Source organism: Artemia franciscana, chromosome 17 (assembly GCF_032884065.1).
Source record: "Artemia franciscana chromosome 17, ASM3288406v1, whole genome shotgun sequence".
In the NCBI taxonomy this organism is placed as follows: Eukaryota; Metazoa; Arthropoda; class Branchiopoda; order Anostraca; family Artemiidae; genus Artemia; species Artemia franciscana.
The window spans coordinates 35,752,214-35,809,682 of record NC_088879.1 but is presented as its reverse complement, the minus strand read 5'-3'; the positions used below and the strand labels follow the sequence as shown (position 1 = coordinate 35,809,682).

At 35.4% G+C, this 57,469-nt stretch overlaps 1 protein-coding gene across 3 annotated transcripts; it reads left to right on the top strand.

Moving 5' to 3' along the window:
- The first annotated feature begins 4,632 nt into the window (after positions 1-4,632).
- On the top strand, positions 4,633-54,367 carry LOC136038190 (retinoic acid receptor RXR-like). 3 transcript variants are annotated; one of them, XM_065721275.1, is made up of 6 exons: positions 4,633-4,718; positions 28,039-28,185; positions 31,064-31,187; positions 33,687-33,831; positions 37,268-37,425; positions 42,583-43,028. In XM_065721275.1, exons 1-4 carry the CDS (start codon positions 4,647-4,649, stop codon positions 33,689-33,691), a joined length of 348 nt encoding a protein of 115 aa, XP_065577347.1. In that variant the 5' UTR covers positions 4,633-4,646; the 3' UTR covers positions 33,692-33,831; positions 37,268-37,425; positions 42,583-43,028. The 3 variants fall into 3 exon arrangements, with proteins under 3 accessions (XP_065577347.1, XP_065577345.1, XP_065577344.1); XM_065721273.1 differs by lacking the exons at positions 31,064-31,187; positions 42,583-43,028 and adding an exon at positions 53,888-54,367; XM_065721272.1 differs by lacking the exon at positions 31,064-31,187.
- The last annotated feature ends 3,102 nt before the right edge of the window (positions 54,368-57,469 follow it).

Sequence of the window (57,469 nt, the reverse complement as noted above, 5' to 3'; positions counted from 1 at the left end):
GAAGAATATCCATTGACACCCTGTTATATCTCTAGAAGCCGTATTATTAATCCTTTGGAGGAGTATAAACAGCTTTCTATGAGCTCTGCAGAACACGGGCATTCATTTTTGGGAACAAGCTTTGTGTCAAATTCGCAGAGAAGTATAATTGAGATGGATGGCATTGTGTCCATAGAAGGTAAGATAAGATAAGATAAGATTTATTTGCAAAAGAACTATCACAAGCTCTAAAGAGCCGAATTCGCTTTATATGTCACTAAAAGCTAAGAAAAAAATCAAAATAGTACATTAAGTCAAACACTTAAAATTAAAAGGAATTAAAAAAGCAAAATCATCAAAGATAAAGCAAATTCATCAAAGAATAAATCATCAAAGATAAACTTAACAATTAAATTACAAAAACATTGCAGTAAAAAGGGGAATTTTGCAATTACATGATCACGAATTATTATTAAGGTGTTTCAGAATAAATGGTATAAAACTTTTGCGAAACCTTTCTGTAACAGCATGAATCGGAGAGTAAGTTGGGATTGCTTAGGAGGCTGACCGGGGGAGTCGGAGTCTAATGGGATTGTGAAAATCAGGGAGTAAGTCCTCAGTGCGGGGATTGGAAATGACTGATTTAGCGAAAAGCAGGCAAATTTTTTCCCTCCTTTCTTTTAAGGTGGTAATGCGCGCAGCTTTAAGGAGGAAGGAGTATGGAATTTTGCCTTCTTTGTAAATGATCCTGAGCGAACGCTTTTGGACCGACTCGATTTTGTCACTAAGTTCATTTGAAAGTTGCGAATGCCAGACCGGACATGCATATTCCAATAACGGTCTGATAAAGGATAAGTAAACACGGAGGGAATGTATCTTAGGACAATTAAATTTGTTTAGTAGCTTAAAAATGGATAGTGAAACATTTGCTTGTTTAACAATGTTGGAAACATGTGTGTCCCATTTAAGATCATTAGAAATTGTGGCACCAAGAAGCTTAACATGTTTTACTAGCATTTCGCTTGGGATTGGATCGCAAAAAGCAGGAGTAGATTTCAAGAAGTTGATTGTCATTATCTGTGATTTAGTGGGATTTACAGTCATATTTAGATTCTTGGATTCATCCAAACATTGAGTTAGGATTTCAAAGGGGTCACTTTTAATATTCCTATGACATACTTCAAGGATCGACAAGTCATCAACATATTTCCATCGTTGGGGGAACTCCTTGCCAATTTCGTTAATCATGACAAGAAATAATAGTGGTCCCAATAAGGTTCCTTGAGGTATTCCACAGTACCTAGGGAGGGGGTTAGAGAAGGTATTTTTGTATTTTACAACTTGTGATCTGTCTGAAAGGAACGATATAACAATATTTACTAAGAGTGGGTCAATTTCAAAGTTATCATGTAGTAAACGAATTAGGATAGTGTGGTCAACTAAGTCAAACGCTTTTTGGAAATCGACTAAAACCAGGTTTAGCCAAACATTTGGTTTCTCTAGTTCACTTAGGATCGTGTGAATCAAGTGTACAAGGTAATGGGTGGTGGAGGTTTTTCTTAAATTACCAAACTGTCGGATGTCAATGCGTGGTATAATTTTAATTTTAAGCCAGTCACAAAGGAACCCTTCGTAAAGCTTAGAAAAAACTGGAGTGAGTGTAATAGGACACATGGTGGTTATAGTCAGACTGGAAGATTTCTTTGGGATGGGTGTTATAAAACCAAGTTTCCAGCAACTTGGGAATTTACCAGATTTTGTAATTTGGTTAAAATATCAGATAAAGGTCCAGTAATTGTGTCTGAAAAGGCTTTAATCAAGTCAATTGGGATGTCTAATGGGCAAGTACTTGATTTTTTGAGCTTTTGGATTTTATTTATAATATCAGAGGGAGAAATTTGGGGGAAAGAGGTGGAGGGAGGAATAGTTTGACCTGAGCCAGTGAAAGGGGGGAGACTTTGAACTATGGACGCAAGATGCAGGTTCAAATCGTTGGCTATCTTGGAAGGGGGCTCAGGGAGATGAAAATTAACTTCAACAGGGTTTTTTCCGCAAATCTCTTTGATTTTCCTGTACCATTGTTTGGGTTTGTTAGAATACAAATCCTTAACCTTACTATTGTAATACCCAGAAGCTGCCTTTCTCAATATTTTCTTCAGGAACTTTCTTAGATCATTAGCCTGTGAGATATGTCCTTGCTTGAACAAATTGATTTTTTTCCTTATTAGTTTTTTAAAAGTCGCAGTAATGTAAGGTTTATTGGTAGAGCATATTTTAATTTTTTTCACCGGAAAATGGGCTTCATAATTATTCCTCAATAAACTTTGGAGGGACAAAGCCTTGAAGTCGACATCATTTGTTTGGTACACAGGGGACCAATTTTCACTAGTGATCCAAGAGCCAAAATTGTAGAGTCCTGAGTCAATTAGAGGTCTAAAGACGGTTTCAGTAATAGTAAAGGAATGTTTAATTGTAGCTAGTGGAGATAGGAGTAGGCTAAAGTGGTAACTACCTCCGAGAGGGGGAAGAATGGTGACGGGTCTGTAGAAATTTGACATATTGGTGCATATTAAATCAAGAGTAGAATTGCCTTTGGTAGTAGGGACTTTTACAATTTGTTTTAGACTAAAAGTATTACATGTAGACTCAGGTTTTAATTCGTTTGCATCACCTAAGAGGAAAATTCCAGCATTTGGGTATTTAGATAGTACATAGTCGGCACTACCATGCAATTTTTCAATAAAATTAATTTTTTCAGTCGCTCTCTGCCCAGGAGAGTAGTAAAAACAACACAGGACAATCAAGTTGAAAGGACGTGGTAAGACTTTAGGTCGAACACAAACCCACAAAATTTCATCAAAGGGAGTAAGACAAGGAACTAATATTTCTGAAGGATAAAAATCATTACGGACAAAGAAAAGAATTGTCACTTCACCATGCTTTCTTGCCCAGAAGGACCAAACCCATTCGAGAATATCTACCGCGTGAATGGATGGTGAAAATATATTTTTGAGGAGATGGGATTAATCAATATTCTTTATAGCTTTACCTCCAAAGATGAAACCAGGGTGTTGCACGATCATTGACTGACAAACTGATTTTTATGTGTGTTCTCTCTGTCTTTGATTTTTGGAAACTGACCCTCTTGGCAATAGATAACTTTTCTGTCTCCACAAGATATACCTGTGGGTACCGGGAAACCTAGGTTGTGTCTCGATTTCTAAGGACATTTTTCAGTATCAGTAAAAAAGTATAGAGAATTCTTTACCTCAAAACAGCGTCGATCTGAAAACACTGTCAATTAGTCCAATCTGTTTTAATGTATTGCACCTTGCATACGGTAGAGCCCTGCTTGTCCATAAATGTGGTCATTATAAAAGTTGAAAAAATCAAAAAGAAAGTGTTTTCCACTCATATTTAATATTTGCACCATAATGCATTTTAAATTACATTAGCCGATTTTTTTTTTTTCTGTTGACAAGATTATTACCTGCCCTTTAAATAAAAATGGTTAATGGCCTCTTTTGAATTATATTATTGAAAACAGGAAATTTTGCATAAAAAGCAAAAAGTTCAAACCAAACGAGAACCAAAAAGTAAAATCCAAAAGATTTTGCATAAATTCTTAGTTTGAGCAAAATAATTTTGATAAATCAAGCAGAAATCCATAAGAGAAGGAAACTTAAAATGAAGAAAAATGAAAAGAGTGAATGAAAGCAAGCTTAGAGTGAACGTAAGTTGCCGTAAGTAAGGGTGGTGATGTCTAGTGCGGGCTAATAAACAAAAAACTTCAAAAATCCTCAGAAAAACCGGTAATTTAAGGCATTACTTAAAGTTTATTTTAGCTCTTTGGATGCAAGTTTCGAGTAGGGACTATAAGAATGATTGATAAAACCCAGCAGATTAAATACGATTTTACGTTTTATTTTGACACAATCTTCCTATATTAGCTGTCTTACAAAACAAAATTGAGTCTTCGTCAGTATGGATATATACACTGTCTGTGTCAACTAGAATTTCCCTGTGAACATTGAGATTGGCAAAGCCATTTAGCCTACTTTTAGACGTCACGTTTCTTAGGTATGTCTTGATTCTCCGAAGTGTAAAAGGAGCGCTCTGTTGTGCTGGTCGATACAGGTGTAGTGATTAAAATATTAAGTAAGATATGGATGTTCGGAGAGATTCTCATGAATGTTCAATAAATGATTTATCGTAAGATTGCTATGAAGCTGCTGAAAGACAAGAGAAGCAAAATAAAGGATGTAAATAGACTGTAGTCTTAGAAGCAGTTTAAGGTATAGTTAATATCCTTAACCAAATGCCAAAGTTTATTATGCACGGCAGAAAGTCACTGCAATGTAGAAAAAAACGTAAACTTCAATACAATGGGGCTACATGAACAAGGACAAGGTAGAAAAAAATTAGCTTCAGAACTGTCAAGGATAGATGTGACCTATTCATGGTTATATTGTGTCTAAGCTAAAGGCAGTCCTCGAACAAGATAACAAGAAACCAGAACGCCTAATTCTCAAAATTGTGTTTTTGTCTCGGTTATTTTGGATTAAACTAGCGGACGACATTGATTTACTGTGAAGTTTGTTGACGAAAGAACCATCTATTAAAAACGAATATATTCAAAATTTTAAACACGGTATGTGCATGTACCTATGTTGTTTGGCATTAATCCGTTACAGCAGCACAATATACTGTGTATACACTCAGCCATCTTAAAAGAGGAAGTATGTAAGAATATATTGTAAATTTTTGGTAGAATTCTAGTTAATTGACTTCTTGCTGTCTTGGAAAGGGCCTAGGTTAGGAAAATGAAACTTTCAGGGATGGGTCTACAGGCTAAAGTATGTCACAGGAAGGTATTTTGAAGTACCTAAATCCACTCATTCTCCCTCTAGAGGGCCCTGAATTTTGATGATCTTCAAAAATATGTTTTTAATTGAGGGTAGATTTTTAAATTTCATTAGTTTAATTGCTAGGCCTAGCCAATCTTGGAATTTAGCCTATTATTTTAGGTGAAACTTTCAGGATTGATTGTAGAGCCTAAAATATATTATAAGAATTTACTGGCTGTGTATATATGACCATTCCATTACATATGGAGACATGTTAAGAAAAAATTCTTACTTCATAATATGCAAATAGGCTAATCACAGTTAATATATTTCTAAAGTTGTTTGCCAATGATATGAAAGTCTACTTATCCATAAAAATATAACAGAAATACAACTTATGTAAGCAGAATTAGACTCTCTGGTTCAGTTGTGTGAGTCCAGTTCCATGTTTATGAATCCATCCAAGTATGTTGTTTTACATTATGGACATAGAATACCTCCCAATTACACATATCTATTGTGTGGTACAAATATCCCTTCTGAAGAAATGGTGCAAAACCTTGATATCCATTTTGATACCAAACTAAAATTTGATAAGCTTGATTCAGCAATCATGAGAAATACAAACTGCTGTCTATTGTCTTTGAAGAGAAGTTTCAGAAAATTCAATCTTTGAAATTTCCTTTTGGTTTACAAGTCTCTAGTTTGCTCACTTCTCAGATCTGGTTTACATTAACTTTGATAGATGAGCTTTGCATAGAAAAGGTACAAAAGAGGGCATTAAGGATGATTCCTTACCTTCAGCATCTTCCCTACAAAGAGATGTTTCTCAACACAATATAAATGAGCTTATTAATTTGGCAAATGCCTGGTTATTGAGCTTTGACACATCTATATGCCATGTCCTTCATTTTGGAGAAAAAACTCATGTTTTGGGTACACTCTCAATGACCTACCACATGTGGCTGTTCCCAAGGATAGAGATCCGGGTGTCTTTGCCAAGCCTGTGTATCTGACAGTGTGTTTGCCTGTCTCTGTGTCTGACTGTGTGTATTTTGTCTCTAATTTCAGTTGTAGTTCAGCTAAGAGTGTTCAGTTGAAGCCTTTTTTTGAAGTTGGTTATTAATTTAACTCCATGCTCAAAAGTATCCTTAATTATTTTTGATGTTCTGAGAATTTGCAATCCTTCTTGAAACCATTATATTGAGGCCAGTTGTTTAGATGTTGTCTTAGGATATCTGATCATATGTCAAAACAGTCAATAAATGTAAACAATTCTTTGGTAAATAAATTTACTAATCCTCTATCAACTACCTGTTTTAATTTTTCTTTCCTAACTTTTGGGTTTACAACCCTAGCATGCTCTGATGATTCATCTGTGCTACTGAACAATTTATTAGCCATTTACAACTTTTTGTTACCTGTAACAAAAAAAGAAATAATGAGATCAAAAAAAAATAATGGGATCAAAAAAAATAATCCAGACAACTCTGCATTCAAATACCACAAATGGATTAAAAACTTGGTCAGGGCTATTTCTGCAATATTGTTCTCACATACTTTATAGTCTAACAGACTATGCAAACTACTTAAATCTTGATTTGGTGCAAGATGAGCTTCTGGAGCATTGAACCAAGCTTTACAATAAATTTTAACTAGGAAAACAGATGTGGCACAAAGATAACTTTCTTTCTTCACATCTTAAATTCACAGCTAAAAATGGAAATTTTAAAGCAGTAATAGCCTTATCCATCCACCCAGTGGGACAAAGGGCTCTTAGAAAAAACCCCCACAACATTGACATCTAGTGATCCAACAAATACAAGAACCAACTGCAATATGTCCTTGTAGTCATATCTAGGGTGGCCCTTAGTTAATTTGGATTTGAATTCAGCAGCAACAATTGTAATTACTGTACTTCTGGAGTTTGCTGCTTTTGTACTAGATTGTCACTAATACCTATTTTGTATTTTCCTTTGTCTATCTTGGGTCATGCAGTGAGGAATCTATTAAAAAATTTTAGATCAGGCCCAGTGGTTGATTCCATTTTTGTGTCAAATATGCCTTTGAGCAGAATTTCCCAAGATAAGATGATGGCAAGCTAGGCATAACAACTCTTTCCTAATGTTTGTTCCAATGTGATGGAAGTCCCTCTGAGTCTTTCATGTTGGATGCTGTAGTGTTGAAGCACATTGCTTGTGCAGTGTTGGGAAGACTCACAACACTGAATTTCTAGGCATTCATGCATGGCTATGGCTTGCTCTTCTCCAAGGCTGTTTGCTGTTACAGGAATTCTCAGCAGCTTTTCTTTTCCATTATATGAAATCACAGTATCTCTTTGCTCATATTGTTTACTTTTTATAACACCTAGTAAAAGTTTACCATCCCAATGGACAATCATGAGGTCTTTTTCAGGTATGTGTACATTATCAAAATGTTTTTTTTAATAATATTTTTCTTTGAACATTTGCCTTCTATAATTTAATAGAGTTTTAGAAATTTTGAACTCAAGAGGGTCAAGGTTTAGTGCTTCTAAAATAGCTATTGAAATTCTTGTATTTTGTTGGATAGCTCACATCAATACAACAAACTGGACAATTTCATGTTTAAAATGTCTTTAACACCCCTTGCAAATGAAACTTTTGTCCTGTTTCTCTCAGTTGGTCCTGGATCTTCTATAGAACCAGCTTAGTTTTTCAGCTTAGTTTCAGTGTTCTATTTTCTTGTTATCCAAATATTTACCTTTCATTGTTGAGTCCTATTTTAGTTCCAGTAATTTTTCTGTTTAATTTCAGTGTTGAATTTTATGTAATTTAAATTGTTACCCTTCATTTTTTGGGTCCATTTTTTGTTTGACCCTTTTCCCAGTTTACTTTCAGTGGTTTTTTTTTGTCATTCAAATTGGTATCTTTCATTGTTGGGTCCTATTTTAGTTTCAATAATTTTCTGTTTAGTTTCAATGTTGTATTTTTGTCATTCAAATCGGTATCTTTCATTGTTGGGTCCTATCTTAGTTTCAGTAATTTTCTGTTTAGTTTACAGTTATTTGAATCTATAGTTCCAGTTATTTTTCTGTTTAATTTCAGTGTTGAATTTTATGTAATTTAAATTGTTACCCTTCATTTTTTGGGTCCTTTTTTTGTTTGACCTTTTTTCCAGTTTACTTTCAGTGGTGTATTTTTTGTCATTCAAATCGGTATCTTTCATTGTTGGTTCCTCTTTTAGTTTCAGTAATTTTCTGTTTTGTTTCAATGTTGTATTTTTGTCATTCAAATTGTTACCTTTCATTGTAGGATCCTATTTAGCTTTGAGTCTTTTTCTTCAGATTAGTTTCAGTGTTCTATTTTCTTGTTATACAAATAGTAATCTTTCATTGTTGAGTCCTATTTTAGTTTCAGTAATTTTCTGTTTAGTTTCAATGTTGTATTTTTGTCATTGAAATTGTCACCTTTCATTGTTGGATCCTATTTTAGCTTTGAGTCTTTTTTTCAGCTTAGTTTCAGTGTTCTATTTTCTTGTTATTCAAATAGTTACTTTTATTGTTGAGTCCTTTTTTTAGTTCCAGTAATTATTCTGTTTAATTTTAGTGTTGAATTTTATGTAATTTAAATTGTTACTCTTCATTTTTTGGGTCCTTTTTTGTTTGACCTTTTTTCCAGTTTACTTTCAGTGGTGTATTTTTTGTCATTCAAATCGGTATCTTTCATTGTTGGGTCCTATTATAGTTTCATTAATTTTCTGTTTAGTTTCAATGTTGTATTTTTGTCATTCAAATTGGTACCTTTCATTGTTGGATCCTATTTTAGCTTTGAGTCTTCTTTTTCAGCTTAGTTTCAGTGTTCTATTTTCTTGTTATTCAAATAGTTACTTTTATTGTTGAGTCCTATTTTAGTTCCAGTAATTTTTCTGTTTAATTTCAGTGTTGAATTTTATGTAATTTAAATTGTCACCCTTCATTGTTGGGTCCTTTTTTTTACCTTGTTTTCCAGTTTTACTTTCAGTGGTGTATTTTTTGTCATTCAAATTGTCAAATTCGTTTTTTGGGTCCTTTTTTGTTTGACCTTTTTTTCCAGTTTTACTTTCAGTGGTGTATTTTTTGTCATTCAAATTGTTATCTTTCATTGTTGGGTCCTATTTTAGTTCCAGTAATTCTTCTGTTTAATTTCAGTGTTGAATTTTATGTAATTTAAATTGTTACCCTTCATTGTTGGGTCCTTTTTTTTACCTTGTTTTCCAGTTTTACTTTCAGTGGTGTATTTTTTGTCATTCAAATTGTTATCTTTCATTGTTGGGTCCTATTTTAGCTTTTAGTCTTTTTTTCAGCTTAGTTTCAGCGTTCTATTTTCTTGTTATTCAAATAGTTGCTTTCATTGTTGGGATCTATTTTAGGTCCAGTCATTTTTCTGTTTAGTTTCAGTGTTGATTTTTTTGTCATTTAAATTGTTACCCTTCATTGTTGTGTCCTTTTTTTTGTTTGACCTTTTTTTCCAGTTTTACATTCAGTGGTGTATTTTTTGTTATTCAAATTGTTATCTTTCTTTATTGGGTCCTAATTCAGCTTCGTTTCAGTGTTGTATTTTCTTGTTATTCAAATAGTTACCTTTCACTGTTGGGTCCTATTTTAGTTTCACTAATTTTTCTGTTTAGTTTCAGTGTTGTATTTTTGTCATTCAAATTGTTCCCTTTCACTGTTGGGTCCAATTTTAGATTCACTGATTTTTTTTTGTTTAGCTTCAGCGTTGTATTTTCTTGTTATTCAAATATTTACCTTTCATTGTTGGGCCCTACTTTAGTTTTAGTATTTTTTCTATTTAGTTTCAATGTTAAATTTTAGTCCCTCAAATTGTTACCTTTCATTGTTGGGTCCTATTTTAGTTCCGCTTAAAAACGCTTATAGTGGATGGATCGGGATGAAACTGGGCGGAAAAAATAATCAGAAGTCCTAGATACGTGTAACCGGAATTGATTCGCTCTATTTGGGGGATTTAGGGGGGGGGGGGTGTTGATTCCGAAAAATTAGAAAAAATGAGGTATTTTTAACCTAGAAAGGAGTAATCGTATCTTCATGAAATTTCATATTTAGAAGGGCCTCGTAACTCAGATCTCTCATTTTAAATCCCGACCGGATCCAGTGCCATTGGGGGGGGGGGCGGAAATCTTGGAAAACACTTAAAGCGGAGAGATTAGGATGAAACTTGGTGGGAGGAATAGAATTATATCCAATATACGTGACTGACATAACCGGACTGGATCTGCCCTCTTTGGTGGAGTTGGGGAGGAGGTAGGGAGTAATTCGGAAAAATTAGAAAAATGAGGTATTTGTGACTTACAAACTGGTGATCAGATCTTAATGAAATTTTATATTTAGAAGGATCTTGTGCTTTAGAGCTCTTGTTTTAAATCCCGACCAGATCCGGTGACATTAGGGGGAGTTGGAGGGGGAAACTGGAATTCTTGGAAAACGTGAAAATTGAGGTATCTTTATTTTACGAATGGGTGATCGGATCTGAATGAAACTTGATATATAGAAGAATCCTATGTCTCAGATGCTCCATTTTCGATTCGAATCGGATCCGGGGACATGAGGGGTCGGAGGGGGAAAACAGAAATCTTGGAAAACGCTTAGAGTGGAGAGATCGGGATGAAACTTGCTGGGAAGAATAAGCACATGTTATAGATACGTTATTGACATAACTGGAACGGTTCTGTTCACTTTGGACCTTGGGGGAGTTGGAGGGGGAAACTGACAATCTTGGAAAACACTTAGAGTAGAGAAATCGGGATGAAACTTATGGGTAGAATAAGCAAATGTCGTAGATACGTGATTGGTGCAACCTTACTGGATCACTCTCTTTGGGGGAGTTATAGGGTGGGGTTCAATATTTTGCCGAGTTTGGTGCTTCTGGTCGTGCTAGGACGATGGAAATTGGTAGGCCTGTCTGGGAGCTGCACAAATTGACTTGGTAAAGTCGCTCTCCCCGATTAGATCATCTGGGGGGCTGAAGGGAAAGGAGAAAGTAAAAAATGAGGTATTTATAACTTACGAGTGGGTGATCGGATCTTAATGAATTTTGATATTTAGAAGGACCTCGTGACTCAGAGCTCTTATTTTAAAACCCGACCGGCATTAAGCTTCCGATTTTCCTTTTAAATCAATCTATTGATTCTTAGAATTTTTCCAGAGCTCATACCATCTGAGTTCTTGGCTCGTCCGGCCGCGTCGCATGTGCCATATGAGCTCTTAGCTCTTGTTCTATTTAGTTTCAGTTTAGGTTCAATATTGTATTTTTTATCCTTCAAATAGTTACTTTTTATTGTTGTCTTGAGTGGGTCCTATTTGGCTTTTGATGTTTGTTTTGCCTAATTTTCTAAAATCAAACCAATTAAAAAAAAAAAAAATTTACAAACTGCTCATGAAACTCACCCGCTGTTTTCTGCTTGGTAACATTGTCCCTCAAAAGAGCAGAGTCAGGTTTTCGCCCACATTTGAGCCATGTTTGTGATCACAACGAGGGTTGTCAGAATTCTTAAGATCCCTTAAAAAACTGAGCTTGATACTTGTATAATAAACGCCCTACCGTTCAAGTTGTTCATTCAATGACACATTATAGAACCTTTTTCCTTAGTTTCTTTCAGCTTAGCCTAAGATAAGACAAAGAGCAGTGACAAAATAGATTAAAGATATATAATTTGGGATATTTATTTGGACATTAGGGGGGGGGGGCTGGTAAAGTATTTGGACAGTGTTAAGTTAGAAAACGATTTTTATGACACAATATGCAGAATAATTGTATCCAAGACATTAGGTATGTATACCCGCTATGCTTTATTCCCACCCCCTAATGTGCAAATATATAGCCCAAATTTGTTTCTAAAGTATTTTATTTTTATATTACTTTGGTATATTTTAATTAGATTGAGTGTCAGAGAAACATATAGGTAGGTTGTATATCATACAAGTAGCCTGAGCTCTAATAGAGTCAGAGATCTACCTTGGTCCCTTCTAAAATATAGTCTCTTGTAGCCTCTTGTGTCTCGTGTAAAGTATCTTGTGTGTATTTGTGGTCTCTTCTGTATAGCCTCTTGTAGTCTCTATAGTCTTATAGGGTCGGCTTTCAGTAATTGATTTAGTTACCCTTTCATCATTACTTGCAAGGGTTCTTATTTTAGTTTTAGTGTTTGTTTTGAGGTTGGGTTTTTATATTATCCTTTGGACTGTATCTGCTTTTTTTTTTATTGTTCTGCACTGAGGACGGTTGAGCGGAGGTCTCAACCAAAATATTTGCATGATTTTTTCTTCTGTTTTTTTTTTTTTTTTTTTACGGGCTGTTATTGTCCTCGTTTCTCTCGTCTTTGCGATTTGTTAGTTAACGTATGCTGAACAAATATATGTTCAAATGGGAATAAATCCATTTATTTAGACAGTGAAGACGGGTACAAAAGTCTAGATATTTCGATCACGTATGCAGCGATCGTCATCAGTAGAAACATTAAGTGTAAAAATCGAAACAAGCATATTCTAATTTAGTAATGGTAATACTTAAGTATTTCTACTGATGACTATCGCTTCATATGTGAACGAAATTTCTAGACCTTTGTATTTGTTTTATTTATTTAAATAAATGGATTTATCCCCATTTAAACGTTTATTTGTTCATCATAGAAAGGCAATTTGGTCTGAGAAAAGGATACCTAATTTAAGGTGTTACGTCGAAAATTAACGTATGTTAATGTATTAATGTGTATATCTTAATACGTATGGCTCATTGTTAACGTATTAACCTTAACACCTTAGCAATGTTAACGTGTGAGCTATTCTGTGAGCAAATGGTGTATTGGTTATAGCTAGATTGTTATGTTCACAAAATTTCAGCAGTCTATAGCCATTGCTGTTAACTTCCCTACACCAAATTCACCAAGGCTAGAGTACTGTTTCTACCAGCTTAGGTATCCTCCTAATAAAGATACCATATTTATACCTTATGATGCGGTCATTTTATTCCTGTTACTGTATGTTAAATTCTTCTGAGTCACTACAATCTCCGTTATTTGGTTCTATCGGGGCATATACAACAATGACTGAGACCTTGCAGTGTTTAGTCATAAATTGAGCATTTATAATATTATTAATACCTTTCTAACCAGAGTAAGACTTAGCAACTTCCTTATTCATCACGAGCAATATACTTGCTTATGCACTTAACCCTTCCTACCTGGATAAATGAATTCTATATCAACTAATTTCATGTTTCTAAGTCAGATGTCATTGAATGAGTGGGAAATTCAAAATGGGACCTTTTAATATAAACAAAGGGCTAATCGTCCTGTGATTGCACAGTTTGACCTTAGCTTGGTAATAAGGGACCCAGATTCCAGATGTCGAGCCCGGCTGTAGCACCCCACTGCGGGGTTGACGGAGGGAGCTTAGTGGTCAAGGAGCTTCGTTAATCTGATAAAATACTAAGGGCTAAATGTTGCGTTGTGGCGCAGTGAGTTTGACCTTAGTTTGGTAAAGCTGTACCTAGTGATCGAAATTTGCTGTAAGAACACATTGCAGGACCGACGCAGGGACCTATGTGGTCAAGGAGCGTCGTTAATCTGATGCAATACAAAGGGCTAAATGCCGTGTGGTGGCACACTGAGTTTGACCTTAGCTTGATAATACAGGACCTATAGTTCGAACTTTGCTGTAAGAACACATTACAGGACCGACGCAGGGACCTTTGTAGTCAATGACTGTCGTTAATCTGATACAATACAAAGGGCTAAATATTATGTGGTGGCACAGTGAGTTTGACCTTAGTTTGGGAATGCTGGAACTATTGATCGAACTTTGCTGTAAGAACACATTGCAGGACCGACACAGGGACCTTAGTAGACAAGAAACGTCATCAATCCGATTAAACTTTCTAAAAAAGGGCTAAATAATACGTGACCCAGAGATTAAGCCCAGCTGTAGCAACACACTGGAGGGGTGACGCAGGAGCCTTATGGTCAAAAAGCGTCTTTAATCCGGTTACTGTTACTACAAACGGCTAAATAATACAAAATCCCGAGTTCCGACCTAGCTACATCAACACACTACAGGGCCTACGAAAGGACCATAGTAGTCAAGAAGCGTCATTAATCCGATGCAGTGCAATACAGCAAAGGGTTACAACAGCCTTCAAATGTTAAACGAATCCAAAAAATTCAATAGAAACCGAGAAGTATGAAATTATTCCGCAGCTATTTTTCAAAAAAATTAATTAGCAAGTTTTATTCTGTTCTTCAGGTTTCTTTATCTTCGCACTCTAAACCAAAGAGTATGGGTAACTTATACGAGTGGAAATTGACGCTAGTGTCTACAAACAGATATCAGCGCCAACTAGCATTTGACGACACTTAGCAATTTTTTTTTAGTATAATAATGAGCATAATTAATCTAATTAGTAAAATTAGGATAGTAATAAGTGTAAGATCTCACTCCGTGATGAAAAATGATTATGGGGCTTGAAAAAATGCCAAGTGTCGGCAAACGCTAGATAGTGTTGATTGTTGTTTTTGTTGACACAAGCGCCGTTCCCATTCTTATAAGTTACCCGTTCTCTTTGCTCTAAACCTTCATCAATTTTTTCCAATACCGTTTCGGATTGTTAGAAAACTTTTCCAACATTTTGTAGTAACTACTTTCCATTAGGTAGTGGTAACGGAATTTCTAGTAAGATTTTTAGTGTAAAATATTTTGTAAGCAAAAAACAAAACCTTTTATTTTCAAGGTATCTAATATCCAGTTCTATCTATACATCCAACTATAGTGTGCTGACATCTTCAGAATTTTTTTGTTTTAACGGCTGGATGGATATAGAGTTTTGCGAGCTAAAAGCAACTATACCAATTAGATAGGGCGTAATTTGCATCATCCCTCAAATTGGGTTACTTTTTCTTGGTTTACGGCCATTTTAGGTGTTTTTAGACTTATTGTTAATGAGATTTTCTCAGCTGGAATACTTGCAATTGGAATTTGTGGGGTTACTGACTGTTTCATTTCAAATACTAGTTGATTTTTTCAGCCAAACAAATTGAAAACAATATGCCACAGCTACGCCACACTTCCTGTGAAAAAGCCATATTATCTTTCACCTCATGTATTTTTTTTTAAGCGCTGGAATAAAACGTTGTGTCTGTATATACTACTTGTAACACCATCTACTTAGCAGTGTGCTAAAGGTGGCTGCCAAAAAGTATTGGGAACTTTTAACTGTGGAAACTGGTGCTAGCGTTGACATCAAAACATTAACGCCAACTAACGTTTTGCGTTTCAGTGCAATTTTTCAGTGTAATAAGAAGAAAAATTGATTCTAATTGATGTGATTGGTAAAATGAGAATAGTAATAAGTGTAGATCTTAGTAGAAAAACAATGTTAATGCTTGAAAAAAATGCCAAGAGACGCCAAAGCTAAATTGTGTTGATGGCCTCCTTTTTTCGTCGACGCCAATTATAATTAGACCACTCTTATAAGCTATCCATGCTTTTTGATGGCTGTACTAGCATCTTTTTAAGCATTATGCCGTGATCCCTCTTTGGGTGGCAAATTTGTTCCGCGTCGCTAAAACACTTATTGTTGGCGGAGCCAAAAATAGCGTAAATCTTTGTTTACATGAAAGAAAAAGCTCAAAATTATCATACATGCTTAAAGTACGTATGATTAACGCGCAACTATGCTATAACTCCTAATTGTTTCTCATTTATTTGATTGTTCTATTTGTTTTAGGGTATCCTATCAATTATCATTACTAAAATGGGGAAATTGTGAACTGTCCACTAAGCTCACAGCAGTAGAAGGTTAAAAAAGTAATAAAATCAAGATCAATTAAGAAAAAAAAGCATAAACTATAAAGTAAAAAAAAATACTGTTTTCCCCATCTAAGTACCAAAAACATCAAAATTAAAACTGTTTTGTCATCTGGACTCTTCTTAAATCTGTTCAAATCTGGGCACGTGTTTTTTTAAGCTTTTGCTTTTGATTCTTTCAGAATTATGAAAATTATATGCCAATACCACAGTTTCGTCAGTGTTGCCAAGTTGAACCGTAAAAACAAATATGTACAACTAACTAGCTAAAATCTGACAGCACTTTTCCGAATCAGAAAAAGGGTCTGGAATATAGTAAGGTATATGCACAGGAACTCCATTGTTTTTTAGGGTGACAAATTCGATAGAAATGTTAAAAACAGCTAAATCAAAACCACTATGAGGGGCTGTTTTTTACAATTACGAACAAATTAACGTTTAAATGGTTCAAATATTATTCACTGTCTAAATAAATGGATTTATCCCCATTAGAACGTTTAATTGTTCGTCATAGAAAGGCAATGTGGTCTCAAAAAGGATATCTAATTTAAGGTGATACGTTTAATTTAAGGTGATTTCTGCAGAAATCAGGTAGTGATTCAGTATAATCTACGAAGTTCTTTCCCCCCACCCAATGAAAAGTGGTTCGGGATGCCCCTTAGTACAACTAACTAGCTAAAATCTAACAGTGCTTCTCCTCCGTAAAACTCAAAGCATTTACTATATGTTGTTGCTTGAAGACAGATTCAATTTTAAAGGACCTCTTAAGACTCTTCAAACCTCTTTAAGGTATTTGGTACCAAATATTTTTAGCTTATTTTTAGCTATTTTTTAGGTGCCGGCTGCTACGAAAAACTGCATATAGATTTTTTCATCAATAAATTGAGCTCCCGGTCCAATTTGTAAGATATGTATGGTATGTGTATCCCCTTAACTAATCCCCTTATTAGATTTCATTTTTTATGGCACTTGGTATTAACCAAGTGACATTTAGCAATCGCAAATTCTATCGGTCTGTCTGTCTGTCGGTCCCGGTTTTGCTACTTTAGGCACTTCCAGGTAAGCCAGGACGATGAAATTTGGGAGGCGTATCAGGGACCGGACCAGATTAAATTAGAAATAATTAGACTAAATTCGAATTTCCCGATTTGACCATCGGGGGGGGGAGTGGGGGGGCCGTTAATTTGGAAAAAATAGAGAAATGAAGTATTTTTAACTTACAAACGGTTGATCAGATCTTAATGAAATTTGATGTTTGGAAGAATATCATGTCTCAGAGCTCTTATTTTAAATTCCGACCGGATCTGGTGACATTGGGGTTGGGGGGGGGGGACTTAAAATCTTGGACAACACTTAGAGTGGAGGAATCGGGATGAAACTTAGTGGTAAAAATAAGCACAAGTCCTAGATACATGATTGACATAACCAGAACGGATCCGCTCTCTTTGGGGTAGTTGGGGAGGGGGTTAATTATGAAAAACTAGAAAAAATTAGGTGTTTTTAACTTACGAACGGGTGATCGGATCTCAATGAAATCTGATATTTAGAAGGATATCGTGTCTCAAGGCTCTTATTAAATTCCGACCGGATCTGGTGACATTGGGGGGAATTTGGGGGGAAACCTAAAATCATGGAATACGCTTAGATTAAAGGGATCGGGATGAAACTTTAGTGGGAAAAATAAGAAAAAGTCTTATATACATGATTTATATAATTGGAGCGGAGCGGACCCGCTCTATTGGGAGGGGGGTTTAATTCTGAAAAATTAGAAAAATGACATATTTTTAACTTACGAAGGACCGATCAGATCTTCATGAAACTTCATATTTAGAAGGACCTCGTAACTCAGATCTCTTATTTTAAATCTCAACCGGATCCATCGTCATTGGGGGGGGGGACAGGAAATCGTAGAAAATACTTAAAGCGGAGAGATCAGGATAAAACTGGATGGGAAAAAACAAAAACCTGTATAAGATACGTGACTGACATAACCGGACCGGATCTGTTTTCTTTGGTGGAGTTGGGGGGGGGGGGTAATTTGGAAAAATGAGGTATTTGTAACTTACGAAAGGGTGACCAGATCTTAATGAAATTTGATATTTAGAAGGATCTAGTGCTTTAAAGCTCTAATTTTAAATTCTGACCAGATCCTGTGACATTGGGGGGAGTTGGAGGGGGAAACCGGAATTCTTGGAAAACATGAAAATTGGGGTATTTTTATATGGGGTAAATTTATGCAAATCTAATGGTGAAACAATTCACTTGCTAGCTGATATAATTGACATTTTATAGTGATTTAGCCTAATATGACTATTAGGTATCTTATCCTTAGATATACATAGAACTACTAAAAAGCAATGAAACTATTACTTTTATTAGACTAGGCAACATGTTTCTTTTATTCTGATTATCATGTTTCCTTTCATTGTTATCCACATCCTTAAATAATATTTTATGCAGAACATTTTTATTTAAGTCATGTTTTTAGGTACTTGTCTGTTATGCAGAATACACTTGATAGGGGAAGTTAGTTAATCCTAATGAAATAACCAAAACATGAGGATAATATGATACTTTAGAAACAAAATGATAGAAAACATGACAAATAATTATGGAAAGTAGACCATCCAGAATACATTGTGTTAAATATCTAACCTAAACTAACCCCTAACCACCTCTATATATTAAATATCTAATAATATCCATACATCATAATTTTCTTGCTCAAAATTAGCAAATCATAACTGATCCAGGAAGAGAAACCAGTTTCTGTTATATTTTACACAGCATAGTTCTTGAGTATATTTTGTTCAACAGACAAGTACCCATTTTAATCTTATTGAAAATACAGTAAGTATATATAATTTTGACCAAATATTTGTCCATTAAGAGTGTGGGTATTTTTCTAGGAAGTAATTTGTAGTCTATAATAGGAAAGAGCATAAAAAAACACACTAAATTATCAAGCAAGATGATGTAATTACTTATTCCTGGTCATGTCCAGCCTTTAAAGTTAACCCACCCCCTCCTCTCTTTAGTGAGCAGGCTATCATAGCAAAGCTAGCTTCTGTTATGTATAACTCCCTGAAATCTTTCAGGGAAGATCTCAAGTTGGAGTTTGCCACCACTAGTCAGTTGACCCAAACACTTTCCCAACTAAGAACTGACACAAGTGTGACATTTCTGCTCAGACTAGTGATATTGCCAATAGGGTATAATACATTAAAAATTCAATACAATCATTGTGCTCTGTTTTAACTGTACTGGACCTAGTGGCTTCCACAGTGTCTTCTCAATTGTCTCAACTCACTGTAGCCCAATAAACTGGAAAACTGAAAAAAAAAACTCATACACTGCTGTTTATGAGATAGTACATTCAGAATGCCATCATTTCAAAAGTCATTTGAATATTGATGCATATAGAATCCCAACTCAGACTAATGATGCAGTTTTCTTGTATAGTTATCTGTTACATACTTATCTGAAATCGTTAAATACCTTACCTTAAATCACATTTGCCAGCAAGATAAGGTGATAGATCCTCCTGTAAGTTCTTGCTGGTGGTGAGTTGATGAGATGGTTCCAACCATAGTCACAAGCATGCCATGCTCAGCTGTGGTGGCTTTACCCACTTATTTTATACCCTTCTCAGCAAAAATCTTTGGAAGAACATGAACAGTGGTGAATTAGGTTTCATCAGAGTGGAATATGTTGCTTGCTGTAAATGGAGTTTTCTTCAAAACTGACTGTAAGTTCAAACCTGTACATTGTGCTTGTTAATGCTTGTGACACACCCCAAACTTGTTGCCTCTGGCTTTCTCACTGAAAGCTCTGGGTTTCAAGCCCAAAATCCAGCTAACCATTCTATACTGGCTTCTTTCAACCAGCTGTCTCAGACAGTCTTGTTGTTTGCAATGGCATAGTTGTAAGCAAGGGTTCTAGTGTCTTGACTGGTCAAACCACACATTCTGCTTGCTTGCAGCAGGTATTGAGAGAGTGATGCTTCTTCTTCAAGCATAAAAATAGTCACAACTAGAACTTTTGGACACCACTATAATTCACTTTTTTTTGTCATCACTGAGTTTTGAATACTTTTGGTAGTGTCTGTGAAAACTGAACATGACACTCCATGTTTCTTCAACACTGCCCTAATTGGTAAGCCAGCCTCTAGGTCTACAATAGCTGCTTTAATCATGAAATGCTGGTCAACTTTCTTTTCAGCAAACGATTTAGAAGATTCCTCCCACTTTGCGGAGTTGCCCGAGCATAAGAAACCTGCACCTTTAGAAGATACCCCAGGCCGTCCTGTATGTAAGCACGTTACTGGTTCTTTCTTCACTGGAAATGCTGTCTAAAAATTTGATTTCCTTAGTTAAATCATTAAAGGAAAATTGAAGAAAAGTTTTTTTTTTCTAAAAATTAGAAAAAAACTATGATAAAATTGAGCTTAAAATGCATAGAAAATGTCGACCGTCTTCTGGCTGTTTTTCTATCTCCTTAGGTTTGAATGGCTATGGATTCCGAGTTAAAGTAGAGGGGACTGTCTTTAAAATCCCATTTATCAGCAACTGAAGGAAGTGAACGTTTTGTCGGAAGCAACCTTAACATTATTAAAATTATTCCTTTGTTTATTCATTCTATTACTTCTGTGTTAAAGGAAAAAGGATTACGGAACAAACACAACAAGAGATGATTTTGACATATTTTGTGGGCTTACAGCCTACACTTGATGTTCAAATTATTTTCCATCTGTTTTTTATGAGGTCATAAGGATTTCTGAAAAAAGTTTAGGGGTAGAAAGGTGAGAAAATTTTTGAAATATTGAAATCTAAAAATAAGATGGAATATCTTGGGAAAGAGTTTTTCTGTAATTTACAAATAGCCTCGTTTACATTTTGAGATCAAAGAGCTATTAAACAAACGTTTAGGAATAATATACATGTTTCCTCATTGAGCCGGGCTCTCGGACTCGGCTTAAATTTTTTGCTTTAAAGGATTTTTGGTCAGCGATAAAATTAATCCTCTTAAAATTATATTATTATCTCCCACCAAAGTCCTTTGATGTCAGAAAAGACGAAATCAGGTCCCACAATTACTTGTCTATCTGTCCCTCTGTAAATATTTAGCACTTACTTTCTTTATACTTGAATCAGACGAAATCTGGGCGGCAGCTCTCCCAGACTCGAAGAAGTTGAAGACGGTTGAATTCCCATTCCTTCATTGTGGGTCTGTGGGCTGACTATTTCTTGTCATTCAGGGTCCTGCCGGCGGCCCTGGTGATGGAAACCATGGATTGATTTGACGTGCATTTTGACACTGCTTATCCATCTTTTGAGTTGTGTTCTTCGACGTTTCGTAATTTCTGCAGCTGCCCAATGCAGCGTAATTTCTTTTTTTGCCAGCGTTTCCTCTAGTCTTCAACTGATGTAACCAAACCAGAGTAGATGGCGGTGGGTATATACCTTCAGAACTGTACGGTAGTTCTGATATCGAGCTTCATTTCACAACGATGACGAATCGAGTTGCTTGACTATCGCTCACCCTATAGGAAGCCAAGTATTTGCATTAGGCATTCATGGTCGAAGGCGTTCAATGGTCGAAGGCATTCAGTGCATATACTTCTGTTGCTTTTGAAAGCCATGTGTCGCAACCGTACAGGAAGGCAGGTCGCACATGGCTTCATAATATGGGATATATATACAGGTTTAATATAAATATCCCGCTTCCTCCATGGGGGTCTTTTGAGTCGAGTGAACTATGTTTGATAGTTTGACACGCAAAGGAAAGGTGATGTTTTTTTTTTCTTTTTTTTTTGTAAAGAAATTAGGCAATACAGAGGTCTAATAAAAATTGAAAAGAGGAAATAAGTGAAATTAAGAAAGGAAAAAACAATGATTAAATAAGCATATGCGGAAAGAGAAAAAGTGAGACCTCCAAAAGCCACTGAATTGAAAAACGGTACCACTAAACGGTACATTAGCTAAAGACTTTGAGTTGCAAGTTAGGGGCTTTTGGAAAGCTTCTTTCCAAAATGGCTTTAAGAGTTTACGCTTTAAAACAGCCTCAGTTGGATCAACAAGTTTTCTTCTATCCCTTCTGCAGCTTTTCAGATAAAACAGTAGACAGCTTAATTCTGACTTAAGCTGAATTCTACTTGGGAGCTAAATTTGATATCGCTTAGCAAAATGTGCATCCTCATTTGTTTTAGTCTTGACCTGAAGAGTATCGTGTCTACTATTCTTGGTTACAATCTACAGTCCAAAATCGTAGATTTTAGGATCAACTTGCTGAATTTGTGACAGTGCGTTTTATTAAGGTTCACGTAAAACTCCCTGAAGTCGCACCCCCATGTTTTGGTTCAAGAAAAATCCCCCTTCTTACCCCAATAAGAGTTTCCACTAAAAGATATAGAAGAAAGTTCATCCCTCATATAGTTGAAATTTTAAATCAATAGCCCTCCTTCTCACTCTACTTTTATCTTAGAGTTTTAGTGTTTATTTTTGAAGTGCGTACTTCGTAATGCTTGCTAGATAGAATTTTGTTTAATTTTGTTTTTTCTATGTTTTAACTTTATGAGTTTTTATCGATTGAATTTTTATTGATTGTAATTCTATAATTTTGTACTGACACTAAAGTGCGATTTCGGTTCTTTTGGGATTGTGATAGCCGCTTTTTTATGACACTTGGTATAAACGAAGTGACATATAGCGATCGCAAATTCTGTCGGTCGGTCTCTCTGTCTGTCCTGGTTTTGCTAGTTTAGGCACTTCCAGATAAGCTAGGACGATGAAATTTGGCTGGCGTATCAGGAACCAGACCAGATTAAATTAGAAATAGTCTTTTACCCGATTCGACCATCTGGGGGTGGGGAGGAGAGTGGGAGGACGGTTAATTCGGAAAAATTAGAAAAAATGAAGTATTTTGAACTTATGAACGGGTGATTGTATCTTAATGAAATTTGATATTTAGAAAGATGCCGTGTCTCAGAGCTCTTGTTTCAAATCCGGCTGGATCTGGTGGCATTGGGGGGAGTGGGGGGGGGGAACCTAAAATCTTGGAAAACCCTTAGAGTGGAGGGATCAGGATGAAATGTGGTGGGAAAAATAAGCACAAGTCCTAAATAGGTGATTGACATAACTGGAACGGATCCGCTCTCTTTGGGGGAGTTGGGGGAGGGTTAAATATGAAAAATTGGAAAAAATTGATATGTTTAATTTATGAAGGAGTGATCGGACCTTAATGAAATTCCATATTTATAAAGACCTCGTAACTCAGATCCCCTATTTTAAATCCCGACCGGATCCAGTGTCATTGGGGGGAGTTGGGGGGAATCTGGGAAATGGCTTAAAGTGGAGGAATCGGGATAAATAAGCACAAATCCTAAATACGTGATTACGGAACGGATCTCTTTGGTGGAGTTGGGGGAGTGGGTAGTTGGGAAAAAGTGGGTAGGCATTTGTAACTTACGAATGGGTGATCAGATCTTAATGAAATTTAATGTTTAGAAGGATCTTGTGCTTCAGAGCTCTTATTTTAAATCACAGTCAGATCCGGTGACATTGGGGGGCGTGCGAGGGGGAAACTGGAAATCTTGGAAAATGTGAAAATTGAGGTTTTCTTTATCGGTCCAAAAGCGATCGCTCAGGATCATTTACAAAGAAGGCAAAACTCCATACTCTTTCCTCCTTAAAGCTGCACGCATTACCACCTTAAAAGAAAGGAGGGAACAAATTTGCCTGCTTTTCGCTAAATCAGTCATTTCCAATCCCCGTACTGAGGACTTACTCCCTGATTTTCACAATCCCGTTAGACTCCGACTCCCCCGGTCAGCCTCCTTAGCAATCCTAACTTACTCTCCGATCCATGTTGTTACAGAGAGGTTTCGTAAAAGTTTCATACCCTTTATTCTGGAACACCTTAATAATAATTCGTGATCATGTACTTGCCAAATCTTTGGGGTGTTGGGGGGGGGGTGTTAATTCAGAAAAATTAGAAACATTGAGGTATTTTTAACTGAAGAACGGGTGACCAGATCTTAATGAAACTTGATATTTAGAAGGAACTCGTGTCTCAAAGCTCTTATTTTAAATGTCGACCAGATCTGGTGACATTGGGGGAGGTGGATGGGGAAACCAGAAATCTTGGAAAACGCTTTGAGTGGAGAGGTTGGTATTAAACTTGGTGGGCAGAATAAGCAAATGTCGTAGATACGTGATTGACTTAACTGGACTGGATTCGCTCTTTTAGGGGTAGTGGGGGGGTCCAGTGCTTTGGCGAGTTTGGTGCTCCTGGATGTGCTAGGACGATGAAAATTGGAAGGCGTGTCAGGGATCTGCATAAATTGACTTGAGAAAGTTGTTTTCCCAGATTCGACCATCTACGGGGGGGGGGGGCTGAAAGGAGAGGAAAAATTAGAAAAAATGAGGTTTTTTAACTTACGAGTGGGTTATCGTATCTTAATGAATTTTGATATTTAGAAGGACCATGTGTCTCAGAGCTTTTATTTTAAATCCCGACCAGTATCGAGCCTCTGATTTTCCTTTTAAATCAATCTATTGATTCTTAGAATTTTCTTAGAGCTCATGCCATATGAGCTCTTGGCTCTTCCGACATTACATTTTTATAAGGACACCTCGTAACTCAGATCCCCTATTTTAAATCCCGACCGGATCCAGTGTCATTGGGGGGATCTGGGAAATGACTTAGAGTGGAGGAATCGGGATAAAACTTGGTGGGATAAATAAACACAAATCCTAAATACGTGATTACGGAACGGATCTCTTTGGTGGAGTTGGGGGAGTGGGTAGTTGAGAAAATTAGAAAATATGAGGCATTTGTAATTTACGAATGGGTGATCAGATCTTAATGAAATTTAATATTTAGAAAGATCTTGTGCTTCAGAGCTCTTATTTTAAATCACGGTCAGATCCGGTGACATTGGGGGGCGTTCGAGGGGGAAACTGGAAATCTTGGAAAATGTGAAAATTGAGGTTTTCTTTAACGGTCCAAAAGCAATCGCTCAGGATCATTTACGAAGAAGGCAAAATTCCATACTCCTTCCTCCTTAAAGCTGCACGCATTACCACCTTAAAAGAAAGGAGGGAACAAATTTGCCTGCTTTTCGCTAAATCAGTCATTTACAATCCCCGTACTGAGGACTTACTCCCTGTTTTTCACAATCCCATTAGACTCCGACTCCCCCGGTCAGCCTCCTTAGCAATCCCAACTTACTCTCCGATCCATGCTGTTACAGAGAGGTTTCGTAAAAGTTTCATACCCTTTATTCTGGAACACCTTAATAATAATTCGTGATTATGTACTTGCCAAATCTTTGGGGTGTTGGGAGGGGTGTTAATTCAGAAAAATTAGAAACATTGAGGTATTTTTAACTGAAGAACGGGTGACCAGATCTTAATGAAACTTGATATTTAGAAGGAACTCATGTCTCAAAGCTCTTATTTTAAATGTCGACCAGTTCTGGTGACATTGGGGGAGTTGGATGGGGAAACCAGAAATCTTGGAAAACGCTTGGAGTGGAGAGGTCGGTATTAAACTTGGTGGGTAGACTAAGCAAATGTCGTAGATACGTGATTGACGTAACCGGACTGGATTCGCTCTTTTTGGGGGAGTGGGGGGGTCCACCTGCATAAATTGACTTGAGAAAGTTGTTTTCCCCGATTCGACCATCTACGGGGGGGGGTTGAAAGGAGAGGAAAAATTAGAAAAAATGAGGTATTTTTAACTTACCAGTGGGTTATCGTATCTTAATGAATTTTGACATTTAGAAGGACCTTGTGTCTCAGTGCTTTTATTTTAAATCCCGACCAGCATCGAGCCTCTGATTTTCCTTTTAAATCAATCTATTGATTCTTAGAATTTTGTTAGAGCTCATGCCATATGAGGTCTTGGCTCTTGGCTCTTCCGACATTGTTTAGATTGACCTTGACATATTAGTGATGTTATGTCCACTATAACATCACTAATATAAAAGAAACTTCATTGTTTTTTTAGGTACAAACAATAAGCAGGAAACTTAACAAGTTTTCTGCTTCATTTTCTGAGTTGTTGCAGCTCCAACATTCCTTTCAATTGCTGATTTAAAACAAAGTATTTTAATATAAGCTTAACATAGAATAAGTAGCTAACCTTTTGGAAACCCTTGGTGATTTTCCACGCATGAAAATTTTTTTCAGAGCTAAACAAGTCGTCAGTCAATGGAAGGAAATTTGTAAGTTAAGTAGTCACCTCTTGTGCTTGCCATATTGAAACCTTTTTGCAATTTTCTGCAAACCTATTGAATCATTCATAATATTCTGTTTATTGAAACTTTTGGATGGTATCCCATTGTTATCGTTTTTAATTAATTATAGTTCATTTCATTTGTAGTTAATTTTCATTTCATTTCATTTAGTTTGGACTAGTTGATTTTTGGCATTCAATCTGGTCTATTTGTTTGGCTCTTTCAGTGATTTTTCTTCTTCTATGAACCAAAATTTCTGCGAATTCTCTGTTCGTTATTTTTTGCATGTGGTGAAATATAACTAATTTGAAAATCTTCTTTTATTATGTTCTCAAATTTTTTTCTCCAGAATAAAAGCTCTTTTTAAAAAGATTAGCATGTGGCGCAACAATTCAATGAGACAATGAATAAAATAACGCCCTGACTAAGATAATTACTTGTTTTAAGATGTTAAAGGAACTTCGGAAAAAGTACTTAAAAGGGAAGAAAACAATCTTTATAACGTTTCATTTTTAAGAATAATAGTTTTAGACACGCTCATCAAAGGGTACGTTATCTTCTCCCTCAAAATTATAAGGTTTGTTGATTTTTCCAATGTCTTCTAATATAATTCTCTATAATTTGGCTATTTACTGCTTTTTTGAAATTGTCCCCAACCCCTAATCCTTACAGAAAAAACTCATTTGTACATGTCTAGATGCTTTTTAGTTCGTTTTTTTTTGAAAAAGTTTAATTATTTTTGGACGAGACAATGTGATGGCATCACTGTGGCACTTGGTATTTACCAATATTGGTATAAATTGCTGTCGGTCTGTCTGTCAGTCGGTCCCGCTTTTGCTAGTTTGGGCACTTCCAGATAAGCTAGGACGATGAAAGTTGGCAGGCTTATCAGGGACCAGACGAGATTAAATTAGAAATAGTCTCTTCTCCGATTCGACCATCTGGGGGAGGGGGGGGGGGGAGAGCGAGCGAACAAGATAGTTAAGAAGAATTTTGTTTGCCCATAAAGCAAACGTTTGTCCTTATTAAGTATGGCTTTTAAGGGTATGATTCTCGCTTAGGGTGTGAGAGGTCTCAAGTTCGAATCCTGTACCACCCCAGTTTTTACATGAAGAAGATCTGAAACCAGATACGTGATCAATATAGCGATCGCTGAAAGTTGGCAGGCATATCAGGGACCCAACCACATTAAATTAGAAATAGTCGCATCCCCGGTTCGACCATCTGGGGGGGGGAAGAATGGAAGGACGGTTGATTCGGAAAAATCAGAAAAAAATGAGGTATTTTTAACTTACGAACGGGTCATCGGTTATCCGATATTTAGAAGGACCTCGTGTCTCAGAGTTCTAATTTTAAATCCTGACTGGATCCATTAACATTGGAGGAGTTGGATAGAGAAACCGGAAATCTTGGAAAACGCTTAGAGTGGAGAAATCGTAGTGAAACTTGGTGGGAAGAAGCTCTTGGCTCCTCCGATCTCTTCACAAGAGCCATATGGGCTCTTGGCTTTTGTTATACCAATTGGATAGATCGGAGTTTGGAACCTTGTTTTTCGGAATTCTCAATGGTGAAACAGCAAAATTTTAAGGCTCGCTACTAGTAACTGATCTAGACTCGGTACTTGTCTGTTATAGCACAGACCACCCAAGAAGTGAAGTTAGGTTAATCCTAATGAAACACACCTAAGTATGATAAAAATATAATACCTTAGAAATAAATTTGGGCTATATATTTGTACATTAGGGGAGGTGGGGTAAAGTATAGCAGCAGTGCATGCAAAATGTGTTAGGTACAATTATTCTGCATATTATGAAGTAAGAAATGTTTTCTAACTTCACACTTTAAAAATACTTTACCCCCCCCCCCCTTAATGTGCAAATATATAGCCCAAATTATATATTTTTCATCTATTTTGTCACTTTTCCTTGTTTTTTCTCACACTAAGCTGAAAGAAACTAAGCAAAGAAATCGGTTCTACAGTACGTCAATGGATGAACAACTTGAGTGGTCGGCGCTATAACAGACAAGTACCTTAGATTCTTAATTTGATAAAGTAAAATATTTCAAAAGTATTTAGTCTGTTTGTGTGAAAAAAAAAATGTGATTTCCAGTTTTAATTGAGTAATTTTGCTATTTAGGAGGAAAGGCAAAGAAATCGCGCCGATAGAATTGGTGACAATGAAGTAGAGTCAACAAGTGGCAACCAATACGATGTCCCTGTTGATCGGATTATTGAGGCTGAGCAGCGAGGCGAAGGGAGAGAAGATCAATTAGTTGCTTTTGAGGTTTGATTTTTGTATGGCATACCTAATCTTTTGTTATTGGTACATTGCAAGACGATTTGCTAAGCTACCCTGGGCTGTCTCAAATCAAAAAGACAACTCCATAATATGGTTTTTGGGTAGTAGCAGTTAAAACAGTTAGAGTCACAAGATACTTTTTGTGTATGTAAAGTAAAAATGATGAAATTGAGTTAAAGATCGAGTAAAAAAAATAAATAAATCGGTAAAATGTTTCTCTTTTAACTTTTGGTCTAAGACCCAATGGTTGAAGTCAAATGAGTCCTGGGTAAATAGACTTCGATTAGACCTATCTGGAGACTTCGATAAGAACTGTCTGGAGGCTTCGATTAGAACTGTCTGGAGACTTCGATTAAAACTGTTTGGAGTTTTCGATTAGAACTGTCTGGAGACTTCGACTAGAACTGTCTGGAGACTTCGATTAGAACTGTCTGGAGACTTCAATTAGAACTGTCTGGATACTTCGATTAGAACTGTCTGGAGACTTCGATTAGAACTGTTTAGAGACTTCGATTAGAACTGTTTGGATACTTCGATTAGAACTGTTTGGAGACTTCGATTAGAACTGTCTGGAGACTTAGATTTGAACTGTCTGTAGACCTCAATTAGAACTGTCTGGAGACTAGATTAGAACTGTCTGAAAAATTATTTAATTATTGCATCCATCAATTACCATTACTGGCTAAATTTTGTTGAGCAAATAAATTAAAAAAAAAAGAAAAACTAAAAACACTTGTATAATCTTATTGAAGGTAGTCTAATCCAATTCAACCAAATATAACATGAGTTAAGGTAATTTCTCTGATATTGAAATGTTTTGATTTATAGCAGCTTGTTCTATTTAATGTATGGTAAACTTTTATTCAGAATATACACAAGAAATGTGTCTGTTTTGCTGTTATGGAAATCAAAATTTGCCCCATTTGTTAATTACTGGTTATTCAAAGATTTTTTTTTTTTTTGAATATAATAAAAATACAAACTTATTTCCAAGAACTTGCTCCCAAAATTATTCTCTGATATAAATCTTCTGTAGATGGCAGCTTAGGTTTGCTAGACAAGCAAAAAAAAGAAGAAAAAAAGGGTTTTCGAGTTGTCAGAGCTAGTTAATTTTTAAAAGGTTCGGTTAGATATAATTTTTGGCATAAAGCATGGCTATGTGGAGACAAAGACGTTTCGTAGTGAAGGAATTGAGTTGACCTAGGCCTGTACACAGGATTTCATTTTGAGGAGGCGGTGCTAATTCGTTAAAAAAGGAAATACCGAAGAAAATGTGAATTGAATGGCAAATATAACAGATTATGGTAAAATTGTAAAAAGTCATAAGATTCTGGTGCAAGGGAACCCTGACTCACAAGCTCTTAACCCCAGCGTCCGTGCCTGGCTAGATTCCACAGGCGGTGTCTACCATACCCCCCCCCCTTTGCTTGAGATTTATGTGCCTCATGATTTCTCAGGTTTTCCCTAGAATTCACATATTTTAGATGTTTTTTGAAGCTGTTCACCTCCATCCCCCCATATGCTGATAACAAATTTTAAAGACCCTGTTCATTATTAATCTGACTACCAAAAAAGGTGGATTTCTGTAGATCAGGCACCTGAATAAATATTGTTGTAGTCTCCGAAATGGTTTTTCAAAAATTATCTTCTTAAATTTAGTCATTCCAACTATTTTATATGAACCGAGCCGTTCTAGCCGAGGGGTTAGCGTGCTAGACTTAAATCCTTTGTCAGAGTAGACCCAGCTCCAAATGGACTCCTGGAGAAATCTGGGAGAAAAACACTGCAATCGTCGGGGGATTTGCCCCTTACTATGGATTGTACTCCCTCCCGAAGACAGTGAATCAGGAGAACGGTATCCATCCTACGCAGACCTAGTGGACAGCATGCAAAAAAGTTGTTTAAAGGTGTAAATATATGAACCTCTATTCCTGGAGGTATGAAAAGAACAGTAGTACCATATGGTCAAAGATAACTGAGCTGTGACAAACGGATTTTAAATTGTACAGTTAATTTTTACGTACAATTGAAGAGCGATGGAAGTTCCTCTTTTTTGCAATAAGTATTTTAGCAGCTTCCTTCTCATCAAGTCATTCCAATTCCATTTTTGAGAACAAAGCAATATAAGATAAGAGGAATAATGATCAAGAAGAGCTTCCATCAGTGGGTGAAACAAATTCAAAAAACGTCACAAAATTCAGGTCAATTATCAGGTCTATAATCAGGTCTACGAAAATAAGGGGGAAGTCTTAAAAATCGTATAATTTGGGAAAGTTTCCCCTTTACATTTGCCTGATTTTAACTCAAAGCATATTTGTTTGAGGAGTTGTCCCACTCCACACCTACTGATTTAGGGTTTGACACCAAATTTCTGTAATTCTCATGTCTGCCTCCTACTTTAACCTTTACGTGTTTAAATATATTGCAAAAATTACTTAAAATCAGATTCATTAAGTTAGAACAAAATTGTGGTAGTATTATAGAAATAGCACAGGGAAGAAACAAAAACCAGAGGGATAAAGTGGGTGAGAACTAGGTTAGGTATTAACTAAAAACACCTGTAAAATCGTTTTTTTCAAATAATTTTGTTGGTTCTAGCAGATACATTAAAAAGGGGACAGGGAAAAATGTTTGTCCTCCTCCCCCCTCCCGAAAAAGAAAACCCATTCTTAACAGCCAACGCTTAACTTGTTAGGTAAGGATTAAATCTCAAGTCTTGTCCAATTTGAAAGACCAAGTCCCGCCATTACTCTTTGAGTTTTGTTTATAAAACCATTTTGAAGTTTATATGTAATTTCTTTACATCTTTTCTAGCTTGCATCTTGTTCCTTCCATGTATCGATACTATTTTTTCCCCTTCTAGAATGGCAACACTGATTTGGTTCAAACATCTGATAAACAATTATATCTCTTGGTTGACTGGGCCAAACATATTCCTCATTTTTCTGATTTGTCTATTGAAGATCAAGTTCTTCTCCTTAAAAGTGGTAAGCTTTTTTTTATGCCATAAAACCCTGAGAATGAATCCAATGGGATTTTGTATGTCATTACAATATGTACAAAAAAGAAATAGTTCCGAAGAAGGAATATCTGGTACTAGTATGTCAAGGTGTTAGGTATAAAGTGTTTACGTAAAGTTTTGTTGCAAAAGTCTAGTTTCGCCCAATTATGTTGATAGAACTCTTGCTAGGCAAATAAACCTTTACATTAATCTAGTTAACCTAACATGCCATAAAACCTATACATTAACGTAGGATTTGTATGTCATTGCAGAATATACCAAAGAAGAAATAGTTCCAAATAAGAAATATCTGCCACTAGTATGTCAAGGTCTTAGGTATAAAGTGTTTACGTAAAGTTTTGAAACCTATATATTAACCTAGGGGTCATTCCATGTCAAGTCACCTAGTAAATAATTATTTTGACACCCACCTCTTTAGATTTTGATGAAACTTGGCACAATTATTACATTTGCTATCCTATTGATAAATACCAAATTTTATTTCTCTATCTCTTATAGATTTTTCTAAAAAAAAATTTAATTTTCATAGTTTAACGCAATTTTAGGCCTCGGATTTCGCGTCTTGCAATGTAACTTGTAGCTTAAAAAAATTAATATCTTGAAAACTATTTGAGATATCACCATGAAACTTTGCACAATACTTAATTAATATATTTAAAATAAAGGAAAAATACATTCGCTAACCTATCTCAACTCCAAAAAATAATAAAAATATAATCAGAAATTTTCTTTTATTTGTCAACCAAATATTTATTTGAAAGTAAATTAAAGTTTTAAAATGGGGTAAGCGGAAATCAAAATGACAAATCCTCAAGCTTGTAACATTGGACTATTTAAAGAATCAGACTGTTTTCAGACAACTTATACACCTTCCAAAAAATTACAATCTGTATCAGAATTAACCGAGGAAGAAAAAGAATTAATTCAACTTAGATCTGGAATCGATTTAATTGAATTTAAAAATGTTTGTTCCCATCACAGGTACTACTTTCTCAATGTGTTTTGAAAAATATCAAACAGTATGCATAGATCCATTAAAAAAAAAAACACAAAAAGTCACTAAGAAGTGTATCTTTAAGTTTTTCAAAACAATTGTGAGAAAAAAATATTTTTATTAAACCTGGACAAAAGACTTCATGTCGAAACTTCTGTGAAGAAAAAAACAAAATCACTGAAAATGAATCTGGTGACAAACTAATGATTGAATTGGATTCATTTGAATCTAGAAATGTCTCCCTTTCACAAACAAATGCAGCCTTAGACGATTTGGGTTTAACTCCAACTAAACTTCATAATTTGTCATCACATAGTAAGTGATCGTATTACAAAAGAAAAGTTGAAAATGTAACAAAAGAAGTAAAGAAAAAAAAATCTCCAAAGCTCTAGATTATGACATTGAAATGTCAGAAGACGAAAGAAATTTTATCAAAAAAGCAGAAGATTTTGATAAGCTCGTGGGCCTTTTAAAAGAAAAACTTATGTCTGTTGGGAGATCCCAAAAAGTCCAGATTCTGACTTTGGTGCCATAATCTTGGAGCCAGAAAAAAGTTGCTACAGAATTTCAGGTGACCGAATATATGGTAAAACAAGCACGAAAACTTAAACGAGAAAAAGGTATCCTAGCTATCCCTGACCCTAAAAAGGTAACACACTCTCCGAAAACTCAGTTAAACTTGTGACAGGCTTTTACCAAAGTGATGAAAATTCAAGAGTTTTACTCGGAGCAAAAGATAAAGTGAGCATTAAAAAAAAAAATATTTATATGCAAAAAGACCAAAAAAAAAGACATTTCCATGTTTCAAATCTTTGGAGTCTATGGCTCAAAATCCATCGAAAATTCCGCTATAACCTGAAATCCACCAAATAATTTGTCAAACAACTGTTTTTTGGAAAGTTACACCGACAAATATTGGTAGCGATTAAAGGTTGATTGATAAAAACTGTTTGTTGGCAATAAATTGTTTTTAAACGGCAGAAACACGCTATTAGGCATGACCTATTTTAAATCGTACCATTTTAGACTATTCCCATTCGAAATAAATGTTGGCATTAACATTCTCCACAAAAGAGAAAATTGGAGCACTTGTGTCGTCAAAATGAATTTAAGTCAAAGGCAAAAGTTCTCAGTCGTGTCAGCAGAATTCAAATGGAATGGTGCTTAGGTTGAGTCGAATCATGCCTAAGAGATAATACCGTGCTCAAAACGTCCTTGGAAATGCATTTTTTGGTCGCTGTAAGCAATAAAAAGATGTAGGTAAATTTCTGAGGGAGCCTGCTGAGGCTTTATAATATCCGTTCTGAAATTTTTTCCCATTCAGGGCATCAGGATTCTGTTTTCCTTTTAATTTTGTTTGGTCATTTATTGCGCCAAGAATTTTGGTTTGTTTTTTTGTCAGGTTCTCGTCTTTTTTTGGTGACCCTTAAAGTGACAAGAATAATTTATAAAATACACTCTTTTTTTAAGGCTGATAGATACGACGTTGCTGTTCTAACTTTATCCAGACCCGTGTCTTATCAACCTCACATTTCACCAATATGCCTACCGGACAAAGGAGATGATTTTGAAGGAGATTATGTATGGGCTGCCGGTTGGGGTGTCATGTAAGCAGGTATGCCTTCTGCAATTATAAATTAACCTATTCCCTTTACTCTATGGCTCCTAAAAATACTGATGTAAAAAGCAAAACGGTATATTGTAATGCTTGATGTCTTTTGCCTTTAGGGGGGCGGGGCTCAAACAGTCATAGAAGCTAGTTTATGTAAATAAATGAATAATATAAAAACAAATTATTACACACATCCCCTCCGGGATTGCACACATCCATTGGCTCCTTAGCCAGTTGTGAAAGGAAATAACTTAGCGATACCAGAGCAATGAAAACTAAATATTCAAAACCTAAAATAAATATATACATAAATAAGAACGAAAAAATCTCCTCATTTGGCTCCTTAACCAGTTAAAGGGGGTAAAACAGCAAAATAGAATTAAAAAAGAGTTTTCGCATGCAGACAATGATCCGCGCCGTGAAGTTACCGATTTTCTGATTCTGCTCTGTGGGGGTTCTATACTTGGTTAGGATCAAATCATACGACGCTTCTCTTGTTTTCTCCCCTGATTTCTCCAGGCACCCATTTGGAGCAGGGTCGACTCAGTCTCAGCTTACACACTCACACCGTTGACCCTCTTCCAAACCAAATAGTCAGCAACATCAAGACTCGAACCCCTTTTCTTACGGGCACCGGATTGCAAGCTCAGCATGCCAACCACTCGGCTAAAATAGTAAAATAAAGGCAAGAAAACTAAATGTCCAACTAGTCGACATAAATAAAAAACGAAAAATCGAGCAACAATCGGGTACCCCAATAAAATCAGAATAAATAGATATGCGATTCCGGCAAGAAATAAAATGAGACCTAAAAAAATGTGAACATTTCTTGAAATTCTCTTATTGAAAAAACACCATTCCATTCCAATTGACACTCTCAAAAGAATGCAAAATCTCATTAGTTTCTAAGAATTAGAAACTCCAAACAGAATTATTGCTATAATACGATTAAAATCACACTCCTTAGTTTGTTTGAAATTTGGCAATTGTTAGTAGCAAAGAAAAGAATCAAATATTAATAATATTGAAAAGACATATCTGCCTTATAATTCAGGCAAATAATTCAGGCAAATGACACATCTGCCTGATAATTCATCAAAAAGAACACCGAGGAATTAATGAAAATAATCGAGGAAAAATTCTAAATGTACAAACAGATGAAATATGAAAAAATTAAAGAAAGTTTTTAAATTTAAAGAAGCTAAGAAGTGCTCCATGTGATAAATACTGATAAATCGGTGTTCCATTTTGTCAAATTTTGAATAATAGTATAATTTTTTTACAATTTGAGTTGCCTAATTACTGAGTCTAATCCTAGAGAGATTCAACTTTACCTCACTCAATTGTAAAGTTGTACTTTTAGTATTGACTTTTAAAGTTGAGGATCATCTTCACCCATTGCATTAGTTTGTATTACAAAATATTACAGATTAAATTAAAAAAAAAATTCAGTTCTGCTCATCTAGTTGTATAAGTCTAACCTTTTGTTCCCTTTTTGGCAATTTTTAAATAAAAGTGACGATTTTTCACGATCCAAATTGCAATTACAATCCTTTGATCGATAGTTCAACTGCCAATAAAATAATATTTGATAATTATTTTGATAACAAGCTATATATTTTTTATTTGTGTTATACTATTCCTTGAGTTGCCTTATTACTGAGTCTAATCGTAGGAAATTTCAACCTTACCTCAATCAATGGTAAAGTTGTACTTTTAGCATTGACTTTTGAAGTTGGGAAACATGCCTCTCAGACCTCTCGCTATACTTGGCTTCAAATTAAAACAAATGATTGAACCTTATATGATGTAGATTATTAGTAGGGCTCCATAAAACTATAACAAAAAAGGGGATCAATTTTCATAGAAATACAAGAAAGTAGCCTAGATTCTGCTTTAAAAAACATGACCGTGGGTCATTTTTATTTATTGTAAAAGTTATGTTCAAACTTCCAAGCCCAAAAAATACAAATTTAAAATTTTCACAGTAATTTGCATCATCTTCGTGATCTAACGTTATTTAATGATCAACGTCAGCTATGTCTCTGCACACTCTACCAAAGATACCTCTCTGGAAGCTTATGAAGACAAAAACGTAATTAATGAATTGATTGTGTTGAATTCTGTCGGGTAAATGAACCTTATTTTTGATTTATGTGGGTTTTTCCGACTTAAGGTTTAATTTTCTACACACTCACAGACACAAAAACCGAATGTATGCACAAGAGTCAACAGAGGAAAATCTACCTAAATCGAAATATTGAAAGAAGAAAGTTAAAAATGTTTTTATCTGCTAATACATACATTGTGGAACGACCAAAACCCTTTGCGATACGTATTATGATGAAATAAGGAATGCAATTTTAATTAACGCTCAGAGACTAAACTTCGGACTAAACAAGTATGTTGCGTTCTTTAGTATTCTATATTTTAAAATTGAAACAAATTAAATAAAGGTAAACGCTAGAGAGTAAGAGAATGCTTGCCACAACCCCCCCTCCTATATAAAGCTAAGTATTTGGCTACATCACAGGAATTCTTGTCCTAATTTTGTATGATCCCTGGCCCCTCTCCCTTAATAATTCATGTTTTTTGTGTGTTATTGTTGGCCTGTAACAAAATACGGTTAACAGAACCGTCACGAGTTTATCTTGACTTTACAATACATTTGTCATGATTATTGAATATCTGAAGACCTGTGACGACAGAAGAGTCGTTCTAGCCGAGTGGTTAGCACGCTAGACTTTGAAAGTCCTGGTTTATCTGGGTTTTTTTCTGCTTGGAATGGTGGGTCATTGGAGTGACTCTGTAAGCTCAGCAAGTGTCACCCCAGCTACCGTTACATCCCCTTCGAAAAGGGTCTTGAAGTGCTAGGACCGGCATCACTCCAAGACCAGAACGGAACTCTGATAATGAGTTTTGGAAAGTTCTTGCTTGCTAAATCTCAGCACTGTGACATTCTGCCTGATCAACCTCTACCATCAAGAACGAAAAAGCAAGATAAATTAGTTCCCGTTTAAGCAAGAACAAACCGACATGGTAATTCTTTCGTCCCGGTTTTCGTCGATATGTACAATAAGTGTTAATGTTTATAGTTTGATTTATATTTACCAGTGTAGTTGGATTTTGAATATGTTGAAAAGAAATGAAAATCGGCGATAGCTGCTAAGTTTTTCCTATTAAACTTGTCTACTACTACTATTACTACTACTACTACTACTACTACTACTACTAAATGGGAACCTAGAGAAATCTGGGGAAGGTAAGCATGTAGGTTATGCGGAAGCACAGGATGGCTGGCTCCCAACCCCCGTTGCACCTCCTGGCTGAAGGGCCACGAAACAGATAATAGTAACACCGGTAGTGACTTTAAATTTCTGTGCTGTATTTTTTCCCCTCTTTAAGTTGACAGAAAACTCAATTTTTGTTCACTTTTTAGGGTCAAAAATACGTCCAAAGACGCTACAGGCTGTTCACGTACGGATAATAAACAACGCTCAGTGCGAAAGTTGGCACAAAAGTAGAGGAATCAATGTCAAAATACACACTGAAATGGTTTGTGCTGGATATAGATATGGGGGCAAAGATGCATGTCTAGTAAGTACCAAAGTTACCTATTGTTCATCAAATAATTTAAAAATATCCATCAAATAGGCCATCTGCGGATTTTTAACCTAAGATCTCTTACATACTAAGTTTGCCTCCGAACCAAGAACATGATAATGGTGCTTAGAGTTTGTCATGCAAAATCATAGCTTTTGTGGGAAAAAATCGGCTTTGAAGATAAGATATTCATTTCAAAAAATTACTATCATAAGCCGTGCCGGAACAAGTCGTATTTCGGAGTCAAACAAAAACAGCAAATTAGCAATAAACAAGGTTTAAAAACATTGACTATCCAGGTTGTTGGATATAACTAGACAGGCTGTTTATCATAACTGAAAAAGAAGGGGACCCAGAAGAGGGAATTGGAATAATAATTCTGGTGTTTGACTACTTGTAACTATTTGATAAGAAAGAGGTAACCAATTTTTCCAGGAAAATGTCATTGTTAGATTCTCTGACAAGTGTCTTAACTAATACATTGATTACCACGGTCAAATGCCTTTTGGACATTGATAGAAATTAAGTTTAGCAAGGTATTAGTTTTTTCAAGAATTTTTCCAATGAATTCGATAAGATAAATTACCAATATGGATTCGATAAGATAAATTACCAATAAATTACCGAATGGGAAGTATTACCAATATTTCCCATTCAGGGGGACTCTCGGCATTGCCTCAGGTCAGTAAGGGGAAGGATTTTTTTATCTTCAGTCAATCTGCAGGGAATTCTTCATATAGTTCTGATAATATAGGAGTAAGAGATGGGTCGAACAGCTTTAAAACCAGGCTTACCGTTTTTTCAAGGGGACTATGAAACCCTCTTTCCATATTTGCTGAAATTGATCATACTCCGTAATCTATTTGAAACATAGTGATACGGGCTTTGAAAGGATATCACTAAATGTACTAATAAGAGTAAGCGGATATACAAAGAGGAAACACTTGTTTTTCTTAGTTTGTAAGTTCTCCTTTTGATTTCAAAGGGGGAAATAAAAGTGAAAGAAGGAGGGGGGTGCGTCAGCCGGTAAGTGATAAGATAATACCGGAAGGCTTTGGACGATGGAACCGAGGTACCTGTTAACGTTATGAATGGTAACTTCAGGTGGTTCGGGTAAGTAAAAATTAAGCTTGGTAAGTCTTCTGTACCATTACTTCTTAACCACAAAATGATAATTCTTTGGTTTGCTATTAAACAATTTTTTGACCTTATTTTTGTAATAAGATCATACAGATTACCGAATTCATGTTTTTGAACTGTTTTTCTTAGTTTATTAGCTTCATTCAGATTACCATTTTTGAAAAGAAATGGTTGAGTTAGTCTTTGACCCTGCCCAATCTTTGAAGCTTTGGTTTGGGTTTGAGCCCAAGTTTTCCTATTCACTAAGGAGACCCCTGCGTCATTTCCGTGTGGGATGCCTATAAGGGAGGAGGGGGAGGAGATTATTTTTCTTTATCTCTTAATAATACCGCCAATCTAAAAAGTGCCATATTTATATTGTTTGGAAAAAATGTAACACTTTTATGACATTATGTTTTCGTTTCTAACTTTTTTCTCTTCTTTTGTCCGCAAAAAAGCATCTTGGACACTTCTCTCTTACCCACCCTTTGCGAAAGTTCTGTTGGAACCAATGCATGTCAGAAGAGCAAGAAATCAGTGCCTTCTAAATATCAAAACACATTACCTGTAAAATATTTGCTTTGATGCGCTGCTTATGGTATTTATTCCTGATGTTTTGATTTGTAACGTCTAGGAAATTGCAATTTTTTGCAGTTCATCAAAATATACTATTTGCTACATTTTCTCACGAAGCCTTGTAATTTTGAACCGCATTTTCTAAAACAATATTAATTGGTCCAATCCCACTTTCTAGAGCTAAAATGACTGAAGGGTTGAGGATTAAAATTGAGTGGGTTTGGCCGGTTTGCTCGACTGGTCAAAGCTGACGCTCCGCCGATAGATCCTCTCCTCATTCTTTTCCAATTGTAAAACGCTATCTTTCATTTGGCTCATCCTTCTCTTTGCTGTATATAGTTTTTTTCTTAATTCAAACTTTTTTAAACTTTCTTTGCTAATTATTATTATCCTTATTAGCCTTTCGAGGGGGAATAAGTGCACTGTAATTCCATTTTTAAATGTATTTTGTACTGTATTGAATAATAATAAACTTCTTCTTCTTCTTCCTCTTCTTCTTCTTTTTCTTCTTAATAAAGTTGACAAAACATGTAGGCTAGCAATAATAGCAATAAAACATCTATAGCTATGAGTCTTAATCAGAAAAGCCATATTCCTCTGGTTATTGAAGAGATCAATTAATATTTTCTAAAATAAAAATTTACATTTAAAGACACATAAAATTCAATATGAAGATGAGTTCTGACCAAATTTAGAATGCATTTCTACTTTTTCTTAGGATTTTTTCCAAACGCTTGCTTCTTTTGGCGTTCGTTTAAAACCATTTGGATTAAAATTTGTTTAATTTACGGAATATAGGAGTCTTAAAGATCTTTTATTTATACAAACATTTTAACGTCTATTGCTTAAGATTAAGGGTCTAAAGGTTTAAAACCCGATAAAAATAAACACAGGCTATTGTTTTAGCTTCCGAGGAATTGAAAAATATCTAAAATTGGTTACGGGGAATGCTAATTTGGGCACTAAAAAAATCAATAAAGTAGTGTAGATAGCTTTATACGAGGTAGTACTTGTACATGTTAAGATTATCCATCCCAAAAATTTCCATTTTCGTCAGACATTTTTGAGAAGGAAACTATACCGTCAGAATTGATTATTCTGATGAAACCAAACAAAACCTAAATGGATAATTTTTGGTTCGTCAGGTTACTCTCCTTGCAGAATCATTACATTCTCTTTAGCATACTCTGCCATCTTTTTAATCCAATCTTTTAATCACGTTCATTTTGTTTCTTCATGATGGTTGGGCTCAGGTACAAAATAAAATTGGTCGAATGCGTTATTGTTTAAATTCATACTCAAACATCATCTTGACGCAGTAGAGGTAGCTGAAGAGGCTTTGGAGTTAACATCGGTATTGAGTACTTTTTTTTCAGTGACCATACTATTGACTCTAATTTATCATTTACTAGAGTTGCTAAAGTTTCATGCTACTACTACCACTACTTAAAACTCAAGGCAACACCAAGCCGCTAAAAGCCATCACAGGGCCACTCCCTCCTCCTCCTCTACCCAATTATTTTCAAACCTTCACTCTTCACCCCTCCCAAAAAATCCCAATTTACTCTAAATACTTCCCTAAGACTTCTTCTCACCTTCCTTGGAGCCGCCCTGCTTTTTTTTTATCCTTGCTGCGTGGCCAATAAGAACGATCTTCGGCAATCTGTCATCCTTCATCTACATCCGTAATCTACAAAGTAGAATAGAACCGGATTTTTTTTACAGCTTATTGTTTGGTATAAAACGAGTTATATGGATACCTAAATCTACATGTAGACAATTCCTCCTGAAAATACCTAGAAAATCCTCCTCCGCCTTCTGAAGCACCAACGTTCCAAAACCAAACTTGACCGCTATCTTCACTGTAGCTTCCAATACCCACTGTAGCCACTTCCTCCTCTACCCAATTTCTAGCCTTGGTTGTTAGACCTGTCTTAATACTCTTCAAAACCTGTTCAAAAGTAAACAAAAAGAAACTTGGGGCTTGGTTATTCTAACCTTTACTTTCTTGCTAGAATTTAGAAACAAGAATAAAAAACAGAAAAAGAGAAAGAAATGTTAATTACCATGCATTTTCTCCGCTATTCTCTCTTTTTAAATTTTGCTCTTCTTTTTCTTTTTTTGTGTTCTAACTAAATTATCATTTGAATTGGATAATTTAGAACAAATTGAATTGAATAATTCTGTTCGTGACATGTGATACTGTCTTTTGACAATTTGTTCGAGATTTATCTCAACATGCACCGAAGGTTTCAGCTTTCAGCTTTATAGGTTCATCATTTTGACGAAATGGATGCACATAGTGTCTTTCGATTTAGTTTAGAATCCTCCCCCAGCATCCTCTGAAAGCGTCTACTAAATACTCTTAGCCGCTCTTGATATTTTGCAGACGCGCCCTTTTGACTACTTAGGTGTATATAGTATACTTTGATTTTGTTCGACACCCTCCTCACCAGTGATTGAAGGTTTCAACTTAATACCCTTAGAAATTACTAAGATATTGGAGATGTGCTCTTTTGACTACCTGGATGCACATATATTCTTATGATTCAATTCGATTTTCTTCTCCACCTTCTCCTTAAAGTTTAAACTAAAAACCCCTAGCTGCTCAGTTATTGTATACTAGCCATTTTGACAATCATGATATTAGTCTACTTTTAGTCTACTTTCACGTTTAATTCCTGGTCTGACATGTTGAGAGCCAAAATAATTGGATAATATCAAGGCGGTAGCTCCCGAAAATGTCTGGGACAACACTGTAACGCAACCGTGACCACAACTTGAGTCTCATGCGGAACCGGTTTTAGACTGATTGGAAACCAGTAACATCTGGATTGCCTCGTGGGTTGGACCTCACTTCCTCAAGGCCTTTGTCACACAACAGTTGCATGCGCAATTAGTTAGCAATTATAGTCTCAAAACAGTTGCCCCATGGCCGCTGGGCCTTAGTCGCTCCTGAGGCGTTCTTGATAGTGCAAATGTGTCTTTCTCACGACCTTGTTACACGTAGTACACCTTCCTGACTCTCATACAGTTCACCATCCTTCTCACCATCCCCCAAGACCTCACTAAATTTGACTCAATTTGATTTCAAAGGATTTCAATAAAAGGGGTACCAGAATTGATAATAAGTAAAATACGCTTAGCTACATATATATATATATATATATTGTATAATATATTAGTTCTTCATCACTTATTCGATGGTTTTATCTCCGTAGGGCTCTTAGAAAATGTAAATTTTTAAATCACACCTTATCTACCCATGAAAGTTTTTGTCCAGAAAATTTCTTTTCCTCCAAAAACTAATCCATGCTACCCCCGCCCCTCCTTGAGGTTTTCGCTCTTGTAATGTATTTCTCCTGTCTTCAAAATTTATCCTTCTATAAATTTTTTAGTTCGGAAAAACATATTGTCTATTGTCTGCAAATGATTGACTTTTCTTTTCTTTTCTAGATAATGAAGTAGCTGAGCAGTAAATTTCGGAACTCTCTGTATAAGCCTGTTCTCTGTTGCATTCGTCCTTTTGTGTATAGACGCTTATTTTTACATAAAAAGACAGTGCAGCAGAACTGGTTTCTTATAATTTTAAAGTTTAAATAAAAAAAAACAAGGGTTCTAAATCTCAAGTTAAATAGAATCTCAGTAAAATTCGCGTATATTTTTGTTTTGCTCCCCTTTTTATATTTTACTAAAAAAATAGAACCCTAAACAATTTTTTTATTAATTTTGCTTCAATTTTTTGCTCATCCTTCACCTAACGAATTTACTGCTCATTGAAGCTGTGCAATTATGTGGCCTCTGCTCCTGCCAAAGAACCTCTTCCTGACTCAACATACAACAACATTTTTTTATTTTATATTTTAATATAAATTTAATCAATAAAATATTGTTTCTTTGTATTCTTGCAAACTGCTTGTTGTTCTTAGAGTTAGGGATAGTTCATAGGGACGGAGTACAAGATAGAGAAAATTAAATAAATACATAACTATGTTTATCAAAACAATTTATGAAGAGCACTTACTATACACGAACAACTATTGTATACTTTCAACTTTAAGCATCCCCTTTTAAGAAGGGGATGCCATGAAGGAAAAGTGATATTGTGGTTATGTTTCAAAAACAGTTTCGACAGACCTATTTTGGGCCTGCCATTTTATATTTGCGGATTAATGCTAAACTTAAAAAATGTAGCTAGGACTTTTTTATATATATAGAGTGAACCTGATAAAAGTAGGAAAAGGGATCTTGCTTGTCCAAAAACCCCAATGCCAGGGTTTACTGTATCTATATGCTTACTAATGGCGAAGTAATAATAATCATAAAATGACTAAAATAATTCATTCTTTCAAATATATTGACCATCGGGTAAAGAATAATTTCAATTGAAAATATATTGCGTATTCATTGAAGAGGCAATGCTACTAATTGTTTTGGGGAGTTAAATGAGGGTTGCACAACTCATATTAATGGCCTTTTTCCGTTTCTTTTTGTGCTGGATTTCTTCATTCAATTTAGTCTGTTTGGTTTAAGATTGTTAACTTAGAGGATTCGACTTATGCCCGCTCTGATCTCTAAAATTGTGTCTTTTCTTTCGCGAAAATGCATCGTTTTCATGCATTGAATTTTTAAATCAAATAACAGTGTATACAGTACTTTTGCGTTGACGATAGCTTCTGGTCTATGGATGAGCATCCTAACCCCAAAAAACCTCTGGGCGTTTTCATGATTATCTAGGCTTGTATGAGAAGCCTAGAGGAAACTTCTAAGAACCTAATAAAATTATTGAAGAAGAATTTGTATCGTCCTTCAAAAGAACTATGCAGTAAGGTCGTGGAAATACGGCATATATTTTATGACATTTTACAAAATGTTAAAGATTAGCAAAAAAAATATATAAAACACCTTTTAAACCGTCGATTGTTGAAAAGACGTTATACTTTTGACTGTGGGGGAGACCTTTACTTAACGCTTTCGGTCTCTAAAACTCATGAAAATTTGGTTATAATAGATTTTGAGTTGATTGTAAGTCGAAAGTAACTCTAGAACAAAAGAGGTTTTAGCATTAAGCGTTAATTATTTATAGCATAAGTGCAACAGCATTTTTCATAAGCTTGCTCTTCGGGAAACAGGTTCTTTCTGCTGTTGTAATTGATAACAATTTTTTTGCCGATTCGAGATATAAGGCTCAACCCCTTTTCATAGATTGTTGGCAACAGTAGTATTTTTTTAGTAATGACTTTAGTGCAATCAGGCTGTCTAACATAGGAATTGACTATCCCTTGTGAGGTGTTTCTTTACCTACCGTAACGGTGATACTAGTATATAGCTAGTAAGAATGGTGGGTACTCAGAAGAATATCCATTGACACCCTGTTATATCTCTAGAAGCCGTATTATTAATCCTTTGGAGGAGTATAAACAGCTTTCTATGAGCTCTGCAGAACACGGGCATTCATTTTTGGGAACAAGCTTTGTGTCAAATTTGCAGAGAAGTATAATTGAGATGGATGGCATTGTGTCCATAGAAGGTATAATTTCACCATGCTTTCTTGCCCAGAAGGACCAAACCCATTCGAGAATATCTACCGCGTGAATGGATGGTGAAGATATATTTTTGAGGAGATGGGATTAATCAATATTCTTTATAGCTTTAACTCCAAAGATGAAACCAGGGTGTTGCACGATCTTTGACTGACTAACTGATTTTTTTGTGTGTTCTCTCTGTCTTTGATTTTTGGAAACTAACCCTCTTGGCAATAGATTACTTTTCTGTCTCCACAAGATATACCTGTGGGTACCGGGAAACCTAGGTTGTGTCTCCATTTCTAAGGACATTTGTCAGTATCAGTAAAAAAGTATAGAGAATTCTTTACCTCAGAACAGCGTCGATCTGAAAACACTGTCAATTAGTCCAATCTGTTTTAATATATTGCACCTTGCATACGGTAAAGCCCTGCTTGTCCATAAATGTGGTCATTATAAAAGTTGAAAAAATCAAAAAGAAAGTGTTCTCCACTAATATTTAATATTTGCACCATAATGCATTTTAAATTACATAAGCCGATTTTTTTCTGTTGACAAGATTATTACCTGCCCTTTAAATAAAAATGGTTAATGGCCTCTTTTGAATTATATTATTGAAAACAGGAAATTTTGCATAAAAAGCAAAAAGTTCAAACCAAACGAGAACCAAAAAGTAAAATTCAAAAGATTTTGCATAAACTCTTAGTTTGAGCAAAATAATTTTGATAAATCAAGCAGAAATCCATAAGAAAAGGAAACTTAAAATGAAGAAAAATGAAAAGAGTGAATGAAAGCAAGCTTAGAGTGAACGTAAGTTGCCGTAAGTAAGGGTGGTGATGTCTAGTACGGGCTAATCAACAAAAAACTTCAAAAATCATCAGAAAAACCGGTAATTTAAGGCATTACTTAAAGTTTATTTTAGCTCTTTGGATGCAAGTTTCGAGTAGGGACTATAAGAATGATTGATACAACCCAGCAGATTAAATACGATTTTACGTTTTATTCTGACACAATCTTCCTATATTAGCTGTCTTATAAAACAAAATTGAGTCTTCGTCAGTATGGACATATACTCAAATAAGGAACTCAAATAAGGAGAAATAATATGTAAAAATATCGTACACATATGTAAGTTTCTGAACCGTCTCTATTTGACAATTAAATAAAAAAAACTAATTTTTTTAGCTGAAAGTAAGGAGCGACATTAAAACTTAAAACGAACAGAAATTACTCCGTATATAAAATGGGTTGTCTCCTCCGCAATCCCTTGCTCTTTACGCTAAAGCTTTTAATTGTTTTAAAAAGTAGAATTGTGGCAGAGTCAAACTTGTTTTTGTTTTTTTTTTCCCAGGGGTCATCGTATCGACCAAGTGGTCCTAGAATGTCGCAAGAGGGCTCATTCTAACGGAAATGAAAAGTTCTAGTGCCCTTTTTAAGTGACCAAAAAAATTGGAGGGCATCTAGGCCCCCTCCCACGCTCATTTGTTTCCTAAAGTCAACGGATCAAAATTTTGAGATAGCCATTTTGTTCAGCATAGTCGAAAACCATAAAACTATGTCTTTGGGATGACTTACTCCCCCACAGTCCCTGGGGGAGAGGCTACAAGTTACAAAATTTGACCAGTGCTTACATATAGTAATGGTTATTGGGAAGTATGTAAGCGTTTTCAGTAGGATTTTTTGGTTGGGGGAGGGGTTGAGAATAGGGGGATAGGCTGGGGGAGCTTTCCATCGAGGAATTTGTCATGGTAGAAGAAAATTTCCATGAAGGGAGCGCAGGATTTACTAGCATTATTAAAAAAAAACAATGAAAAAAGAAATATGAAAAAGTTTTTTTCTGCTGGAAGTAAAGAGCAGCATTAAAACTTAAAACGAACAGAAATTATTACCCATATGAGGAGCTCACCTCCTCCTAATACCCCGCTCTTTACGCTAAAGTATTTTTAGTAATTTCAACTATTTATTTTGCGGCTTTGGTGATTCAGGGGTCATTCTTAATGAATTGGGACAAAATCTAAGCTTTAATGTAAAGAGCGAGGTACTGACGAGGGGGCGAACCCCCTTATATATGTAATAAAAACATGAGAATACAAAACTTCTTTACGTAAGCTAATTTATAAGTTACGTATATCTTTTACTAAAAAAAAGATTCGTAAAAAATTAAAAGTTCTACTTGCCTTTATCTTAATTAACCTAAAAATCGGAGGGCAACTAGGCTTCCTCCCCCGCTCTTTTTTTTCAAAATTATGAGAGTCATTTAGCAAAAAAAAATAATAAATATGCAAATTTCGTTTTAATTATTCCTCTGCGGAAAGCCAAAATCAAAACATGCATTGATTGAAAAACGTTCAGAAATTAAATAAAAAAAAACAAGTTTTTTTTAACTGAAGGTAAGGAGCAAAATTAAAACTTAAAACGAACAGAAATTACTTCGTATATGAAAGGGGCTGCTTCCTCACCAACATCCCGCTCTTTACGCTAAAGTTGTTTACTGTTTTAAAAAGAAGAGTTGAGAGAAAGAGTCAAACTTTAGCGTCAAGAGTGGGATGTTGGTGAGGAAGCAGCCCCTTTCATATACGAAGTAATTTATGTTCGTTTTAAGTTTTAATTTTTTCTCCTTACTTCAAGTTAAAAAAAACTTGTTTTTTTTTTTATTTAATATATTTAAAATCAGCATTAAAATGCAATTCTTTCGATGTAGCTATTGATATCAAAATTCAATTTTTTAGAGTTTTGGTTACTATTGAGCCGGGTGGCTCCTTACTACAGTTCGTTACCACGAACTGTTTGATACGAGAGAATAAGGGCACGGAAAAAAAACGAAGCTATCCACAGTAAAAAAGAAAATTATAATTTTGCAAAAAAAAAATCTTATTTGAGCCATGATTTCAATGAGGCTTTTTCAGGAAAAGACTTCGCGCTTCTGATTTTTTTTTTTTTTTTTTTTCTTGGCAACTAAGCGGATTTGAAAATTGTTTCCACTCAACCAATTTTGCCTAAGAAAGCTATAATAAAGAAAGGTCAGTACTTGGAATTCTATTTTTTCTTTCTTTTATTGTCCTGTTGCCTTGCATTGTCTTGCTTTGCCTGCTTGGTCTCCGAACTTATTTAAGAAAACGCTCTAGTATGTTACTTTAAAAATCTAACCCAAAATACTGCTCGAACCTTATTAGAAACTATATAGGATTAATCAAAATATAGCTCATGCTTTGTATACAAAATCTTTTGTTGCTAAACTCCAATTCAGCTCAGGTTCGTTTTGATGAAAGTTGGCATTAGGGCATTGTCAATAGTCCTTATCGAATTTACTTGTTATGGCACTTGGTATTAACCAAGTGACATATAGCAATCGCCAATTCTGTCAGTCTGTTTGTCGGTCCCGGTTTTGCTACTTTAGGCACTTCCAGGTAAGCTAGGACGATGCAATTTGGCAAGCGTATCAGGGACCGGACAAGATTAAATTAGAAATATTCGTTTTCCTGATTTGGCGATCTGGGGGGGGGGGGGTTGACGGCCCGGTTAATTCGCAAAAAATGAAATATTTTTAACTTATGAGGGGGTGATTGGATCTTAATGAAATTTGATGTTTGGAATGATGTTGTGTCTCAGAGTTCTTATTTTAAATCCTGACCGGATCTGATGACATTGGGGGGAGTTGGAGGGGGGAAACCTAAAGTCCCGGTTTGGCTACTTTAGGCATTTCCAGGTAAGCTAGGACGATGAAATTTGGCAAGCGTATCAGGGACCGGACCAAATTAAATTAGAAATAGTCTTACGAAGGAGTGATCGGATCTTCATGAAACTTCATATTTAGAAGTGACTCAGATCTCTTATTTTAAATCTCAACCGGATCCAGCGTAATTGGGGGGAGGGGCAGTTGAAGGGAACCGCAAACCTTAGAAAATACTTAAAGCGGTGATATCAGGATGAAACTGGATGGGAAGAATAAAAACCTGTCTAAGACACGTGACTGACATAATCGGACCAGATCTGTTGTCTTTAGTGGAGTTGGGAGGGGGGATAATTTTGAAATTGAGGTATTTGTAACTTACGAAAGGGTGACCAGATCTTAATGAACTTTGATATTTAGAAGGGTCTAGCGCTTTAAAGCTCTAATTTTAAATTCCCACCAGATCCTGTTACTTTGGGGGGAGTTGGAGGGGGAAACCGGAATTCTTGGAAAATGTGAAAAATTGGTGTATTTTTATTTTACGAATAGGTGATCGGATCTTAATGAAATTGGATATTTAGACGGAATTCATGTCTCAGAGCTCTTATTTCAAATCCTGACCAGATCTCTTGACATTGGGGGGAGTCGGAGGGGGAAATCTTGGAAAACACAGAGTGGAGGAATCGGGATGAAGCTTGGTGGATAGAATAAGCAAATGTCCTTAATACGTGATTGACAGAACCGTACATGATTCGCTCTCTTTGGTTGAGTTGGGGGGAGGTGTTCAGTGATTTGGCGAGTTTGGTGCTTCTGGACCTACTAGGACGATGAAAATGGGTAGACGTGTCAGGGAGCTGCACAAATTGACTTGTTAAAGTCATTTTCCTAGATTCGACCATCTGGGGGGCAAAAGGGAGAGAAAAATTAGAAAAAATTAGGTATTTATGGCATACGAGTTTGTGATCGGATCTTAATGAATTTTGATATTTAATAGGATATCGTGACTCAGAGCTCTTATTTTAAATCATGACCGACATTAAGCCTCTTATTTTCCTTTCAAATCACTCTATTTATTCATGGCATTTTGCTAGAGCTCATACCATATGATCTCTTGGCTCTTAGCTCTTCTTGCCTCGTCACAAGTGCCATATGAGCTCTTAGCTCTTGTTTCATCTAGGCTATACGACCTTGGACATACAGTTGTTGTATTGAGGGGGTGGAACAGGCCATATTGGATTTCTTTAAAGAACCGTCTCTAGAATATGTGAGGACCGAAGGTGATGGCTTTTCTTTGTTTAAGGTGAGCTTTGTTTTCTGTTTTTCGAGTTTATCGTTTTAACGATGAGAAAGCTATTTTCGAGACAAAAAGAAAAAGGAAGACTATATTGCAAAATTTGTATTGCGAGTCTTGACATAGCTGATGAGTCTTGTCGATGTTTTTCATTGAGTTCAAGAGAAGTGGTCTAGGAAAAGAAGGTTGTACTCCAGATTAGAATTAGGAGGGCCTGGAGTCTTTTGTTGGGATGCTCGACTCTTTTGAACAATAGCTCTCAAAATTTTTTCAGATATTTGGACGGGGGTGTGAGGGGGCCAGGGTGAATGTGTCATTGTATTATCTTCAGACGGGGCTCATTTGATTGATAATGGAAGTTAAGAGTGTGCTGTTTAAGAGTCAAAAGTGATTTGAGGCCAAACACCCCACCAACCCCTATCCAATCAAATTTTTTTGACATTTATTTTCTTCAGCATTGTTGAAAGGTCCTGTAATTGTGCTTCGCCCCCCCCCCCCCAGCCCTCGGGACAAGGGATGTAAGTTAGGCAATTTGTTCACGGTTTATATATAGTATATGTTTTTAAGAAAGGTATGCATGTTTTTTCTTTGCTTTCCCAACATACAAAGGGCTTTCAGGCAAATCTTCTAGGGAATGTTAAGGGGACTGTTGAACTAAATCAAAACACGTTATGTGTATATAGGTTGTCAGAAGGATGTGACTCAGTATTGACTGAGCATATTAGTTTGGAACTTCAGGAAATGACAAGGGAGAAGATCAATTGACCAAAAAGGCTTAGTATATTGAAATAACCATCCAAAAAAATATTGAGTGGAAAGTTGAAATAAATCAAAATACACTATATGCACAGATACTAATACTGGCATATGTTCAATATGTTTTGAACATCTTACCTTATCAAGAGGAAACTTCTGAGGCTTCACGAGTGAAATGTTGAACTTACCAAAAGCCAACATGTAGGCCTACCTGCTACTACTGCTGTTAATACTGCTGCTACTTACAAACAGCAAAAAACTGGTTATTGCCTGGTCTTATAGATCCAAATTCTCAAGTGCTGGATAACGGATGAGTACCAATAAATCCTTGTCCTCCCCTCACCTACAAAGCCACACCTTTGAGAATTAAAATTAAGAAGAATACTTATTAAAAGTTTTTTGAAGAAGAAAGCCTTCTAAGGTCAATATAATACAAAAACAACATCGTGGATTTTTTCACTATATTTTCCACAAAAGTTGGTGCTTATGAAACAGTTCGTGGTAACGAACTGTAGTAAGGAGCGACCCGGCTTAATAGTAACCGAAACTCTAAAAAACGGAATTTTGACACCAATAGTTACACCAAAGTTTTTACATCAAGTTTTTTACTGTTTTAAAAATTAGAGTTGAGAGAAAGTGTCAAACTTTAGCGTAAAGAGCGGGGCGTTGAGGAAGGAACAGCCCTTTTTATATTTGAAGCAATTTTTGTTCGTTTTAAGTTTTAATGTCGCTCGTTACTTTCAGTTAAAAACACCTGTTTTTTTTTATTTAATAAATACGGTATACTTCTCTGGGTTCTCTTCTATGCCCCACTAAGGGTTGGGGGTATTTGGATCATTTGGATCATTGGCTCTACAATCACTATAGACTCTTTAAAAAGGCACCAGGACTTTCGATTTCAATAAAAACCTTATATATCCTCGGGGGGGATTACAACCCTTGTCCTTGTTTTGTGGGGGAGGGGGTGGCGTAGGAATCAATTTTCATAGTAAATTTTTGTGGTATTGAAATTATGAATACAAGTGCAAATGATTAAAATTTCGTTCCAGGTCATTCCAGTGTAGCTGTGCAGCTTCCGGAAGGAAACAGGAAAAGACATTTAAAAAATGCCTTATTTGGGTTATATGTTTTAATTTGAGTTATAGATTACTAAGTTAAACACAATTACTGGGTATAATCTAAAGGCAGCTTATTATGATTTTTTTAAACTGTAATATAATTTTCAAACACAGAATGGGGGGGGGGGATTATTTTCAATATTTAAATGATAATTCAAAAAAGGCATTGTTCTTCTTAATATTCCTCAGCTTCTAATTTCCCATTTTTCTCTTTCGGGTGAAATAGTTTCCTTTTGGGTAGCTTTCCACGACTTGCCAAGGAAATTCGGTGGGATAAATAAGCACAAGTCCTAGATACGTGATTGACATAACCGGAATGGATCTGCTCTCTTTGGGGGAGTTGGGGGGAAGACTGGTTCTGAAAAATTAGATAAAATTATGTATTTTTAACTTACGAAGGAGCGATCGGATCTTAATGAAATTTCATGTTTAGAAGGACATGATCTCTGATATGAGAGATTTGAGTCTCCTCTTGACAGCAATGTCAGTTGAGACTTCTTTCAATATGACTAATTCTCTTTCTTTTTGGCACTTCACCATTAGCTGCAGCTACTTTCAATATAGCAATTATCATTTCAGCTCAGCTTCAAACTAAAAAGAACAAACAGATCTTCCTTTATAGCAGGTTGTTTTTACATCAATCATCAAGTACCTAGATCATTTGTAAAACATTCAGTCAGATAGAGTCCACATACAAATTACATCACTCAATCCCTATTACATCACTGTCAGTACAGCATTTACAATATTATCATCATCAGATAAAATCTTTTTCCCTACCAGTTTCACATATAAACTTAATAAACCAGTTTATCATCCTATACTTCAAAGATTCATCATCAATCAAAATTCCTAATGCAAGCCCCATTGAAAGCTCTCCTAAATTTTCCTCTTTACACAACATTCTCATTTCTTTTCTTAAATTTGCATATTCTTTACAATCGACATCATAATGGAAAATACTTTCTTTCTCACTACAATCATCACACTGAGGATTATCAGCTTAATGCCGAAAACGGAACATTAGACAACCATGTTTTCTTTTTAATCTACTGTAGTTTTTCGTATCAAAACCAGGTTTCTTTTTCTGGGTAAGAGCTATATTACTACTACCATCCCTCATTTCTTCAAAATTTTTTTGGTAAATGCTTCTAACCATATCTCTAATCTGTTTATATGGTTCTATAGGAGGTCTATGAAATAACTTTTGTGCTGCCTTTTTGGCATAATTATCTGCTCTTTCATTAGAAGGATCTCGTTACTCAGATCTCTTATTTTAAATCCCGACCGGATCCAGTGTAGTTTGATGGGGGGCAAAAATCTTGAAAAACGTTTAAAGCGCAGAGATCAGGATGAAACTTGGAGGGAAGAATAAACACAAGTCCAAGATACGTGACTGACAAAACCGGACCAGATCCGTTCTCTTGGTGAAGTTGGGGGAGGATAGCAATTTGGAAAAATTAGAAAAATGAGGTATTTGTAACTTACGAACGGATCTAACATTAGATCTTAATGAAATTTCATATTTAGAAGGATAGTTTGGAGGGGGAAACCGGAATTCTTGGAAAACTTGAAAATTGAGGCATTCTTATCTGATTAATAGGAGATTGGATTTTAATGAAACTTGATGTATAGAAGATGCTTGTATCAGATGCTTCATTTTTAATTCGAATTGGATCCCTGGACATAGGAGGGGGGGGGGGGAAGGAGGAAATAGAAATATTGGAAAACGCTTAGAGTGGAGAGATAAAATTAATGGGAAGAATATCACAAGTTATAGATACGTGATTGACATTATTGGGACGGATTCGTTCTCTTTGGAGGAGCTGGGGGTCGTTAATTTCGAAAAATTAGGAAAATTGAGATATTTTTAACTTAAAAACAGGTAACCAGATCTTAATGAAATTTGATATTTAGAAGGAACTCATCTCTCAGAGCGCTTATTTCAAATGCTGACCAGATCTGTTGACATTGGGGGAGTTGGAGGTGGAAACCAGAAATCTCGGGAAACGCTTAAGAGTGGAGAGATTTGATGAAAGTTGGTGGGTAGAATAAGCAAATATCATAGATACGTGATTGACTTAACCGGACTGGATCCGCTCTCTTTGGGGGAGTTGGGGGGAGGGGTTCAGTGCTTTTCAAAACGCTATTATCACCTCGGTGCCTTATAATTTTTAAGCAATTTTCTGACTTTCATTAATTCTTCCTTCACAACCAAAGTGTGTTTTACATGCTTTTTCGTTTCCTGTAACTCTATTCTGGTTTAGCATATTCTTATATCTTGGGTCAGTTTTAAGTTTTAGACCTGTTCTTTGTTTTTTCTTTCCTTTCGTTTTAGTTTTCCGTCATTTCTTTACAGGTCTTTTATCTCCCATTAATTGACGTCCTCTTTCTTTTCTAGGTCTTCTGGAGTTCGAAGGTTTTGAAAGTAAGGATCTGGGCAGTAAATTTGACTAATTAATATTAAAATAAAAGTCTGTATACTGTTGCCGTCTTTTTGTGTGATAGCTTCAATTCTTCACAGAAAAAGACGTTGCAACAGACATGGTTTCTTTGATTCTAAAGTTTAAATAAAAGTCAAGGGTTCTCAACTTTAAGTTCATTTAATTATCTGTAAAATTTTTGTTTGTGCTTTTTTTTTATCCCTCCTTTCAATTTTATAAAAGATATAGAGCCCTTAATAGTTTTGATTTTTATTTTCTGTTTTGCTCACCCTTCGCTAAACAAATTTACGTCTCACCCAAGCTCCTTGTACCGCCTCTGCTCCTAAGCCAAGGAACCGCTTCCTGAGATAAGAAACAAAAACAAGAAGAAAGGACACAATATTTTTTTTTCATAATTTTTAAGAAAATTTAAAGCTGGTTTAAGTAAAACTTCATTATTTCGTATTATTAACGCTTATCGTGTAGTTTCTACTTGCTGGTCCTAGAATCTGAAAATTTTTAAGCCACCCCCGTTAAAAAGTTTTTAGTCTGTTTAACTAACAAATTAATTGAACAATAATTGTAAAATAAATAGGATTGATCAATACCTCCAATGTAACTATAAAACAATCAAGTTGTCTGATGTGTATGTTTATTGATGTCTATAATTTGTTGCTGAAAACTTTTCATTTTCTGATGTAAAAAACGATTTAGATAGGTCAAGTCATTAAACCCTGGAAACATAGTCATTGTCTTATATCGCCAACTTACTTGATTAAGAAATTTCCCAAGTTTCAAATCTATCTGATAGTTTTAGCTTTGAAAGAAAAATCTAATGTACTGTATAGTACATTGGAAAATTTTGCTTAAGATTGGTCTTTTAACACCATCTATAAAAAATTTGAAATAGCTGATAGATGCCAACCCTCATTACTAAAGAGAAGTGTTGCACATCAAGGTTTATTTTTTAAAAATGAGAATTCTAAAACAAAAATGTATTAGTTGGGCTAAAAGTGTGCTATTTCTGTTTCATGCATATATTTTTCGAATCTTGAACTGAGTTTATGCCCTTTTGACAACACGGTTGCAAAGATTAACTTTTGGATTTCTTAAACAATCCCCATGAACTTTCCCTAAAAGTTTTAAATTTTAAAAGATTCAGAGTTTTCCTTGAAACTTTGAAACTAAAGGTTTCATGGTTTGGTTTTATGTCCTAATCTCTTACTGAGTTATGGCATAAATCCTATTTTAACAAATTTGACGCACCTTGTATATTTCAATTTGGTTTAAAATTCATCTCCATATTTTCTGAAAATAGCTGAGTGGTGAATTTATGTCGCTCATTCGCCTGACCATTTTGAGACAGTTTCAATTAAATATTAAATAAAAAAACAAGTTTTATTTTAACTGCAAGTATGGAGCGACATTTAAACTTAAAACGAACAGAAGTAATTCCGTATATGAAAGGGGTGGTCCCCTCCTCAACGCCTCGCTGATTACGCCAAAGTTTGACTCTTTCTCATTGCTCTACTTTTTAAAATAATAAAAAACTTTAACGTAAAGAGCGAGGCATTGAGGAGGGGACAACCCCTTTCATATACAGAATGTTTTCTGTTTGTTTTAAGTTTTAATGTCGCTCCTTACTTGCATAAGAAAAACTAGTTTTTTTATTTACTTTGTGAAAATTTTTGAATTAATTTATGTTTTGATTTTAGCTCTCCGCGCGTAAATAATTAAAAAGAAATTTACATTTTTTTTTTTTTTTTTTTTTTTTTTTTTTTTTTTTTTTTTTTTTTTTTTTTTGTTGTTGTTAAATAGTTTTCTCATAGTTTCGATTGGACGATTTTGAGAAAAAAGGAGTGGGGGAGGCTTAGTTACCCTCTAATCTTTTAGTTTCTTAAAAAGGCAGCTATATTTACGATCGTTTTTATTAGTAAAACTATTCGTAACTTACGTAACAAACTTCTAAATTCGTATGTTTTCATTATGTATATGAGGGGGTTTGCCCTCTCGTCAATAACTCGCTCTCTACACTAAAGCTTAAATTTTTTTTTCCAATTCCTTAAGAATGACCCCTGAATCACAAAGGCCGTAGAATAAATCGTTGAAATTAATAAAATTACTTTAGCGTAAAGAGCGAGGTATTAGGAAGAGGGGAACCCATCATATGCGTAATAATTCCTGTTTATTTTAAGTTTTAATGCTGCTCCTTACTTTCAGTTGAAGAAACTTTCATATTTATTTTTTCATTCCTCTTTTAAAAATCTTACGCCTCCATCAAAGAAAGTTTCCTCTCTCATGACAAATTCCTCCATGGAAAGTTCCCCCCTCCCCACGTAAAACCTCCCCTTCAACCAAAAAAATCCCCCTGAAAGTGTCTCTGCACTTCCCAATAATCATTACTATGTGTAAAGACTGGTCAAAGTTTGTAACTTGCAGCCCCTTCCATGGGGACTGGGGGGAGTAAGTCGTCCCTAAAGACATAGTTTTTATGTTTTTTGACTATCCTGAATAAAATGGCTATATCAGAATTTTCATCCGATGACTTTGGAAAAAATAAGTGCAGGAGGAGGCCTAGGTTCCCTCCAATTTTTCGGTCACTTAAAAAGGGCATTAGAAATTTTAATTTCCGTTAGAATGAGACCTTTTGCGACATTCTAGGACCACTGGGTCGCTACGATTACCCTTGGGAAAACAAGCAAAGACGCATTCGTGATCTGTCTTGTGGCTAAGCTACAAAATTCCACATTTTTATAGATAGGAGCTTGAAACTTCTACTGTAGGGTTTTCTGATACACTGAATCTAACAGTGTGATATTTGTTAAGATTTTATAGCACTTAAGGGGTGTTTCCCCCTATTTTCTAAAATAAGATAAATTTTCTCAGGCTCGTAACTTTGGATGGGTAAGACTAAACTCGATGAAACTTAAATATTTAAAATCAGCATTAAAATACAATTCTTCTGATATATCTATTTGTATCCAAATTCCGTTTTTTAGAGTTTCGGTTACTATTGAACCGGGTCGCTCCCTATTACAGTTCGTTACCACAAACTGTTTGATTCAGAGTCATAGCTGGGATTTTCTGCTTTCGTTGTAAAGGAAAACAATTTTGAAAGGAATTTTGAAATTTAGCGTCGCTAATGATTGTACTTAAAGTGCTTATAAAGCTACCCATAATGCCTGTTCACTATGCTTGAATAAACTGGTTTCGTATCTATGCCAAAAATTCAAAGGTTTGCGCTTCCATTGACCTCAATTCTGAAACAAAAGAGAAGATTCTATCTGATTATTTTCTTGAGAAGAAAAGATCCCTTGATTAAATTGAAAAAGGGAGAGTTTTGTTAGATTTAAAGAAAGACCAGGGATAAAGAGATGATATAGAAAATTGATTAAACATAGAAACAGATAAATAAATAAAAAATTATATAAACATATATATATATATATATATATATATATATATATATATATATATATATATATATATATATATTGCATATATATATATATATATATATATATATATATATATATATATATATATATATATATATATTT

Bases quoted from the DNA above. Each gene is read 5' to 3' on its own strand.
- LOC136038190 (XM_065721273.1), top strand. From the start codon at position 4,647: ATGTTGTTTGGCATTAATCCGTTACAGCAGCACAATATACTGTGTATA. The intron at 4,719-28,038 runs GTATGTAAGAAT...TTTGCTATTTAG, and splicing joins CAGCCATCTTAAAAGAGGAA to GAGGAAAGGCAAAGAAATCG. The intron at 28,186-33,686 runs GTTTGATTTTTG...TCTTTTTTTAAG, and splicing joins ATCAATTAGTTGCTTTTGAG to GCTGATAGATACGACGTTGC.